The sequence below is a fragment of the Gobio gobio genome (assembly GCF_949357685.1).
Source record: "Gobio gobio genome assembly, chromosome: 5".
NCBI lineage: Eukaryota > Metazoa > Chordata > Actinopteri > Cypriniformes > Gobionidae > Gobio > Gobio gobio.
In genome coordinates, this window is record NC_137101.1 from 18,508,681 (window position 1) to 18,580,769 (window position 72,089).

General features: G+C 39.7%; 5 protein-coding genes across 7 annotated transcripts in view; 3 read left to right on the forward strand and 2 right to left on the reverse strand.

The window, feature by feature from the left end:
- igf1 (insulin-like growth factor 1) overlaps nt 1-17,375 on the forward strand; it is a 17,691-nt gene extending 316 nt beyond the window's left edge. Inside the window, exons 2-5 of the mRNA XM_079817635.1 lie at nt 1,292-1,451; nt 12,370-12,551; nt 12,829-12,864; nt 14,862-17,375. Coding sequence (XP_079673761.1) covers nt 1,292-1,451; nt 12,370-12,551; nt 12,829-12,864; nt 14,862-14,921 — 438 coding nt within the window. The 3' untranslated portion in view covers nt 14,922-17,375. The remainder of the gene's footprint in view (nt 1-1,291; nt 1,452-12,369; nt 12,552-12,828; nt 12,865-14,861) is intronic.
- Nucleotides 17,376-27,272: 9,897 nt separating this feature from the next.
- pmch (pro-melanin-concentrating hormone) lies at nt 27,273-30,816 on the forward strand (the record flags this gene model as incomplete). Its single annotated transcript, XM_079816880.1, has 3 exons — nt 27,273-27,515; nt 29,112-29,280; nt 30,767-30,816. 3 exons carry the CDS (start codon nt 27,273-27,275, stop codon nt 30,814-30,816), a joined length of 462 nt encoding a protein of 153 aa, XP_079673006.1.
- A 90-nt stretch (nt 30,817-30,906) lies between these two features.
- parpbp (PARP1 binding protein) lies at nt 30,907-43,454 on the reverse strand. The gene is made up of 11 exons (XM_079816653.1): nt 43,336-43,454; nt 42,935-43,107; nt 41,594-41,827; nt 41,375-41,485; nt 40,011-40,181; nt 39,752-39,906; nt 36,421-36,598; nt 36,156-36,337; nt 35,406-35,487; nt 32,373-32,568; nt 30,907-31,623 (listed from the first exon to the last, which is right to left on the reverse strand). Exons 2-11 carry the CDS (start codon nt 43,082-43,084, stop codon nt 31,319-31,321), a joined length of 1,764 nt encoding a protein of 587 aa, XP_079672779.1. The 5' UTR covers nt 43,085-43,107; nt 43,336-43,454; the 3' UTR covers nt 30,907-31,318.
- An 84-nt stretch (nt 43,455-43,538) lies between these two features.
- nup37 (nucleoporin 37) lies at nt 43,539-58,764 on the forward strand. Of its 3 annotated transcripts, XM_079817840.1 has the most exons (12): nt 43,541-43,752; nt 43,956-44,101; nt 44,461-44,668; nt 47,567-47,691; nt 48,967-49,039; nt 49,438-49,532; nt 55,173-55,263; nt 55,414-55,595; nt 55,992-56,042; nt 56,125-56,218; nt 56,297-56,433; nt 56,521-57,317. In XM_079817840.1, the coding sequence occupies exons 3-11, from the start codon at nt 44,513-44,515 to the stop codon at nt 56,408-56,410; spliced, it is 981 nt and encodes a 326-aa protein (XP_079673966.1). In that variant the 5' UTR covers nt 43,541-43,752; nt 43,956-44,101; nt 44,461-44,512; the 3' UTR covers nt 56,411-56,433; nt 56,521-57,317. The 3 variants fall into 3 exon arrangements, with proteins under 3 accessions (XP_079673964.1, XP_079673965.1, XP_079673966.1); XM_079817838.1 differs by having other exon boundaries at nt 43,539-43,752; nt 43,935-44,101; nt 56,297-58,764; XM_079817839.1 differs by having other exon boundaries at nt 43,540-43,752; nt 56,297-58,764.
- Nucleotides 58,765-65,942: 7,178 nt separating this feature from the next.
- Nucleotides 65,943-72,089, reverse strand: part of th2 (tyrosine hydroxylase 2) — a gene marked incomplete at both ends in the record, with an annotated part of 6,466 nt that continues 319 nt past the window's right edge. Inside the window, 11 exons of the mRNA XM_079817946.1 lie at nt 65,943-66,108; nt 66,189-66,322; nt 66,647-66,742; nt 67,841-67,897; nt 68,022-68,091; nt 68,686-68,821; nt 68,913-69,058; nt 69,151-69,201; nt 69,515-69,582; nt 69,703-69,791; nt 69,882-70,059. Of these exons, the coding sequence (XP_079674072.1) occupies nt 65,943-66,108; nt 66,189-66,322; nt 66,647-66,742; nt 67,841-67,897; nt 68,022-68,091; nt 68,686-68,821; nt 68,913-69,058; nt 69,151-69,201; nt 69,515-69,582; nt 69,703-69,791; nt 69,882-70,059 (1,191 nt within the window). The remainder of the gene's footprint in view (nt 66,109-66,188; nt 66,323-66,646; nt 66,743-67,840; nt 67,898-68,021; nt 68,092-68,685; nt 68,822-68,912; nt 69,059-69,150; nt 69,202-69,514; nt 69,583-69,702; nt 69,792-69,881; nt 70,060-72,089) is intronic.

Genomic DNA, 72,089 nt, shown 5'->3' on the forward strand with positions numbered 1-72,089 from the left:
TAACTTAACCTATTTCCTTTGAAAGCAAATAGGCAGCTTAGACTAAGCATTATTGATTTCTCAGTGAAGCAATAGCCTATAATATAGATCATTTAGATAGACTGGATGACAATTTGCACTCATGATAAATGACCAATCTGCATCTTTACGCAATTTGCATGACATTAGACTGCGCATGCAAAAAAGTATTTCACATTAAAGATCTGACAGCTGTATTATGGCAAACTTTTGAGACTTACGACAGATTGCATGATGTGTATGCGTCATATCATGATGCACCAGGGAGTTCATTTGCGCAGTGCACAAGTCACCAACTTGTATATCACGACCCTTAAAAGTAAATATTGCTGAGTCGACACGAATAAGGGCTTGGGCAGAAGGTTTTGCAGCATATACTTGTGCGTTGTGTGGTTGCGCGTTATATTCTCTTTATTATGTAAAGTGCTTCCTCTTTGGGTTTGGCGGCTTTGCAGCTTTCCAGTTCCACCTATGCATGTTCCAAATGCATGATTTACAAAAGCGCTCTTCTTTTAGCGGACACTGAGTCAAGTAGCAGTATCCTATTGGCACGGGCGAAAACTATGCGCTTCAAAGCGCGCGCTGGAGACATTTCCGCGCGCATTTGTGGAGAAGTGCCTCGAAATAACGCGCTCTGTTTTTAGCAAAGATTGTGCGCGGATAGAGGTAGGACATTGACTTGTAAAGCCACTACAGAAACTGAGTTGTGTATCTGATTGGGAGACATTAGTCAGTTAAAAGCAAGCGCGCAAAAGTACCCTAGGCTATAGACAGGTGCATTGATCAGTTCAACTTTTGTTTGCATTTAATCTTTTTTTGGGGGGTCATTCTTATGTGCAGTGAGTAGAAGATGCTTTTAGTATCTTCAATATCCAGGCACCTGTCTAAGCAGGATATTTGATATGCAACAGCAGATTTTAGAAACATTAATGATAGTAACATCTGTGCAAATGGATTGGATGGATGGATCGATGGATGGATGGATGGATGGATGGATGGATGGATAGATAGATAGATAGATAGATAGATAGATAGATAGATAGATAGATAGATAGATAGATAGATAGATAGATAGATAGATAGATAGATAGATAGATAGATAGATAGATAGATAGATAGGCGAAAATAAGTAATACGAGGAATGAAGAAATCAATTAAAACAATAAAGAAAAACTATAAATACGTAAAAGGCTAATCAAATGCACAATAACCTCAATTATGTTTCAGTGCATAGATCTAATGTATTTCTGGTTCCCCTCTCTCTGGGATGCAGTGTACCATGCGCTGTCTCTCGTGCACCCACACCCTCTCACTGGTGCTGTGCGTCCTCGCGTTGACTCCCGCGACACTGGAGGCGGGTCCGGAGACGCTGTGCGGGGCGGAGCTTGTAGACACGCTGCAGTTTGTGTGTGGAGACCGGGGCTTTTATTTCAGTAAGTGCACATTTTATTTATTCATCAACTGCTGCTCTTTCACTTCCTCTCTCTCTCTCTCTCTCTCTCTCTCTTCCTCTCTTCCTCTTTCTCCATGCACTAATGCGCCACTCATAAATAAGAAAAGCATCAGTTTTCATGTCTTGCTGTCCAATTTTCCAAAAATTTTCCTCCTTTCTGCTTGGATAGGAAGTTTACAATACCCTAAATGTACACTACATGTCAATGTATGTTTACATAGCCTAATTAATCAGTGCATGTCATTCTAAATATAAACGTTTATAAGCGTTTGTTAAAATATATTAACTGTAAATATTGCTCCACCTCTAAAAGACTTTCCTAATCATATGACATCATAAATCCCTCACGTTTCAAACATTCCCATAATCCGCATAGGTGCATTCTGGTATGTAACATCCACTTTTCACGATCCAATCATTTCTCAAAAAATATATGATTAAATATCCTTGTTCACTCTGAATTATGCATGTAATGTGAATGCCGCTTCACTTTAGATTGTTGTAAGGTGAGCAGTTGCAATAGCAAAAGAGGCAACTGAAAAAAACTCTCTGACTGATGCTCGTGTATTACATTTAAAGAAGATCAGCCAGATGCTTTCCCCCCAAAATGAGGTTGCTGGAATTTGGCGGACACGAGTAGGCAGGGCAAATAAATGTAGTGCACATCTTATTTCCAACTAAGTATGGTGGACTACCCAAAGAAAACAATTTTGAATCCTAGACTTAAATCTCTTTTTTTTCCACAACCCATGAGAGTTGCTGAGTCTTGAGTTGTCCCATTCAGCAGTAGGCAGACAGAGTTCTTGATGGGTCTTGCGTTTACACTTTGTTCATATGGATTGTCCTATCTTGATCATGCAATTCATTTAAATAAAATTTTTATTATTTATTAGTCAATGTGTTTGACAGGGTGATTTATTCAGATTACTATAAGTTTGTTTAGTGCTATAGCACTAAAGGTATTTTCCCCCCTTTTAAAGGTGCACTGTGTAAATTTTAGCAGCATCTAGCGATGAGGTTGCGAATTGTAACCGCCCACCATTCACCCCTCCATTTTGAAGCACATAGAGAAGCTACGGTGGACAACACAGGACAAAAATGTCGTCTGAGACAGCAGAGAGTAGCAAGCGCTCTGTAGAGCAGTTTGTCCTTTTAGGGCTACTGTAAAACATGGCGGCGCAAAAAATGGCGACTTCACTGTAAGGGGACCCGCGGTGTATGCAGATAGAAATGGCTCATTCTAAGGTAATAAAAGCATAACGGTTCATTATGTAAGGTCTTTATAAACCACTGAAAACATAGTTATGTATATTTTATTGCATTTCTGTCAATAGCTACTCTCTAAATATACTCTAAATATAAATATTACACACTGCATCTTCAAATTCATTCAAAACCCATTTCTAATTTTTGGTTTTAGATTACGGTTCAATTCTCACAATTGACTAACTGTTAACTACAACTTTTGCCTCAATAAACTCCTAATTACTGCGTATTAATAGTAAGGTAGTTGTTATATAATAGGTATTGGGTAGGATTAGGGATGGAGAATAAGGTCATGCAATATAAGCACTAATGAATAGCCAATATCATTGTAATATGCATGCAAGCAACTAGCTAATAGTGAGAATTGAACCCTAAACTAAAGTGTTACATAATTTTTAAAAAAGCGTTTGAGCTTGATTTGTATGTCAAGCTCAAAAAAAAAAGTTATTAACAGGAAATCTCATCTTCAGCCTAATCAAGATATGATACACAGGAGAACTTTCCCAGCCATCATTCCAATGTTTATTCAAGGGTGAATCAACATCATGAATCAATGTTGAATTACTGTGAATTTTGTTTCGATTTTTCAAATCAACTGAACATTGATATCGCAACATTGTTACAGTGTTGATTCATATGTATTTTGTAAACCTTTTTGCAACATTTATCATTAAACATCATTTCAATATTGAAAAAATGTTATAATAACGTTACATGCTAAATAGTTGTCCACATAACTGACATTACTTCAACCACATTTCAGTACTGAAGGTCAGTCAAGTGCCAGCTGGGGTTTTTTGCATACCATTAAACAACATGACGCAAGAACTTTCATTTTTGAGTGTACTATCTTAAGGCCAGTTAGTGTGAAAGCTCAAAATGGACAAGTATTTTGCATTGTCCACTCACAGTAACTGGATCAGAAAATGTTTCTTATTTTAGACTATTCCTGTTTTCCTGAAAAATCAATTGCCCTGTCTATGATTTCAGCTGACTAAAGGAGAGCAGTTACATCACAATGTGCAGCTATGCTGTTTCCACATATATCGCTATCTGTTTGAATTACCCGATGAGATATTTACGATGTGCAAATGGCTCGAGGAAGTATGAGAGTCTCAGGCCACCGATGATGACGTATGAAGTGATTATTTTGACAAGTGGACAGAACCCACTGATTCTAAGGAGACACATTTTATTCACTTAAAGCAAAGCGAGATTGAACTTCAAGTTAGAGTTGACATTTTAAGTTTCCAGTCAACAACATTTGAGCTTTTAGTGGTCACAAAGGAGCTGGCTGGATCGCTCATGGCTGTCAATGGCCATGTGTTTGTTTTGTCAGTACAGAGCCCAAAATAAATACGCTTATGCTAATCTGAACTTTCCGTGAATTTATTGCATCAGCGTGACAGATTCGATGAAGAGCAAATTGATGATTTTATACAGATCATTTGACTTTGACCTAGTAGTATAAAACTTAATGGAATTTCTTGTGGACTCCAACTTTTTAACTCTTGTTGTACTGGATATCATTATTAATATTATTAACGTTACTTTTAATGGACTGGCTTCAAACACATGGACCCATAAACAAACTGGATTCAGTGAAATAATACTCGGTGGAATTTTGTTTTATTGAAACAAAATGTGGTCTTTTGAAGACACAGAAAAGAGGAAGACGCAAGAAGAAGAAACTGACAGTGTAGTCAGTTTTTCCAACTGTTAGCCTGACCTAGAAATGTCTTTGAAATGCCTCAGCAGCGGTCTCATCCCAGATTGTCTTCGGTTCTAAGGGGTTATTGGAGAGGAGCGGGACTCCGGAACGAGTGAGGCAGAGCTGGAGCACATCATCCTGCTTATTACAAAGGGCACTTCGTGGCCAGGAGTGTTTGTGCTGACATAAAGCTGCCCTTTCCCTCCATGGTCATTCAACTGTGTAGTCTGTTGGCGTCTGCCAACAACCTGAGCGTGTACCTCATGATGCATTCCCTAGACACAAACACACCGGGAACGTGGAAAGTTTTGGCTCAGTATGTGCTGTAAAATCACAATTTGTCCAGAAGTGGGTGCAAGTCTCCTCTCACACATTTGCAAGAATCTCTCCAATGATTTGTCACCTTAGAATGACAGGTGAATGGCTGCTGAAGATTCCCTTATTCAAAGTTATGTGAATATTCGAAATTATGCAGCATTCAAGTCATTTTGGGAGGTTCATACTAACACATTGTGAAATTTTGATTGGAGTAAAATACACAGTAGGGCTTTTCACACTGCGCTTAACGTAAAGGAACGTCTTTTGGAGCTGGGTTAGCACAGCTTTTGCAGTTTTAACCCCGCATTTCAGTGCCAGACTTGTACAGTGTGAAACAGTGCAGTGTTGTTAGAGAATGTTACACATCTAGATGCTTAGCAACCAACAACCAATCACGTGCCTTATATTCACGTGCTTTGGGCAGTCACGGAAACACTGCACGATTTATATAAACAGGTGTTTCTGCGTATGTCAAACGGCGATGGAAAACGCGACAATTGGAGTAAAGTAAAGACCGTTTCATGATTACCTTTATGGTTCGAAAAGTTCACTCAGAAAAAAACTTGATATTACAGTCAGCAATGTGTTATATGAGGATGCGGAATGCTAGAGACTTTATGTAAACAGGTCACGTGCTGCGTTTGTCCAGTTGGTGATACTGGCACCGCAAATATGCTAATAAGGACATTAATCTAGCATTTAGGAATGTACAGTGTGAAACATACGAATATGAACTAATACCCTTATGAATACCCAGGATTCATTGTTAACTCCGGGTAAACTATGAGCAGTGTAAAATATAAAGCAAGATAACCAAGGACTCTGTCCAGGGTTTAGAATGGCCCAGGATTACCTATTTCAAGTGTGAAAAGCCCTTTTTTGAGCAAATGGAAGAAAATAATTAATAAACCCGCTAAATGAGTGGCGTTTCTGGCCAGCTTTATTGTTATTTTTCATAAACAGAACACAAAATGCCTATGAAGTAAATTGTACCACCAATATTCACAATTACAACATATTGTGATCAACACCAACTTAGCTTAGAAAGTCTGGTCAATAACAACTGATGGTGTTCTTGAGCCCTCAATGCAAAAATGATCATTCCAACCCAGCGAACAATTTTGCGTTCAAAAGATGTCTAAAAGCAGTACAAACACAGCCCTGACGTCTAGACTAGGCAAATTGTGGGTTTTAATAGACATCTAATCATAGCCCAAAAATAAACTAGTCATCTAGAACATGTCAAAGAAATGAAACCAAACACCTTGTAATCACTGTTGACTTTGCTTACATGATGGAATATCATGCATCTCGCAAGTTATTTTGGCAAAAATAATAATAATTTGTTACATTTATATAGCGCTTTTCTAGCACTCAAAGCGCTTTACATATATAAAAGGGGGGGATCTCCTCAACCACCACCAATGTGCAGCATCCACCTGGATGATGCGCCGGCAGCCATATTGTGCCAGAACGCCCACCACACACCAGCTGATTGGTGGAGAGGAGACAGATTGATGAAGCCAATCGTATATATATATATGGGGATGAATAGGAGGCCATGATGGACAGGGGCCAATGGGCAAAAATGACATGTAACCAAATTCAAGGTTATTTTAGCTAGAAGTGGGTTTCTCATAGCTGGACTAAATTGGGTCTATAGTTAACTGAGATGGTGAAATGATGGCTATTACTTTCTGGGAACACTATTAAGCGTTGCAAATAAATCAGTGATGAAAGATTGCAGGTGACCTCCATTCACTAACAAAGTTTGCAAAACAGAATGGACGTTCTGCAAGAACATCACTGATAGGACTACTTTTCAGTTTTGTTGGTTTCATTATATTTGAAGCAGCTGGAGAGAAGAACACATCAACAGCACACAGTCAGGCTTGGCTCTTGTCCTAGAGCAGCACCGGATTATAAGGGATTACAGGATGATCAAGATGCCCCCTGCCCCCTCCTGTCCCGTTGTTCTACTGGACATGAACACGTTGCAGAGGGCACTGGCTATTCTAGGTCCAGCCCTTTTTCGGATGAGAAGAAGGTGGCTTTTTTTTTACCTCAAGGTACAATATTCAAGCTTTGGCTGTGTCTGATTGACAAGACACACAAACAAATGACTTCTCACCAAAGCTTAGCATCCTACATATACATGTGGAGACACATGGACAAGTTACGAAACGTAACCCTTGTTTTGTTCGGGTCATTTATACCCGGAGAGGATTTTCTTTTTCCCGAAAATGTTAATGTTATCGCATTGGAATAAAACCTGCTGACTTTGCTCACACAGGGTATAACTACTTCCCAAATAAATTTTTGTACTTTTTGTACCCCCCAAATGACAAAAAATAGCTTATAAATATTTTGTTATGCTATATTATCACCAAATATTGGATTCAATCTTTTTGTCAACTTGTTTTCTTTCAATTAGGACGGGTTTTGTATTTATTTTTGAAATCGACTAATAGGCCTCATTGATCTGAGCTTATATTGGTCAAAAATTAATGGGGGAGATCGAAAATAAGAGTAACATTTAGTGTTCATGAGCATGTTCGTCATGTTCATGTTCACATATTTACAATGTTTACTTGCAAAGATAAAGGCCTTGGACCCATGCATGCGTGGATACATGCACCCTCACGCTACAGTGCCCACACACACATACACACGTTCATATACACACAATTTCACATAATATCAAACAAACTATTTTGAGGATTACAGGCTTTCTTTCTCATAGGGACTTTATCCTCAGATCAATGAGGCCTATGATCAATCAGTTTCAAAAATAAATACAAAACCTGTCCTTATTGAAAGAAAACAAGTTGACCAAAATATTGGTGGTAATATAGCATAATGAGAGATTTATTAGCAATTTTATCCCTTTCCATTCACAAATTTGGTCAGTCCAACACGCTTTTAAAGAGGGGGTCTAATGCTATTTCATGCATTCTGACTTATTTACGCTGTTAAAGAGTTGGATTCTCATGTTAAACATGGCCAAAATTTAAAAAAACGCGAAGGACGTATGATGGAGTATATCTGTTACAAATACACTCCTTCAGGATTCGAACAAGATTCAGAAAGTTTTTTTTCTGAGTATGGCCCTGTATGACATCATAAAGGGTGCAATTCCTTGTATGGGCACTTCTTCCGTTCTTCAACCAGAGCGTGAGCAAGAAGGTGCCCATCAACGAGATTCGGGTTACAGAAGCCGCCGGCAGCGCTGTCATTTTATTTTTAGACCACGAAAACCAACAATGTCACCAAAGAAGTGTGTTTTTGGTTGTGAGGGAAAGAAAACCTTGTTCAGCTTCCCAAATAACCCAGCGTTAAGGAAACAGTGGATGCAGTTTGTTTTTCCAGAGCAGCAATGGACTTCTGCAAGTGTGTTTGTTTGTTCCCGGTCACGAGTCGAAACAGCTGGCAGTGAGTGAAACTGCATCAAATGTCTGTTTTGTTGGCATCGGAACGTGCATATAATGTAAACAACACGAACATATAGCAAATCGAGTTATCCAGGGATAATGCCATGCTGTATTATGTGTGTGTGTGCTTGTAACTCTTTAGCTCCGCCTGCTGCACGTCTCCACAAGCTCGACTGTTTTCGGAAAGAATCGGTACAGCATATATAAATATGATAAAACTAAGGACTCCTCTGAGATATGAAGGATGCAATACTACTCTATCAAGATTAACATGAGATTGGCAGAAACTGTGTGTCATGTACCCTTTAAAGGATCATATTTCCACCTTCATGTTGCTTAAATCTTGCATTACCTTTGGAAAAGTCAAAATTGCTATTTTTCATTCAACAGTCAAGTTATGAAAGGGAAACTTTTAAATATATACAATAAATATATTGGCACCACAATTATTGGCACCCCTAGACATTCTTATGAGTATGATATCTCTGAAGTATTTACATTTTGAAGTATATTCCCATTAATATTCCCACTTTATTTACACCAGGGTGACTAGGAACATGAAAATTGTCCTTCTTGCTTCACAGGAGTATAAATATGAGGAAACACAAAGGCCAAATTCCCTTAATCATTCATCACAATGATTCAAACCAAAGAATATAGTTCAAAAGATTGTTGAGAAAATCACCATTTCCACCATCAGGGCAATAATTAAGAATTCCCAATCAACTGGAAGAGGATGTGTGTATATGTGTGTCCTAATGCACAGTGGGGAGGAGAGTTTGAGTGGCCAAAGACTCTCCAAGGATCACAGATGGAGAATTGCAGAAATTAGTTGAGTCTTTAGGTCAGAAAGAAAAAAATCAAACAACCCCTACATCACCACATGTTGTTTGGGAGGGTTTCAAGAAAAATCCTCCTCGCTCATCCAAAAAATAAAAAACTCCACGACTGGAACTTGAAATGGGACCTGGTTCTGTGGTCAGATGAAACTAAAAAGAGCTTTTTGGCAGCAATTCCATGCAGCAGATGGGTTAAAAAGTACCCCATGTCCACTGTTAAATATACTGCTGGATCTTTAATGTTGTGGGCCGATTTTTGCTGGAGGTCCTGGACATCTTGTTCAGATACGTGGCTAGAAATCTTATAATGGGCCGTGGTTGGATCTTCTATCAGGACAGTGATCCAAAACAAACATCAAAATCAACACAAAAATTAGTCACTGGGCACAAAATGAAGCTTCTGACAAGGCCGTCCCAGGCCTGAACCCGATAGAAAATTAGTGGGGGTGAACTGAAGAGAAGAAGCACCAACATGGATCTGGGAATCTGAAGGATCTGGAGAGATTCTGTATGGAGGAATGGTCTCTGATTTCTTGTCAGGTGTACTCCAAACTCATCAGGCTTTATAGAAAAAGACTCAGAGCTGTTATCTTAGCAAAAGGAGGTTGCAAAAAGTATTGAATAAAAGGCTACAGGCTTCTTTGTTCATATTTATCAAGGGTGCCAATAATTTTGACCATGAAAAACATTTTGACATAAACAGCAAAAAAAGTATTGGCTGTTGAAAACCTTTAAACATATTCAATCCTTAATACCTGCAAGAGCTAACATCTCTTTGTATAGTAAACAGTGGCAAAAAGAGCCAGGAGAAAAAAAAATTGGAAGGAAACTACATCTTGCTATAAACTCTTTGTGGTACCATTGATAAAGAGGTAGTTTCCAGGACTATAGCAGCTTTCATAGTCTCCAGTGAACAGTAAACTTCCTGACACTATGGAGGCAGCATATGGGGCAGCTCCAAGAACTCCCTGTTCTTCAATAACCATAGCATGGCCATAAAAGTTTCTTTCCAGCGGTGTTCCTCATTGGAATGTACACGTCCTGATGCGCCTGTTTAGTTGGAAGCAAAGGTGTCTACCCAAAAGTGTGGGAACACAAACGTTTGTGCTTTTACACCGAAACAGACAGCACATTGATCTTAATCACCGTAACAGAGATGTGCTTTCCACAGGTCTCACAGCTCTCTCACGATGTTGTGAATGGGTTGATAGTTTTACTGGGGGAGGGGATAGAAGACTGTCAGCTGAGCCGATAGATAATCTATCCAACAATGCAACAATCTTCAATAAATGCATGACCTAATCTGTGGACAATTTATGTGGAAAATGAAAAACACAAAAGACCCTTACTAATCTGCCCGTCATACAGATAAAAAGAACAGAACATGAAAACAAGCTTGCAGACCAGCGCTGGATCATGGCTGATCTAACAATAATACCTTATTTTAGGATTACAACTTTGACCTCTTAAAATCCAGCATTTCAAATCTCTGAAAACCGATTACACTGCATTATAAGAGCTGCTTTTGTTGTTTATTGCACCTGTTAGACCGCCACTCAATGGATTTCATTAAGGGTCATATAAGCTATTGTGAGGAAAACAGCAGATGTTAATTTTATGAGGTTTTTCTTTAGAAAGGGACTAGAGAAATCATCTAGAAAACAATTTTACTAGTTTGTGACAACCTGACGGATTGGTTTACAGAAAGATAATTCATTTTGTGTGTGTGTGTGTGTGTGTGTGTGTTTGTCTCTTTGACTGTGTTGTATATGGCACATACAAATAGAAATGTGGAAAATGTAGACCTAATATTTAGTTCAAGATGTCAATGATAAACAATAGGAGACTCTTACGTGTGGCTTACAAGTCAAAAGCCTGGGTGTTCAAAAATAATCTGGACACTATACAGGCACAAAACTAATAATGATATTTTTCGATTTGACTCAATCTAATTAGGCTCAAATCAGTGAACATATTGTTTTCAATGCGGAAACATGAAGGCCATCAAGTGCCCAATTGAGTGTGCAAACAATTCTAACACTAACAGTGTCCTACATAAAACTTAATCGTATTTAAATATACTGTAACAGCGCCCCCTAATCTCCCCAAAGTGTTCGGCACCCAAGAGTCATGCAGTCTGCAGGGATGCATGTTTGTCAGAATTAGAGCACCTCTCTTTCCAAAACAACACTGTCAGAGTGCAGCAAGTGCAAAGCAGAAGTTAATGCATTTTGTCAGCACTGGCAGCCCTGCAAGCCAAGAGCTATTAACTCTGAAAGGGAAAGGCATTTCCTTCTTGTAAATGCCATATTAAATTATTATTATTATTTCATTTGGTAGCAGGGAAAAGCCTATCAGAGCTATATTGCCCTATGTAAGTGGTGACTTGTAAATGGAGAGTGGGATATTGTTTTAAAGCCACCGTGATTTGGCGACATAGTGAAAGTCAGGTGTCTGAGTGCTACCTTTAACATTAATCCGTTGATTGGGATCGGACAACCCACATCCTGAATTCTACACATGCAAGTAGCCCAACCTCAATGTCTAGGACGTTTTATAATAGTGCATTGACCTCATTTGCAGCACACAAAATGTATACCCATGAGGCAGTTTCATTTTCATGTTATTTCACATGGGTAATTATCACCTAGTTCAGCAGCGACATTAACAAGCACACCGGGGAAAGTTCATGGTTCATCCTGGTCTTCTAGGAACATTGTTATTCTCAAAAGTGGTGCTGAGCAGGGAATTTTTCTCCTTAGGTTGATTTGACCCCAACAAGGGCCGAACTTGGCCTCCCAAACCAGTGGGCTTGTTTAAAGATATCAGGTTTGAAACTGCAAAACGTGATGTTCTAAACATTTGGGTCAGTGTGACCTCCATTTAACTAGGCTTGCCAAGAAGGGTCCGCTCTGTGCAAAGCGATACCCTGTAAATTTCACGCTGAAGAAATTCATGTCATTAACACGTCCATATATCTGAAGAGTCACAGCTACGGTCTGGCTGCTACACTGAGCTATTATAGCACTCGTGACCGGGCTCTTAACCACAGGTTACTACCAAAAGTTTTAGAGATTTAGCATTTCGGAGCATGACCTTGCGGGCCGTAGTTGTTCCTCATGAGCTGGTTCCATGCCAAGAATAAAATGGATAAAGGGCTTGAACTCAATGTTGACAGGGTTTATTTAGCATACCTTAGATAGGACAGACTTTGAGCTCGCCATTAAGCGCACAGGAAAGATTTACAGGAGTGCTTTCGGTTTCCGTATGTGTATCAGATGTTGTCGCCATACAGAAGGCTATTTATTAATGTTATTCCTATGCATCCAACAGGCAAACCAACAGGATATGGGCCTAGTTCGAGACGGTCGCACAACCGCGGCATTGTGGACGAATGCTGCTTTCAGAGCTGCGAACTGCGGCGCCTCGAGATGTACTGTGCACCCGTGAAAACTGGCAAAACTCCACGATCCCTACGAGCGCAACGGCACACAGACATCACCAGGACAGCAAAGGTGTGCAGCCACGCTGATGATGTCACAAGGGACCCTTTTCTAAGCTCCGCCCACTTGGTTATTGTCATTTGAATCATTATTGTACCATTGTTTTTAAGGTGGGGCTTAGCAAAGGGGTCAAAAGAGTGTTTGATACAAGCGTATATTTCTGTAAAACCTTGGGACAGATAGGAACCATTTATGAATATACTGTGTATATATATAATGCTGATGCTACATTAGCTGACTAATTTGGTTGATATTAGTTAATAACTGTACTGATTATGTTCCCCTGCAGAAACCTATATCTGGACATAGCCACTCTTCCTGTAAGGTAAGTCTTCCCTCAGTCTGAGAGAGAGACATTATTAACAGTGCTGCGTATGTGCATGATAGTGCTTGAATTATAACAGCATTCATATTTTATGAAATTGAACCTGTAAAATTCTGTCATAGACTCGCCCCAATGTTGTCCTAAACCTGTAAGATTTTCTTATTTTGTACAAAAGATGATTTTGTTACTCATTTGTACTGGAAAGCAAGACACATACTATCTAAACATTCTTAAAATCAAGATATATTTACTTGAAAAGCAAAACAACATAAGATATCATTTTATGTCCACTTAATTTTGAAATATTTTCCAACACAAGAAAATCCCCATTGGGATAGAGGGATAGTTCACCCCCTCCCTTATGTCGAAAGTCTATTCGTAAGACTTTCATTCATCTTCGGAACAACAAATTAAGATCTTTTTGATAAAAATCTGAGACCTTTCTGTCCGTCCACTGACAGCTACGCAACTAACACTTTGATGCTTTAAAAAGTAAAGTAAAATGAATCCATATGAATTGAGTGATTTAGTGCAACTTTTCTGAAGAGACATGAGCGCTGCATATGATGAACAGATTGAATTTTGGCTTTTATTCAGATATAAACATTCATCAGCACACATATCAGATATGGTGAACGGAAGCTCAAGCATGTTCGCTTGACATGCGAGAAGCCTGAAATTAAATCACAAAAAGATCTTCATTTGTGTTCCGAAGATGAACAAAAGTCTTACGGGTTTGGAACGACATGAGGATGAGTAAATTATGACAAAATTTTCCTTTTTGGGTGAACTAACCCTTTAAGCATAAACTCACTTAAATGTATATTGATTTAAGAATGTGTAGATGTTTGTACTGGAAAAAAAGACAAGTGCAAAAGATGAATTTATGAGCTCTAAAGCAAACAAACAAACAAACACACACCACACGCACACACGTTTATGTTTTTCTAAAGCCATTACAATAGCATTGAGTGAAAAACAGACCAAAATTGAAGCTATTCTTTGCTGAAAATCTTGACATTCACTCTAAATATCATGCAGAGTTGATTCAGATTTTAATCAAATTCAGTCTTTCTGCAAGACTGGTCCAGTTCTCAAGTTCAACTCATTGACTCAATGATCCAGTTGTAGCTATCCAGCTGTTACTAGCTCACTGGCAGGAAAGATCCGTGACTAATGACTTAAACTTTGCTATTATAGTGGCTTCAGAAGACTTGTAATATATAGCACACAAGTTATATGGACCACTTTTATGATACTTTTTCATTCTTTTTGAAGCTTGAGAGCTTCAGTCCCCATTTATTGCAATTTCATGGAAAAGAGCAACATTTTTAAAATGTTCTCTTTTTGTGGTCCGCTCAAGAAAGAAAGTCAGAGTCTTGAAACGGGTGTGTAAATGATGACAGAATTTGTATTTTTTGGTGCGCCATCCCTTTACGTCATCTCAGAACAGAGCGAATAATGCCGGTACATTGTGCTGCGATACATACTAAGGAAAACGCAGCTCTTCCCTCACCCCCGCTGCCCAAATGTGGGCCATCCTTTTAAGTGCTCTCAGTCGTCCTCTCGAAAAAGAAAACCATTAGCAAGTGAACTGCCTAAGTGGTTTTTGTGGTAGACCTGCATACGCTCTCCGCAGACATATTTCTGCACCCATACGTCATGCGCTGGAAGCCGAGTCTAAGGTCACCTTAGATGTCTGCACGCTGAGTTCAGAGTCTGGCCCCTCACGCTGGCCTTTCTCCTCCCCTCCATGCATGCGGTTTCATTCCCAGCTTAGCTTTCATGAATTACACTTATTAATCTTGCTGCGGTGAAACCTTTGATGTGTTGCTTTGACAGTAGATTTCCTCTGCATTATGAAATAACACTCCGTTCACCAAACAGCTGTGTTGTTATGGGCAGCGACAGCCGTTCTGCTCTCCTTGGTCCGGCTTTCTGCGTTACTTCTCATCATCTGAACCAACATTTACTGCCTTTCTCTTTCTTATTTTCAGGAGGTTCATCAGAAGAACTCAAGCCGAGGAAACACAGGGGGCAGAAACTATCGCATGTAGAGGACAGCGGGGGGAACGGCTGAGAGAGACAAGCGAAACTGTTGGACAGTGGAAAAAAGGGGATGAAAGAAAGACTGGTCTTCCAGAGATGTGCTCCACTGTAAAAGAAAAAGAAAAAAGAAAAAAAAAAGATACCGGGTGTTTAAGCCCCATGTTAAGACAAACAAACTTAGTGAAGAAAATCTGATGATTTCCATGCACTGCACCATTCCATACTGGGGGAAAATACTAAATTAGCTGCTATAAAGAGTCAAATGATAACTGTTTATCCTCCTTGTGTGAATGGTTGCACTTAATGGATGCCGAAAGCTTTTTATAGTGGCTAAAAAATGTCAGAGCCCAAATATTGGCCCTACTCTAGTTCGCAGCACCAATTTATGGTCCATATTCCACTGAATTCTGATGGATGACCACTGGAACAGAGGTAATAGGTGACTATTGGTGCCCCACACACATTGAATTACTTAGAATTCTTATCACAATCTGGATCTAGTGGAAGAAAGTTGCAATATTTTATCTGAAAAAAAGATTTTACGGGCAAACGTGCTGCCTTTATGCACAACGTTACTGCCAAGAGAGGACTTCGCAGTGAGATCACGGACAAGAAGTGTCGACAAGAAAGGCTGTCTAGACAGTTTACACCAGATGGAACCCTTGCAAAACTGAACTACGGCTGCACAGAAAGATGATGTTTAAAATACAAATCAATCTTTTCTTATTCGATTCATTGTGCAAGACCAGATCAAGGGGATTATACAAAAGCCTTATGCAGATGTGCTGAGGTGCTCTAAAGAACACATTTAGGATTGATGGAACATGATCTACATCCTGCAAAACACCTGTTTTTTTTTAAAGTTGTGTGTGAGGGATCTTTGCTTCTTTAAAAAAAAAAATTAACTGCATGGTTTACCTTCTTCAGAAAATGGGAGGTGAAAGCCATTCACTCGAACAGTTATCCGCATGCATTTACACCAGTGTATCAGCACACACAGGAAAGGGAAGACAACAGAAACATACAATTTATTAGCAATTGTAAGGTATAAACATCAATAAGAACATAATCTCGTTCAGCTACTACTTTTTTTTTATCAAACAGGAAGTTGCAGATTTTCATTTTTATAGTATAAGACTGGTGACATGCAACTCACTAGCTGTATTAAAGGGATATTTCACCCCGAAAAATTAAATTATGGCATTCTTTATACTCATTTTACTTTACCCTCTCATGGGTTAACTTCCAATATGACTTTTTTTTACTGCTCGTATAAAATAAAAAGACAATTGCAACTTATTTGCGTAATACGACTTTATGGCCCACAATGTGACCATTTCTCATTTTAAAATTTCTCACAATTCACTTTTTTTTCCTTTGAACCTTTGAATGATTAGTGAATATTGACATGGATTTCTGCATTTTACACTTAAAAATACAGGAATTGTGTTATCACATTTATTTTGTCCTTTTTGGAGCTTTATAGAGTGCAACAGTCGGGTTCCAGAAGTAAAAACTCAATTCATTTTCTCCATAGGAAAATTGATTTTTAACAATAACTTATAAACCTTTAAAGATGGATCTAGATGGAGCTATGAGGCTGTTAATCGATAGCATTTGTTCTGTTGAAGCCGTCTGCATTATTTCAACTTTAAAGCATTATTTTGTTTAACAGCTGAATTCGTGGTGAAAAACTACATTTCCCATGATGCTGTTCAGAAAACTCCACCAATCAGAGAGCCGAAAACAAGTGAAACGCAAAAAGATCTCTTTAGATCTTAATTGAGTCTCCCTACACTATCAAAATATTTAAATATATATATGCATATACATTTTCAAATGCATAGTTTTATATTCCCCCATCATTTTTCACTTGATTATGCTGTTCGCAATGCTGTTCATGGGATTGTAGTTCTTTCCCTCACTACAACTGTTAAGTACACAGTTTTGTACCTTTGTATTTTCGTCCCATCTTCAAATACCTTGTATAGTTATGATTAACCTCGTAGCTGGTTTGCTTGGTTCCAAAGTCTTTTTTGAAATCCCTATGGGAAAAATGAATGGAAAAAATACTTCCGGAACCAACGCCGCTGAAAAAGTGGACGGGTGCTGTTGCACTCTACATGGTCACTAAATCATTATAAAGACAAATCTGTTATTCTGTTTCTGAAAAAAAAAAACAACATACAGGTTGTCACTGACAGTATATAAATGACAGAATTTGTGTTTTTTGGGTGAACTATCCCTCTACACACCACTTTATGTGGCTGTCAGAGGGGTCCTGGGGTGTTTTCACAGTCCCTCTGCATGGTGTTTTCCTCTTTCCTGAACCCATCGGATCATGTCAACCCACACTGTTTACTCTGTATCTATATTCAACCTATATTAACCTTTGCATTCTCTAACCATAATCGTATGTGATGGCATCATATAGCGGAACCATATAAAAGATCAACCCACTGTATAATGGTGCTATTTTGTAGTTTGTTACTTGCAGGGGTTGGCTGAAAACATAGGTGACGGCTTGAGAAGCTCAATGTTGGAAGTCTTCGCTTTTGCACAGCCTTGTGGCCACCATTGTAATAATATTCTTTTATTTTTAAGCTATTTCAATAAGGTAACAGTGTAAGCGAGCGAAAGTATTTTTGTGAGAGCTGTGAATGCATGGAGGAAAAAAAAGAAAAATGTGGCCCGAGATGGTTAATTGCTGTTTTTGTTTTCTCTACGGTTTTTAAATTATTCATATTTTTTGAAACAATAAATGTCCCTATGCCAAATAACTTGACAGAGTACTGTGAACTGCAAATCTCCAACATTACCAAGATTTTGACCATCACAATGTAGCTTTTCATGCGCACGACATTCATTTGGACATCCTGGCACTGATTCTACAACCCAAGTATTTGTAAGGAAATGGGGCGAAACAGTCTTCAGTGTAATACAGAGACGAGAACGACTCTCTCCCCTTGAGTAATAATAGAGTTACAGTGCAGTTCTAGCAACAGTGTAATTTGGCTAACACTGTACAAGCCTATTCAAGACCGTTGGTTTTCTTTTCACCTGCCTGTGTTTTTACTTACTGATATGTCTAGGGAGGTGTAATAGGGAAATTGCACCAAAATTATTTAAATTACACCAGTGCAATGAATGAAAGGTTATTTATGTTTTAAATAACAGCACATTAGCCATCCGAAGATAAATCGTCTAAACAAGATGGATGCCTTTTTCAAAAAGGCAACCATCCTAAATTTGTGTCTTAAAGTATTTGTTTGTAAAAGTGTGCATTTCTTCTCTATCAGCATTGAGAAACAATGTAGAATCATATGCAATAGCCACCAAGACTATCTATGTAATGCGCACAAGTTATCTGATTGTAACAGACCTCCAGCAAAAGGTCCTCACAAAATACCAAAGATTTGGTTTGTTGGTTATAGCTTTGTAGCTAATATCATGGGCAGCACTAAAGAAACTTCTTGAATTTTCAATTAGACACATTAAGGAACATATTGTTACAGAAATATCATGCTTATTTTGAAGTGGTTCTGTTTCCTTTTAAATTGAATGTAGGATTTAAGACTGCTTCGGAGATTTGCGGCACTTTGCTTGTTTTTGATAGTTTTCATCAGAACATGTCTACATAAATCCAGAGACAGAAACGGCATGGAATGACACATACTAGAGGATTCTGGGCATTGATCATTAAAGCATTTTTTTTTTTTTTTTTTTTGGATTGTGAGGCTTTCATTACTGGTGCTCAATTGCTTTCTGTACGAAATATGAAAATACTGACAGATTGTTCACCATTCCTGCTGAATAAACCACTTGTCAATACCTGAAGTCTCAGAGTGATTATAATGACAGGAACTATACATTTGCATTTCCTTTTACATAACATCCACAAATGAAAATTTGCTGCTTGCTGGCCAGTTTCAGGGGGAATGGCCTTTTCTTTCTAGAGAGCATTTGATTGGACAAAAATCTGTAAGTGCAGGATGTCGTCAATTTTTCATTTGTTTTCCCAGCAGAGAAAGACGTTTTTTAACTCGAAGCTAACACAAATCTAAAAGCTCAAAAACTCACATTTTGATTGAGTCTTTCAAGCAGAGAAAGCGATGTTCTTGCCCCTTGCAAAGCACCTTGGATAATTTACTAAAAGGTAATAAAGGTAAAGCATTTGCCAAATCTTACATTAATGCCCTAAAACTGCACATTTGCCGCATGACAAAGCGATACTTCCCAAAATATGACGTTCCGCCAAGACAAACAAATCAGGCAGTGGCTGCACATTCAGCTCTTTCTAGGAGGTACTCAGTGACGGGACAAAGCTTCTTGTATGCTGTCAGCACTTTTTAATGAATATATAGTGGAACAATCAAGCCTTTTAATAGATAAATTGGCCACCTGGCTTATGTTCAGCAGGCATAATTTGAAATGTGGAGCAGGCTGCTGGCAGGCGTTGTCTCAATGTTATTTTGAATCTTTTTTTCATCCATTATTCCTTGTAATACCAAAATCAATTATTATGCCCAATTAGACAAATTACAGTCTGCAAATTATTCTGGATTCTCTGCAAAACCAGAGAAACCATTGAATAACCCTTCTAAGAATTGTAGTAGATTATCCAAACCCGACTTCAAGCTACCTCCAACTTGGTCTGCACAAAATAATACATTAAAAACATCTGCTAATTGCATGTAATTTTACACTTTTGTTAAAGGGAAAGGTCAAACAAAAAGTTATTTACTCAGCCTGATGTTGTTCAAATTTGTTTGCGCTGTTCTTTTCGCTTAAAGGTGGCCAAAGATCCACAATGTCAAAAAAGTGCCATAAAAGTACAATAAAAGTCAATAATATATTTATTTATTTGCTACTACTTCTCTGAGTCAAAGCAGTACTATAGGATTGTGGAAAAAAAGCTAAAATTTAAGTAATTATTCACTGAAAATCTTCCCTATCAAAATAAAGGCTTATTCAAAATTATTAATAAATACTATACTTGCATAATACAATAACATGTGTCTTGCTCAGTGTGTCTTTCCTGGCATCGGAATACTTGAAATACAGTAATTTGGACTACTATTATGATAAAAATCAGCATGAATGTTCTTGTAAACATCACCTTTTGGGTTCCCTGATCATAAAGGTTTGGAACAAAAACGATTACTTTAATAAGGGTTACAATTACAAAATCAACTTTCATAAAAAAAAGTCAGCCAAGAACATAAACAATAAGTACATACTGCACGTCCAAACCACACTCCATGAAAACACTTTTAATCCTATTAAATCTTGCACTGTTCCAATGACATTCTAGTCTATTATGACAACAGCAATTTACACTTCTCAAACGTACAACGTGCCAGTTCCACCATTCATGCCATCCAGCAATGGTAACCAAGGACAGCTGTTTGAAGGCAGCAGCTTCCCATCTGCTGGTCAAGTTCAGAGAGATTCTAGCTAAAAAGCAAGCTTGTGTATTTCCCCCCGACTGGGCCTACTGTAGCTCTCAGAGTGCCGAGTGCATCTAAGGACACGGTTCCTGGACCTAACCCTGAAATTGAAGCTTCGAGCTCATTCAACTTACGTGTGCTATTGTCTTTTCAATGACCTTGTGGTCTAATTCACTTCTCTCTCCCATTTCCCAAACTTCCCCACAGTAGTTTCTGAAGAAATAGAATTAATGTAGGGCTGAAAAGCCTTTTTTTTCTTCTTCGCTGCTAATGAATACAAGGCATCAGTTAGCCTGCTGGAATGGCTGGTGCATGAAGATTTGCAAAAATAAATTATTAATTTAAAGTATTCTTAAGGGAGCAGCAACTATTTAAACAGCCTTGACAGTTTTTTTCTCTCTTTTCTTGGGCAGGTGCACTGCAACATCTGGCAGCTTTACAATACGGGCTTGAACAGCCATTGATGAAACGCATTCATTCCAAACACCATGTGTTCAGAAATCAGATTCAGGTGTGTACTGGAACTTGACTGCTTTGTGTTGTTTTGATTACTAGACAAATAGATAAGTGACAGAATGCCAGTTCCACAATCAAGCACAAGCTGTAACACTTTCTAACAGACGCAGCAGTGCGGACGATGAAAGGAGGATGAATACAAGGTAAACAGACGTTCTGATGTGTTACCGAAAGTCATGCAGCATGACTTGCCCTGGTACAACAGACACTAGTACAATGCATAAATGGCGGTAGTCTATTGAAGTCCTAAATATAACAGCAATTCTCCCATATTCGTCCATAGCGTACAGCTCTTCCTGTATGTTTATATACAGTAAACATATCCTAAAATATGAAAAAAACAATATATTACTATAATAGTACATAAATACTAAAATAACACTGCCTAATACATGTAGTACATACACCAAGTCCCACCCACTAGTTCAAGCTGCATATGCTGCATGGGTTGCATCACTAAATTGAAATGCATTGTGAAGGCTGTTTCATGAGTATTAGCAATTAAGAAACTGTAATGCCAGAGAACAAAGTCCACTGATAATCAAAACCAAACTCTTCATAGATCTCAGCGGTCAACATACAACCTACATGCACACACAAGGTAGCAGGCGACATCCACACCCCTACACGCTCCCTTTCACCCTCTACCTCTAGATCGCTCCCTCCGTCAGCAGTGGAAATTCACTGGGAGCTGATTGTGGCAAGAGAGTGTTGGCTCAGCTGCGAGCTTTAAGAACCCATGATGTCAGACACATATTTTCCTTGGAGAGTTTCTCATCAGCTGCATTGTTCCTGGAAACCATGGTCTGCTCTCTGGGCAACAAAGAAGCCAACCCCATCTCGGTCCACCATGGTCCCGCTTGAGCCCCCATTGGCCCCTTCAGCCCTGAACCCATCATTTACTACACCACCAAACAACAGACGAGTAAAGAAAATAATCTGGTAATACGATCAATGGGGAGAGCATCTTGGAACTGTGACTGTAAATTCTACTGGTTTCACAAAGGATGATCAAAAGCCGCTTTTTAACGTCTTTGGAAAATGGAAATGTATGGCGTGCGAAGACGTGTGTAACAAAATAGGACTGAGTAACATGCCCGGTCTTCCTGGCATCCGTTGGGAAATATGGTGATGATACAGGTGATGTCATCAAGCCAAGCGTCCCTGTTGACCACAAGACGCATTTGACCACATTACAGCAGTGCCCCCTGATATGAGAAGCAAAGAAACTAAATGTTCCCATGAGATACTCCCTGACAAAGTGCTTGGTTCATCGGTCCCACTGCTTAAATCTTTCAGTCCATTTCCGCAGTTCTTTTTTTTGATGCATTATTTAAACTCATCACACAGCTTGCAGTTCTGTTGAAGAATTAATGCTTTTCCTCGAAAGAGAAGCATCCACATGTGATTTTTATTTCAAACCTGCAATGAGTGGAATATCTTTGAGTCAGAGGCCATAATTGTACGTAACTTTATCCCACAAAAAAAAAAAAAAAAAAAAAAACTGTCATTCAGACCACTCTCTTTTTGCCATTACTGGGTATTTCAGCTGCCAATTCTGGAGTGGATACCTGATCCATCAATGGCAAAGACCATGAGGTGAGAGATGGGGCGAGATGGGGCCGTGGCGGAATCCAGGGCCAAAAGCGTCATTCTGTGTAACAGAAGAAAAAGCCAAAATTCTGATGTCATTACATATCTTGTGTCACCTCTGGTAATTCCCATGCAAAATATTCAGAGGACACAAATGGATTTCCAATAGAGTGCAACTCTTAAATTACAGGATGTTCACGTCTCCCGTTTTGCGGGAAAAGGATAGACTTGCAAAGAAGCAAATCAAAAGTCCCAGTCAGTCTGTACTCCCAAAGTACATACTACAAATTGCAGAGAGCTTTTGCAGTAGTACGAAATTGGATAGCGGACATGAAATAGGCCTACCTTTAGAAAGCTGACATGTCCTGCAGTGTGATGTGCTAAATGGCACCTAAAATGAAACTGCAGTGATGGGGGAACCAGTCACAGCACCTAAAATGTACATTTTATATACATTTTATCCTAAAATCTTGATGTTGAAATAAATAAACACACTGCAACTGAAATACATTTAAATACTCATACATTATCACTTTAAATTTCCGTTATTATTCACACAACTTGTGTCCTCATTATTCATGACTGAATTGCTCTACATCATTTAATAGAGATCAGCTCTCAGAACAATCAATACAATTTTAAATGTGACAAATATGGAAAAACTAAGACCAATGTGAAGGATTCATTGCATAGAGGGACTGGAGTGAAGTTAAACATATCACAATCACCAGTCTGAAATTCAATCATGTCTAGCTAACCAGAAAATGTAGCTAGGTCTGGTGTAACCTTTGTAACTTTGTGAAACTGCTTTATTTATGTACCAATAAGCATCTATCTAGTTAGCTGTGACTGTCTAGCTAACATTTCAGCTACGCTGAGGTCGAAGGTTCAAAAACCTGGCAAAAAAAATGAAGCTAGACCACAAATGTACTCCGAGTGTTTCACCGTGGTGGCAATTGAGGCATGAAAGGAGATCTACGAATGTTAGCATGAAATTGTCCATCAGAACATTAGATTATCGTTGTGAGGGCAATCAAAGGTGGGAAGAGGACGCTCTGAAGGGTGAGACACATCAGAAAGTGGAGTGGCAAGAGAGAAAGAGAGGTTAGAATAACAGAGCGTCAAACTCTGAAGTTCAGTTGTACTCTTGCTGGAACTGCCGTGTCTCCATAGACCAGTTGAGTCCTTCAGTAGAGGCTCTCTCACTCCAACACAAATACTCACTAAATAAAGGCTGAGTGTTCCAAGTAAAATCACTTCAGCTGAGTTCAATAACTATTATTCATGTCCCATTTCTTCTTGCCTGTACAACAGCCTCCATGATATTAATAAGGAAAGCCCTTATGTTTTCATAAGAACTGAAGAGGAGCCTTGGAGAGCAATGCAAACACACTTCTGATTTCTTAAGAAGTACCCTATAGGACTCAGGCAGTGACAAAAAAAGATTGTGTGCGTTCAAATGTGGTTTCAACCGATACCATCTTGCGAGGTGCCGATGTCACGGTGTGACTTTTCCTGGGGCGGAACCATAGTGGCAGAGATTTGTTCCGCCCTGATCAAACACCACTACTTCCGGGTTCCCGTCCTCGCAGCTGTTAGTTCCGGGTCGGGCTCAAGCTGAGCGTGGTGGTAGCCGCTTCCAGCCGTTGCGGCGAGAGGATCTGGGCATCTGGGCAAACAAAGGATAACACGAGGTGGATATTGTGGACTGAGCGATCAAAGATCCGGAGAGCTATAAAGAGAAGAAAAGAGACGAGGCTGAGTATAATACAGACCGAGTTTTGCATTGTGATTCAAGTGTCAAGTGTGTGTCCGATTCTGAGAAGTTACATGCAGGACAGTTGCCGGAAGTGCTAATGAGCAAATCCCTTCGGGAGAGAGAGCACAGCGGTCAGGACGCGAGCCAGACACTGGAAGAGAGAACAAGACGAGCACACGGGTTGATCAATGTGTGAGTACCCTGAGAAACGTATGCAGTAACAACTTCATCGGAAGTTTATCATCTATGAGCCTTGTGACGTTGAAACTAGGAAAACGAGTGGCCCCACCGTGGAGAGTGAGCGTGGGAGAGCCAGAGACGGTGGACAGTGAAAGCCGCCAGGGTGGTGTAGCAGCAACGTCCTTTTCGTTGGTTCTGCACTATACCAGCGCTTCAGCGATCTCTCCCCCCCCCCCACCCCCACCCCCGAGATAAACGACGCAGGAAAAGTGGTCTCTAGACCTTAAGTACACCTGGTTAGTGTGTAGAGTGCCGTGGGTGAGTCAGCATCTTGACTTTGAGAGTGTACACTTGGAATCTGCTGTGTGTGTGCGTGTCGTCCCAGAGACCATTATCCAGGCTGACCCACTCTCTGGGGAAGGTACGATCCCGAAGCTGGCGGAGTAACTAGCCCTAACCATTCATGCTGTGAACCTCACCCTACTCTCTGTCTCTACGGGGGTAGCACGACCGGAGCCAAGTAAGCACTCTCTTGAATAGCCATTTATACGTGCTTGTGTCGGAGGAAATTGTGTGCGTGTGCAGGGCCCGAGGAGAGGAGAGGGGAACGCTACATACTCCCGGAGCAAAGTCATACTTACCTGCACTTACCTATGTGAAACCATCTGGAGAAGCGTCCGATCCAGCACCACCGTCGTGGTCAAGCCCCCTTGAGCCACCGCTATCACGGAGCCTGGAGCAAGGAGAGATAAATGGATGAATCGTGTCTACGGAGTCTGTGAGTGATATTCATTGAGCAAAGTCATACTTACCTGTGTGAAGCCATCTAGAGAAGCGCCCGATCCAGCACCACCGCCGTGGTCAAGCCCCCTGAGCCACCGCTATCACAGAGCCTGGAACAAGGAGAGAGAAACTGATGAACCGTGTCTACAGAGTCTGTGAGTGATATCCTTTGAGCGAAGTTATACTTACCTGTATGCCAAACAAAAGTCCCAGTATTGACCCAGATCCAGCGGATGCCCCGGAGGTACCGACTTCTATGACACCGGCCCCTTGATCCATTCTGAAAGGAAGCCATCGGAGCACGCCCGAGAGAGAGAGGTACCCCTGTCGCCCCGTTCCTCTGTACTTACCCATTCTACCCCTGTGTTCAGGAGAAGGAGCAAGCCGTGGCGTAAATCCCCCGAAAGGTCCGCCCTGGGAAAAAGAAAGAAAGAGACAAGTGAGCACATAGCAGGACATGGAAGCCAAACATTGAGAAAAAGGACGAAACGACTTACCTGAGGTTCTCCTGCGGAGAGAGCCGGTGAGCTCTGAGGCGGTGTCCTCACTCTCCAGCCCTCTTGGATTTTAGCCCCCTCACTTCCCCTTCCCCCCAATTTTAAGTAAATTAATAAAGACTTGTAATCACTCTCCAGTCCTCTTGGATTTTAGCCCCCTCACTTCCCCTTCCCCCCAATTTTAAGTAAATTAATAAAGACTTGTAATCACTCTCCAGTCCTCTTGGATTTTAGCCCCCTCACTTCCCCTTCCCCCCAATTTTAAGTAAATTAATAAAGACTTGTCATTTTAAACTCTACTCCAGTGTCCTCGTGTGTCTGGTCGTCTGGGGTATCACTGGGAACCTCCCCGAGGTGAAAAATAAGGGAGGAGCGGGACTCACGTGGTCCGTTCCGACCTGTGACACCATTACAGCTTGAAAGCGGGGTGCCAGTGTTATCTGTGAGCACTAATGAGAAAAAGACTCTTATGAATAGTTTCTTTGAATTAGTCAAACAAAAAGATAGAAGGAGAGGTCTCAAGATGTGTCTGAAATCGCCCTCATAATCTTAAGGTCCGAGATTTTGCAGGCGAAATAATAATTTTCAGTAGAAATCTGGAATTTCTCATGAGGGCGAAACATTTTCCAATGCAGATTTCGCATTTCATGCAAATTTGCCAAATTGACCAACAGAAAGTTGCTTGGTTTGAATGAAAGTGACTACACTCTTGACAGTGGATAATGGACTTTTTTGCTGGCGAAACGTTGCTAATGTTATGCATAGTGCACTTTTCACACTGCGCTTAACCTAGTGTTATTGACGTTATCTACCACTTTTAATCCCGGGTAGAGGAACGTTTCACATTTGTAATTTAAGGGGGATAGCATGTCTCTCAGCATAATGTCTCTCAGCATATTGGTCCGTTGAAGAAGGCCACCAATACAAGTCATCCTTTCTAAGAGAGGTCAGAGTTCTACCTAAAATGAAATTACATATAATACAGCACTGACCTACAAACAAAAAAAGGACAGGAAGATATTAGACGATGCAGCACCAAGGGAATTGGAGTTATCTGATGGATGACGATGTCTCAACAGGCATTCTCCCTTCTTTGAGGATCATTCCTTTCATATTGTAAATGTTAGATTACTACTACTGCTTTTAGATATTATACAAAATGTGACCTCAGTGCACAACCTCTGACCCTCTGCATGAGCTTGTAGAACAAAGTATGGTAGGGGTGCGAGAGTCATAGCGGAAGGGGAGGCCCTTTTCTCCAGATTTACAATGAAATGTTATTTGGACTTTTACAAAGCCACAGTGGGGTCTTTTAGAAAATACAAAAAAAACGTAAATAATCCTTGTAGTTTAAAGGATTTCTCAGTATCTTCCCTGCAGATGGTCATCAACCTCTTTATGTCAAGGTGAACCACTCTTCACCAAATGAGAGCCATGGAAGTCATCAATAACTCAAATAATAGATCAAAACAGCCAACTCATCATCATCAGACCCTATAAAAGCACATATTCGCTTCTTAGCGGACATGCAAGAGCAAAGACAGGTTCCTGCAAGCAAATCAACCATCATCGCCCAAAATCATGGCATCTTCTTACATGCTCTTGTTTGCACTTGCACTTTTAGTTGAGTTGACTACTCACTCAACAATGGCTCTGCCCAAAGTTAAGATGGATGAAGAACCGACAGACCAAGATAGACTGGTGTCGATAGCAGAAGGCGATATAAATGAAATAGGAACTAGGCAGCTCACCTTCAGAAGACACCCAATCATAGAGGGCAGACTGGTGGATGAAGACGGGACAAAACGCATCTTCATACTTGCCGTAAGTGTGTGCATGTCTATTTAATGTTCCACTTGTTTCATGCTTTTTATTGGTGTTACAGAAAAGTATGATATGTTATGTGTACTTTCTAAGCACTTTGGTTAAACTCCTGCTATTTTTAAATGCTATATAAATAACGGTTGAGTTGAGAAACAAATGCCTGGTTTAAGACAGGGCTTTGATTAGGCCTTTGTTCAATTAAGTAGCTTTTATAAACGTGCCTTAAAGGGTTAGTTCACCCAAAAATGAAAATTCTGTCATTAATTACTTACCCTCATGTCGTTTCGAAACCCGTAAGACCTCCGTTCATCTTCGGAACACAAATTAAGATATTTTAGTTGAAATCTGATGGCTCTGAAAGGCCTCCATTGGCACAATGCACGGTACACTCTCAAGACCCTTAAAAGGTACTAAAGACGTCGTTACAAAGTCCATCTCACTACAGTGGTTCTACAATAACTTTATGGAGTGACGAGAATAGTTTTTGTGCGCAAAAAAACCCTAAATAATGACTTATATAGTGATGACGATTTCAAAACACGGAATCATGAAGCTTCGAAGCGTTATGAATCAGTGAGTCGATTCAGCAGTTTGGATCGCCAAATTTCAGCAGTTTGGCGGTTTGACACACGATCCGAATCATGATTCGACTCACTGATTCATAACTTTGTATCAACGTCTTTAGTACCTTTTAAGGGTCTTGAGAGTGTACCGTGCATTGTGCTAATGGAGGCCTTTCAGAGCCATCAGATTTCAACTAAAATATCTTCATTTGTGTTTTGAAGATGAACGGAGGTCTTACGGGTGTCGAACGACATGAGGGTAAGTAATTAATGACAGAATTTTCATTTTTGGGTGAACTAACCCTTTAAAAAAAAAAAAAAAAAACCCCACACACACACACACACACACACACACACACACACACACACACACACACACACACACACACACTACTGGTGTGCCTCCTGAGACAAAACACTGTCAGTGCAAGTTGCTTTCAGTTAAAATGCCAATACATTTACATGCACTTTACAAGTTTGATTTCAGTCAGTTTAAAAGCAATGATTTACCTTCAATAAATCGTACCAGTTCGATTTTGCTGGCATCTTAAGTGTTATGTGGCCTTTCTATGGGTATCTAACAGAGCTTTCACAATTCAAGGTTGAATCGTCCTCACATTGCTACAATTATCAGTGCAGTAATGGAACAGTCAGAGAGGACTATGGGAAGGACACGGTCACAAGAGGGGAAATGGAATCTATGGATAAAAGGGCCCACGGTGATATTGTGAAAATTGGCTAAGCGAGGCATGGGAAACTTTGTCGCAATTTGACATTTCTTCCATGTGGGGCTCCATGCACTGGATTTGCTCCAGTAGTTTGGGAGCAGTTATGGAGAGGGATCTTGAGGCTGCCCTTGGGCGTGTGTTGTTCAAATTAACTTAAACATCTCCATGTGTGGTTTTAGACTTTAATTCTGCAGGCAAAAAAATGCCTGTAGAGGGAGCAGTGTTTTGAGTTAAGCTGCTTCTGTTCAAGTGGTTGTCCTACGTTCTGATGTGTTCATTTAAAATGCATTTCCCTTTTCCACCAGGACACAGGAATAAAAGGGTCTCCTGGGAGGGAAGCACACCGTGCCTTTTCGACAAACTTCCCAGTACTGTCGCCACATGGGACGGATCATGCTCTGGATGGATTCGACATGAGTGAGGAGCGACGTAGCGTGGATGATGTCATTCCTGTGGGCAGGAGGGACATAGACAGTAAGCACTGCCAAGTTTCTTATCTTCTTTCTCTCCACTGGTGAGATATTCTTACCTAGCCATGAAAGTAGTTTGAAATGGAATAGTATGAAAGTGCTTAAGTAATTCTCAAGTTAAACAATTGTACATATATACACATACACATATACATATACATATATAAAAAAGGAAAACGTTTCACCCGGTGATGGACTGGCCATCCATCTAGGGCAGTGGTTCCCAACACTGCATTAAGATCTCTTATCTGACACATAAACCTGAAGTCAGAGTCAAAGCCACTTTAAGGCAAGGATGACCGGCGAGAAGTGTGCATACATACGATGGACATTTTACTATCCCATGAGGCCACAGGAGAGGATTTGTGAATTACAGTGGCATGACACGTGATAAAGGGCAACATGTTGAATGTAGTAGGTCCAGGTTACATTCATACTATAGAACATACTTTTTTTAGCGGTTGTGAAGCAATTACTTCTTCAAAATAAGTGCCTACTCAAGAGATTATGCGATTTCAGATCTCCCATCTCTTTTGGAGTTTCCACTAACAAGCTGGTGAGTTGAATCAGGCGTGTTTGATTATGGAGAAATCTAAAATGGTAAGTATTGGGGGAACACCAGAACCAGGGTTGGGACCACTGATCTCCTCAAATCTGGCCCTGGAGGATCAAAGCCCTGCAGAGTTTAGCTTCAACTCTAAATCAAAGACGCCTGAACAAGCTAATCAAGGCCTTCAGAGTTACAGGTAGGTGGGTCTAATCAGGGTTTGAGCTAAACTCTGCAGGGAAGCAGCCCTCCTGGGCTGGATATTAGGAACCCTGATCTAGGGGTGTTTTCCAAGATGCTGCGATAGGCTCCGGCTTCCATGCCACAAGCATAGGACAGAGGGTGCTTCTCATTTCTTATACGTGCATCCTCGTTTCCTTTCCTTGCATCTTAGCTCCACCTCCTTAGGATGCGAGGGAAGGCTACACCTGTGTATCCTCGCTCATGACTCCTCAGAAAGCTTCCTCACCTTGTAGCGGTGCAATTAGAGAATTGAGATGTCCTTCAAGATGGCTGAGTTCAATCGGTTTCCAGCTCACGGGCTGGAGAACAGGGGCGAGGAAACAAGGAAGCATCAATTTGAGTATTGAGAAGCACCCAAGTAGGTTGGAAAATGGAAAACATTTAATATAAATTTAAAATCATTGTTTTTTTTAAATTACATTACCAAACTGAGCGGAATATTTGCTAGAAACCAGTGGGTAAAATGTAACACCTAAGTAGTAACAAAATAGATTACCAGAAATGGAGCCAGACTAATATGGTTTTCTGGTCTTATCTAGTTTAAGCTGGTCTGAAAAGTGTTCAAAACCCGACAGACCAACAAACAAGCTTAGGTTTTTTTAATCTTTGTTTCATTGGAGAATATACCCATGAGTAAACAAGTTGTCTTCCAGTTACATTTAATACTAAATTTGTTTTGCTCTTTCTGTTCTTTTCACAGTGCTGAGGTGCATGATAGGGAGAGTATACAGGCCCTGCTGGCAAGCTTGAAAACAGAGCAGCTGACAAAGCATCTGCACGATTTTCCCAGCTCTCCCTTGATCCTTCAAGATACTCCAAATATAAAAAGATGACAAATGTACTTGTATGGTTTAAAAAAACTGAAATAAAACTTTATTAAAATCTGCAAATTATGGGTCGTGTTCAAGGAGAGAAGAAAGCATACATTATGAAATGTACTCCAGTCACACAATCATCAACTAAAATGATACAGTTCAATCCCTGCCAACTCAATCTTCACATTTACATCTCAAACATGCACACACAAATATATACACACACCCTGCAAGTAATTATCTGCAGAAGAGTTTCCTCACTAACGCCAATGTGATTGTGAAAGGGATATTTCATACCAAAAATAAAAGGTTTGAAACATTATAAGGGCATGTAAACTACAAGTCTCAGGTGAACTTCAAATGCATTTAGACACCCGTTAAATAAAATTTGCTTGCTGCCAAAACACAGCATCATTATCAATAGGAGATCATGGAAATTACAGTCTGAAAAAGCCAGTCAGTTTGCCCTGACCAGCAATGAGCTTCTTGCTGGCAGCTTTACCGTTCCTTTTCCCCAGGCCTCCAGCGGGAGCCTTGGCAGGGGGTCTTTTCTGAGGGGGCTGGTTCTCTTCTTTTCCCTGCTCAGCGCACTCTCTATTGGCGAGCTTTCTCTTCGAGGTCCCGGTTGCTTTTCGGAGCTGTTCTGGCTGGGTCCCCTTCCCACCTGCTCGGTTCCAGGCATTTCCACTATGTTCCCCCAGAGTGGATTGGCTGGGACCTTTACACCTTAAGTTAGTGGCCTCTGGGTCCACATTCACAGAAAAAACAAGAAAGGGGGGACAAAAGAAAAACATTGGACTTTGAGAATACAGTGAAACAATGAGCAGGAATAAAAAGGAGGGAGGGCTGAGGACGGAAGGGTAGAAAAGGTTATGATGAAATTGCTGACGTTAGTCTGCACTTTAACAGGCGGTGTGTTTATTTTACAGCTCTGAAGCTGAACATTTGTCATGTAACCTGGTGGAGCAAAGCCCGCGTTCTCACAAAAGAGCGAGTGAGGGGGGGGGGGGGGGGGGGGATGGGGTGGAGAACGTGTGCTCTTAGGGTTTTTACAACAGATGTGGGGGCGGCCAGGTTTTATGGGATGGGGAATCGTTTAAAGGTTGATCTTAAGTACCAGTCCCCAAGCAGGGATCGAGGCCTGGGCTGTGGAGGTGGACCTGGGCATCTTTCCGACCGTGTGGCGTCAGAAAAGGGGAGCATTTCTGCGTATGTGCGCGCAGAGAGCAGACCAAGCATGAAGGTTATTCAGTACACTAAGAACTGAGCCCCCTCTTGTTTAAAAATAAAAAATTCCATGAAATGACTTGAACACAAATTTCTTGCCAGTTGGTTACAGGGGGCAGGACTCATTCTAGAGAGCCCTGGATAGGACATGAACCTGTGGCATCAATATTTTCGCTCCGGAATTTTACCATTTAATATTGTCTTGTTTAAGAGCAAAAAAACACTTTGATTGCATGGCGCCTTTAAACTTGGCAGAGACACTACCTTTGAGTCTGTTGTCCATCCCAGTAGAGTCACACTCTTCTTCCACAGATGCATGTAAAGAGATGGTTCGTTTGGGTGCAGGTTGCACACAGGTGGGAATTTGGCTACCACTTGGAAACTCCAACACCCGGTTGAGGGGCAGCTCATCGTCCTTGTATGTACATGCAAACTGAGAGCGGATCGGTGGCCGCACAACCTGAGAAGGTGTTAAGGAGGGGAAAAAAAAAAAAAAATACATATGTAAACCGAAAATATTGGTAACTGATCAGGTTTAAAGAAGTTACAATTAAAAATGGCCAAATGCATTAACGAACATGAGAATAAGCAATTCACTTTTAAACGCAACAATAGCTGAAGATATATATATATATAACATTTTTTAAAGCTACTCTGTGCCAAGAATATATTGCCAAGAAAATTCAAATCATCACAAAAACAAACATTTAAGTTTGCAAGACATGAATATGGTCAATGAATGATGTATGACACAGTGGCACTGCAGCACTGGTCTGATAGGACAAAAGAACAGTCCCATCAACAACCCAGAAAGTCTCTCGCACTGGCATCTTGTCATCTGATTGTCCTTATTGTTCAGCCCTGTTGATACAACATGGGTAGAAATGACCATGTCTAAAATCTTGAGAAAGAATTAAAGAAAAATATTGCGGTCCGGAGGCCGTGAGGAGCATGAAATAAGGAAAGGGTAGCTCGCACAAGCGCAGTGAACCTCTAAGGTCTCATGGGTCTCAGAGAAGCGCTGATCCACCTCTTTCAGGGCCTTTGATCCAGCCCTGCTAAGGATTATCAGGATTCAAGGCTCTCTCGCTTTAGGCTAGCCGGCCGCAGTAGGAGAGTGGAATTCAGAATACTAGTGCAGGCATAGTTGGGTGGGACTGCAAAGCATAGAGAAAAGGGGGCGGTGGTGTATGTGGGGTGGGGGGGTGTGGTAAATCAAAGCTTGAGTGCAGCTTTTCAAAGCACTTTCTCAAAAGAGCACCTAAAACAACCGTATCGCTCAGACCGGGTGCTTTTATTATGGGAGGCTTATTTGGTATGTCGGGCAGCCCTGACTGCACGCCAACAGAGTGCCCAAGAAAAACTTCGGCAGGCTGGGTCCACCAGCTACTTCCTCCGATATGAATGTCATCATTAAGCCTTCAATAAAATGAGGGGTGTGTGAGTGTTTGTGAAGCATACAATGAAAATGACGCATAGTTTGATAACACCTGTCCTGGGAAAAACCCAAGGAGCCAGCTGACACAGCACTAGTAGAAGTGAGATCAAGTCCCCACTTACATATGGTATTAACATCGTAGCAACCTATAAAAGTGTTAGCTGAGACACATTACTGTTCAAACTTGATAGCAATGTGCGTCAAAGGACGGTCATCACCTGTGATCAGTTTGAGGGGAGAGTCTCGGGTTTTAAATTACTCATCGTGTTACTGTATGTTGTAACTGTAACTATTCTATAGTAACTATGCAACTATAACTGCAACTATTATTGTAAAAGAAAGTTTAATGAGTAGAATCAATATACATTCATCTTATTTACACATAATATAATTAATATACATTTTCCTCAGCATCCCTATGACCCTATATAGGATAAGAGTTTGAGAATAGATGGGTTATTACTAATAATAATAAATTAATATTAATTCTACATACACACATACGTGTGTGTGTGTGTGTGTGTATTCTGTTATTTTAGAGGAGTTCTTGTATTAAATGAAAAATGCAGTTTGTCTAATATCAAATACAAGTGATTGTTTTGTGGAAAAGTACCTGCATATAAAACTTGACACCATTTACACCTGTACTTGGACCATCCACTTGAGAATGGGTAACTTGATGCAGATCTTAATACCAGAGGTCTGTTTTGAGCACATTTTTTTAAATGGTGCAGCTGGAGATATGCTAACTTCATGTAAAATTGTACCATCATCTTTTTATTTGTATAAAACTGGCCCTCAGAGTACCGACTCTAGTGTGGGGTTCATTACGTGTCCGTTAAACCTTACTACATAAATGCACTCAGAATAATCTCTCTCTGCAGTCGTACTGCAGGTGGAACCGCTTGATCTCTCCCCCAGTGCCAATCGACGTCAGTTTGTGATGAAACTATTGGAGTACGACTGGATAAAGTCATTCTGCAGACAACAGGAAACAATAACCTTTCAAGTTCCCCTTGCTAGCTGAGTAACGCCACTGATATGGCATGTTCAAAGTGAAATTGATGCAGAAAGCTTCCGCCCGTCCAGTTCAGGAAGCGGTGAGCTGCCCGGGGGCCATTACCGCTCACTAACACAGGAAGGCGGCCAGAAAGTGGAGGTCTAAAGAGACATCTGCTAGTGCAATCAAATAAAGAAGCCTTTTAACAAAATGTGCCTAGCATACATGTTCACAGAGCGCACACCATTTCTTGGTAGGTGAAGATGCCCCTTCCTACAAAAAATTAAAGCGCCATTCATCATCACATTTAAAACGTGTTAGCAATCGAGAGACTAGTAAAAGTTTCAGAAACAAGGCTCTTTGACAGGCATCATTTAGTTCCTATTCAGGCAGTTGTTTCATATTAAGGGATTTATTCCTTTCAAGAATTTTATGACCAAATAGTAAAATAAATCCTTACAAGGCCAGAAGACAATCCTAAATTTTTAGCACATGCAAATATAATCTCTCTTCTCACAGCCCTCCAAGACCAGCGAGGCATTTTAAATGTTTTCTGGATAAAGGATAAAAGTGTGCGTCACTGACAGAGGTTATTGGTTAAAGTTTGGAGTGTACTGTACTACACTAAATTTCACACTCAGTGATAGTTTTTATATAACAGGAAACCTGCTGCACAATCAGCATGCGTAAAAAAAACTGCTGTATAAATTTGCACATTACAAAACAGAGGAAGCAGATGATATAGCTCGTAAACATGCATTACTTGCTGTCTGTTTTAAAAATCAAGTGTCACGTTGAATTTTTGTATGACCGCTATTTGAGACCGGGGTCTCTGCTTACAACCCAGATGATTCTTTACCTTGGACTTGACATGTTCCTGTTGGCTCAAGACGCGGTTCCGTAAAGGCTTTGGAGAAGATCCCGTAGGAGCTTCTGGAGATCTATAGGCACAAAGTAGAGCGAGAACAAGTTGAATAACTGAAGAATAAAATGAGGTGTTGAAATGCAAATGATATGACATACCTGCAACAGACAACAGTTGTAATTAGTCCAATAAACAGAAATTAACTTTTTTTGCCATACCGGTCAAAAGGTGAGTGAAATATCTACTAACTCTACAACAAATTAATTTACTAACTGTATTTTTGCGTCAAAGAAAGTAGCAACACTAAGACTATAAAACTAAATAATGTTTTAGCATCTATTTTTGTCCTATGACAAATGTTTTATCCGTTGTATTCAAGGAGCCATTTACACGACACTGTTTTCACCTAAAAATGGCCGTTCATTTACACAACAACAGCATTTTGGGGGCCTGAAAACAAACTTTAAAAGATTTTAAAGTGCAAGTGTCTCCGTGTAAACTACAAATACGTGAATTTGTAAAAACGGTGACATCATGCACATGCGTATTACATGTTCAGTCGTGTAGTATTTCTTTACAAAGTGACATCGCCAACTACTGGCCTGGCAGCAGAATACATAGTTTATAGTCGCTTTTGCCTGAACGGGAATTGTTTTGATAACGTTGTCGCCTGAACGCAAAAAACCACAAAGGAAGAACTTTTCCATTTCTGGTACATCATTGTCATGTAAATAAGTAACTCACTTGTACAGGGTAAGAAGACAAGCTCCAGTGCTGCCATTAAGAACCGCATGATCTTCAGAAAGCAGTTCCGCCTTGTTCCTGCAGGGCGGGGCTAGTGCCTCTTCATCCAAAATTGCCATCAGAACCTTCACAGTCTCTCGGCCCCCATAGGCAGTAGAGTGGTTAATAGCATACGCTTTCGGCTAAAAAAAGCAAAACAAACCATCTTATGAATACTGCTGGTTTGGAGAGATTCAGAAAATAGAGTACATCAAATGTGTTTTACCCTTGCTGGACTAATTCCTGTGCCAACCGCTGACTGCGTTTGCATGGTGTGTATTTGACTGATTCTTTCCTTGAGATGTTTGGTGGTGTCCTCTGCTGCAAGGTATACTGGGTCTCCACCACTGCGGCCTTTGACCAAAGCAGCTCTAATACTAGACACCAGCTTGGATCCAGCTTCTCTGTTTGGGACAAGACCATAGACTGTAAAAAATATGGACGTAGTATCCGTGACATCACCCATAGGTTTCTGAAGCCTAAAGTGTAAAATCTTGTTACCGCACGTCACTCCCGGATAACTGAAAATGGGCAAAGAGGAGCGAACAGGTGGAGTGAGTGGAGCTAACAGCGCAGCCAAACGGCTAGTAGTGACAGCAGTGGCAATCCACCTGTCACTCAAGTGAAGTGAAGCAAAGTGACGTGAGGCCAAGTATGGTGACCCCCCCCCCCCCCCCCCCAAAAAAAAAATTAGCTGTATAGACCAAAACTACAATTTGTACCAGGCTGTTAACATGTTTTTTTTTCTGCTGTAAAGTTGGCCATTTTAACATTAAGTTAAGACTCAATGAGAATCTGCTCACTTCTGGAGCATGTCCCTAGCGGCCAGTTGATGAATTGCAGTTTAAGTCACTTCTGTATTGGCTTCAAGAGAAACGGAGGGATGCTGCCCCTTGGACAAGACAGACAATTAACAAAAACATACATTTTCAAATATCACTAATCCTAAACGTGCAGTCACAATTAATTTCCATGACTTAATTTTTTGCAATTACTAGATTAAAAAAAAAAAAAAAAGTTCTCAGTCACAAACAACTATGGTTTGATGCTACACTAGACCATAGGGGTATAACAATATATTGTTTCACAACATATTGCAACTATATGCATCGTGGATAGTGACAATATTTATTGTGTATAGTTCGACCAAAAAAAAACCCAACAACCCAAAGCAATACCAAATTTAGCATTTTAAATCAACAGTACAATTTTTGTTAACATTTTATATGTCTTGGAGTGTCGCAATAATATCGTATCGTGAGTTCTGTATCGTGATATGTATAAAATCGTGACATGAGGGTATCGTTACACCCCTTCTAGATCAGCATCTAGAATTGCATAAATAATTCTAATTTTAATTAAGTTGTTATTAGCAAGAGTTAACTACTATTAAAAACTATTCTCTAGGCCTTTAAAAATACAGCGTTTTCACGGTTTCCATGACTGTCAAACTCCTGAAAATGAATTATTTGTTATATAAAGAAGACATTTGTTGCAGAAAAATTATTTTGTATGATTAAAATCTAGTGTGACCACTCTATAACTCATGTAAAAATGTGGTCCAGGAGGGTCCAAGAAGTTTTCGTGCCAGACCAGTGCTATTGCTGTACTCCACCTCAATTTATGTGTGAATATATGAAGAGATTAATAAATGTAAACATTTGGGCTGCAGCGGGAAAGAGGCCGCCCTGAATCCCTGACCTTGCTTTTGTGAAAGGGAATTACAGTAACAGAATCATCTGGGAAAACAGATGTTAGCTGTACGAGAGACCCCGATTCCCCCGTAAGGAGTGTTTGTGTGTGGTAATACAGTACTCCATAAGGTGCTGGGAGGTGGGGAACTGCACAGGCAGGGTAGCAGGCCGATGAAAGACCCCTTTTGGCTCAGCGCTCGCACTCTCTCATCAGAGAAAAGAGACGTGGTGGTGAACAGGACCACATGCGGCAGGTTCAAGGCACTTCCATCAAAAATGAAGTTGATGCACATGATGCAGTGCAGGAAATGATCTCGCGTCCTTTCTGAATAACTCAATCATCTATACAATTCAGCTCCATGTGTTGTCCTGCCAAATGTCTAGTGGAGATTTGCTTGGACGTTTTGAAGTGCAAGTTATCATGGCAGAATCTCAGTGTTATGACGTTTAATCAGAGTAATCAAACTAAGGAGGGACAAGTCGCCATTTGCTGTTCAGTACAACACACTTTGATGTTCCACAGATAAACATGCTTTAACAATTCAGGCGATTTCATTAATACTGGTGCAGATGTCATTAAAGGTTGCGTTTGAGGGAAGGGGAATATGCATCGATAGATGGCAGGTAAAAGACGAGAGGATCTTTTCAAGATAGGAGGAGATCAACAGATCCACAAACACAGATAGCAGGAACATTTTCTTTGGGCCAAGCAAGGTGATACAAAATCTAAATCAAAGGCTTCTATTCTCTCATCTGGGGTCGCGCACTAATGATAGAGAGATGCAAAGGAAGTCAAGGCCAGGTCATGACATTCCTTGCTAGGGATTCAAAGCAATGGTTATTAGAATAGTATATTACTCATACTACTGCTGCAGTTAGTATACAACATGCATGATGTGCAACATACAGGGTGCCAAATTTCTGTATGCATACATGAATGACCAGCAATATCTGCCAAAAAGAGCAATATACAACAGGTACGGTTCATGGCATGGAATAATGTATCCCATAATGCAGTGCACTCAAAGTGACCTACCATTCTAGTGTGATGGATTAAAAGGTAAGGGTAGGCAAGCACTTTTTTGTTAAACTGGATGAAACTCTCTGCACACCCTGACAACAATGAATAATAGAAGTGGTTTAAATATTAAAACATGTACATACATCTTCTGTGAAAGTCTCAGGACCAAAAAAAAAAAAAAAAGAAACAAAAAGTTAGTCATAACTGTAATTAGAAGATGGCAACCTGTGACGTTCTACCCGGAGCCATCAGTGCCGAAATGAATCTGAGGCAGTCAGATAGTACACAACTAGAGCTTTGCAAGTCGTTTACATTCATTATTATTCTAATGTTATGTGCTTTGAGACATGAGGTAATTTAATGCTGTCTCTCGTCTCGTGACGAGAGATCTGCTGTGTGTGTTCATGCGTATTGAAGGAGTGGCTTTGGAGACTCTGCAGGGAGGATGGGATCTTATGCTTTCAACGCTAGCTTGCTATTGCTAGCCTCTCACAAATTGCCTAGCCGAAATTGCCTACCCTACCTTTACTGTCAAGTAATATCAGTCATTATTTTTGGATGACTTGGCTTTACAAAATAAATAAATACTCAAAGACATTTTACACTAAATTGTGGGGTTCTTAATTATGGAAAGGCAACATTAACAAACAGTGTGAAGTCATGTGATCAACTAGAACCTTTTATCATGGAATAATGCCCAATTCTTCACTTAATTTAATTACAATAATAACGTTCAAATAAATATATAAATGTCTTGGGTCTACATTGCAGTTGTAGATATTTGCCATATATACAGTTCCTATAGAGTTCCTATTCAGGCCACATAAGGAATGAAAGTGTACCTTGGATTGGGGGTTTCTCCTAAAACGTCTTGACACTGGTCGACAAAATTGAGAAATTCCGATAAACCCTTTATGTGCTTCCTTAAGGGGTGAGACTCAGGTGGGGCGTATCCCTTTCCTCCCAGCTGTATGGCCCTGACAAACGATGTCACTGTCTGAAAATACAAAAAAGGCAATTCATTAGAATTCACATTAGGCTTGTAAAAGATGTGCAAATTAACTTATCCATTTGAAAAGTACAAGTCATTGCGAAATTCACCAAGAAAAGAGACGAGGCGTTGTCGCATGCATCATGTCTCAGGTCAGTAAAGGCGATGTGGCCCAGAGAGCGATTAGGGTTGTCCAGGGTGTACGCGAGGGCCAGGTCATTCTTGGAGTTCACCAGAAGGCCCAAATAAGAACAGAAAACTCTCCTGACAACTCTCTGTATCTGAAAGAAAAGTTGAGCAACAACTTAGTGGGATAATTGGGATTGTATTAAAACTCATGTTAATTGAAAGAGTAAATGGTTTGTTTTCTAACAGGAACAGTTCATACTCTTCCGTTCTGCAATACTGATGAGTCAGTTAGCTGACTTGGACTTGTGTTGTATAGAGGACGGGCTTTTTCCACAACCCCTTAAGCTTAAACAGGCCAGGCTCATAAACTTCATCATCACCCCCAGTATTACAGTGGCAAAGCCCAGCGTCTACTCGCACATAAATCAGAGCCCAGCAGAGCAACTGTGAACAGAACTGGGCAAGAGTAGCAGGAGTTTCAACACAATATACAAAGTGCTTTTAAAACATCCTGTTCTCATTTCTCGATTCTGAATATGATATGATATTCACATTCTTCTGAATAAGAGGCACATCCCCAGGTGTGAAATTTAGCAGGGAACAAGAGGAAGAATGACAGCCAGGAAAAGAAAACTAGAGATAGATCTCGACATCAATCAGAAGTGCCAGAATCCAAGGGACAGTTCACCCAAAAATGAAAATTCTGTCATCATTTACTCACCCTCAAGTTGTTCCAAACCTGTATACATTTCTTTGTTCTGCTGAACACAAAAGATGATATTTTGAAGAATGTTTGTAACCAAGCAGATAGAGCAACCATTGACTACCATAGAATAATTTCCCCTACTGTGGTAATCAATAGTTCTGCTTGCTTACAAACATTCTTCCAAATATCTTGCTTTGTGTTCAGCAGAACAAAGAAATGTATACAGGTTTGGAACAACTTGAGGGTGAGTAAATGACAGAATTTTCATTTTTGGGTGAACTAACCCTTCAACATTAACCCTTTGTTAAGCTCTGCCCTCAGTTTCGGTTACTAGGTCCAATAAGCATTAAAAATGTTCCATAGGATCCTGATATACGGATTAATTGTGCCAATTATGCCAGTTAATGGTTCATATTTGGTTTTTGAGGTTATTGGACAATAAAATATCCATCCATCTAATGGGAGTCAAGTACGTTTAAGTAGGTCAGCCATTTCAAAATGGCTCTGTAAATAAATGTTTGTTAAATGTACTTAACTATATATGAATATACAGTTTTAAATTGTCAGATCCACACATAAAAATAAATAAAAGACAAGACAATACTTATTCAAGTCTCATGCTAATCCTTCCCCAGTTACCTGTGGACTACAGATTCCAGCCTTGTTAGATGGAGTTGCAGGACACACAGGTAAAGATTCACATTTTTCCAAACTCTCCTTTTCACCAATGAGAAACTGAAACAGTTGCATCTAGATAGAGATAAGATCGCAGATTAAAGAATACACCATGGATTAAAAGATCTTTCAGAAAGACGACTGAAAGAACAACTAAATCTGAGGCCCACTGGCAGCACTCACCGCGGTTAGGGGCTCCTCAGGGTCCTCATTTATCCGAAGCTCCTTGAACATAATGAAGACGTCAATCAAGTCCACAGTATTTGTGCGTTTCAAAAAGCAGTCATAGTCTTTTCTGATGAGGTCATAGTTTTGTGGAAGAGGGATATCGTTGTGGGATAGCTGGAGCTTATCCAGAAGGAAGTATTTCCAGGCAGCCAAGACTTCACTCAAAGCAACACCAAAGTCCCCATATTCCTGTCAGGAGCAGAGCAAACACAGGGACGAGCATATTACGCACAACCAATCCAGAAAATGTACAGATATGGAACAAAATAGATGATTCAAACTTGTGTGACTCATTCTTTTCCATTTTGCTGATGTATAAAGCTGAATTTTCAGCATCATTACTACATTTTACAGTGTCACATGATCCTCATATAATCTAATCTGGTAATTTGCAGCTCAAGAAACATTTCTTATTATTATCAATGCTGCAAACAGTTTAAACTGCTTTATTTTTATGGAAACTCTTTAATCTGTATTATAAATTCAAAAGAACGGTAGGTAACACTTTACAATATGGGTGCACTAATATGCATTAATTCATATTTCAGTAATGCACAGATAATCATGAGTTAATGTATGACTCATGAAGAACTAAACCATTTATTAATGATTACTGCATCAGCAACTAATGAACATATATTATATATATATATATATATATATATATATATATATATATATATATATATATATATATATATATATATATATATATATATATATATATATATATATATATATATATATATATATATATATATAGAATGAATAGATTAAGAAATATATGAATTGATATTAATTAAATATGACATGTATTCATTCCCTAATAACATATTAACTAATAAAGTAAATTAATGCGTTAATTACCACAATGGGTCAAAGCCATGCATTTCAACTTCCAGTTGTCTGCTTTAATTAATCATTAGCTAACAATTTGCAATGGTATCATTATGTTATGACTTTACTTGTTGAGGCCCATGACTATTAACTAATTCAAAATTAATTCAAAAGCCATAACCAAAATGACATTAGTTAATAGTCATGTGCCTCAACAAGTAAAGTCATTGTGGTTATGGCTTTTGAATTAATTTTTAATTAGTTAATAGTCATGGGCCTCAACAAGTGAAGTCATAGCATAATGATACCTTTGCAAATCGTTAGCTAATGATTAAAGCAGACAACTGGAAGTTGAAATTAATTTATTAACATATGAATGTACAATATTAGTTAATATAATATGTTATTAGGGAATTAATACAATATGACACATTAAACTTCCTAACAATGCAACATTACCTGTTTGTTGACCCCAGCCATAGCAAGTTGTAGGACCATCAGCATCCCATCAGCCCCTTGGATGGTGGTCCTCTCAGAGTCCAACACCCTGTGACATTCTCTCCTGAAGACCCTGGTCATTGTCCTCAAGCTTTCCTCCATAACCACCATTATTCAACCTTTACAAAAATGTACTACGGTGCCAGAAAATTGAGCATGTCAGCAATGAAATGATTAAGAGCAGACACCATACATGAACATACATGCAACCCAGCCAGCATCACATATAGCTTTCCAACTCTACCACTGAGCTAGAACAGAAAGTCCAAAGACATCAAGCAAATCACAATAAGTCAGGAACAAGAGGAGCCCCTTTGCACTTTATTAGGAACAGAACCTTCAAACCTCTTATGTCAACTTACCAACACTGATATTTAGACGCGTCCTAGGTCTCTAATGTGAAACATATGAGAAAACAGACGCCAGTAAACGCAAGTTATTATTAACTGGTGCGCTGCCTGTAAGTTTAAATCCACAAGCCAGGACGCCTGGGCCAATCACAGAGCGCGATATGTTGGCCACGCCCCAAACAGGAAGTCAAAAGCGCAACGGAACAGCCCCGCTTCCTTTCAGACCAAATCGACATGTGTATATTCAGTGTAGATTTTTGAGGAAAAAAATACAAGAAACAAAACTCATATGGTAATGTGGAAGAATATGAGCGCTATATCCTCCATTTCTTTTAAAACACAGTTTATATGAGTGCAGGGACAGGACATTTCCTCTATTTTCTCTTCGTTTATAGAAACAAACACATATACTACCTACTGGCAATAAACGTAAGCATTAATCAATGCGTTTTGCGTTTGTTTATATCGTTTGTGCATTTTATTAAGCATATCCATAATAACAACAACATAAATGTATGATTATTTATAAGTTAACAAAAAAGTTGTGCAGGGGTAAACATGCAATTTACAGTAAATTAAATAATATTTGCTTCCCCTAATGCCATTAAAAGCAGGTCCAAAATCATTTCCAGATATTTCTATGGGCTTGCGTCACGATTACGTCACTAACCTGGAAGAAAACAAACGCGGTCACGTGACCAGAAAGCGCGCTGAGAACAAGCGCCGCATGAGCTCTGCTCACTCATTCGAACAGACGATCTTCATAAAGTTATCCCAGGTTTGTTGTATAAAGCTTTAAATATTTATTTCCATGCGCATGAATCGGCTAGACTCGTTGCACATGACTGTGCTGTAAGTGTAGCTCACTTTCAACTTCGACAGAGACATAAATGTGTGGAGAGTGTAAAGAAATACATAAAAAGTAGAGTAATGCATTCATTATTACATAACGTATATGAGGTACAGTAAAGATTAAGTTCTAGAGTTTATTATACAATTTCGAAGATTTTTGTCTGCACAGTAGCTTAAACATTTCATCTTATTACAGCACTTCAGATATACTGTACTTTTGCAGACCATTGTGGCATTTTCCTCCAAATAAAATGCATTTTCTTTTCTCCCCTGTTACTTATTTAGAAGGGAAAGTAACTCCTTTTCATCTAAATATTAAAGAATCATTTGATGGAAGATGCCGGATGAAACAGTTCGCTCTGCAACCTACACAGTGCCCTGCGAGGACTATGTTCATGTAGTGGAGTTCAGTCCATATGACTGTGGCTCACCTGCTTCACTCCTGGCCTATGGAGGAAACCAGTATGTGGTCGTGGGCACTTGTCGTTTTAAGGTAAGAACAGTAGTCCACCAGATTGATCAGTCTGTGGCAAGGGTTCTCTATAATCTATAACCTTCTCCAGTGGAGATCTACATCACTACAATCCATCTCCAGCACACCTGTCTATGATTTGAACATTGATGGACTGGTTCAGGTGTATTTGATCACAGGTGGAACTAAATAGTATTCAAGATAACCAATCTCGAATACTATCTAGGGTGGATAGATACCCTCATGTCACGATTCAATACATATCATGATGCGATATTATTGCGATACTCCAAGACATGGTAAAAGGTTATGGTAAAAATGTATAGTTGATTAAAATGCAAAATTTGGCATTATATTGGGGATGAATAGGCTTGGTGGTAACCCAATGCACAGGACAATGGTGACACCAGAATACAAATATTCATGATTCTGAAGCTGAAAATACAGAATTATTTTAGACAAATATGCTTGCACTGACTAGATGTCACTGATTAGATATATTAAAATATTTATATATTTAAATAATTCAATAAGATATATTTAAAATATTGTATGCCACTTTTTACTGGTAACAACATTTGGCATTATCAATCACAAATATTCAGCCATTGCATTATTATACATTATATTCAACATTATAGTAGTTTAATGTAGTACTGACACTAAAACTCTGTAAAATTGATTTTTTTTTCTCACACAGTGTTTTCATTTTAGGTGAACTATACACAATAAAGATTGTCACTATCCACGATACATATGCCGCGTTCCAGGCAACCAGTAACCTGTGTTTTTCCAGTAACTTCCCACACGTGAACTCGTACTAGATCGATGTACTCCCAGTTACGAGCTCTGACGTTACATAGCCCGCGAAACGACAATGGCAGCCCCTATGGATGCAGTGTTTATGAAACAAATATACAAATAACGTAAAATAAAAGGTATAACAGCTTCTCTTGCCGTATGCGCTGTTTTTTCTCCTCCGTTTCCCTCAAATAAGCCAGGAGTAAACACCTTTGGCAAAATAAATGATTGTAAATGAGCATAAGCCCCGTACGGTCCGCCATGCTTTGTTTACATCTAGCTACCACTATTCCTCGTGCTCAGGCAGTTTGGCGTGACTTTGCCTGGAACGCTACAAAGTCGTGAGTCGTGGTTTAAAGTTGTAACTTACGGGCTCAAAAACCTGCCTGGGACGCAGCAATATTGTTGCATTTTTGTACTGCGATATATTGTTACACCCCTAGTGGATAGTATGCGGATGTAAAGTGGACAAAAGCACAAGCAGTTTTACTGACAAAACATCCATGCTTACATGAAATTCATAGGATGTTTAGAACAGTTTACTAGCATACGTACTGTGCAGTATACTCTTGCTGAATCCGAAATCGCCACCTAAACCCTAAATCACTATTCCCTATGTTAGTCCACTAAATACAGTTCTCTTGAAGGAGTGTATGAAAACGAGTGAGATAATTCAGACAGCCGTTACTCGTACATCAGTTGTACACTCATTATTGCAGTGAAATGTGGGAATGAATGAGTGCACTCAATAACATCCACTATTGTGTCGGACACCACTACAAATGTCTGTCCCTTCAAATTATGCCCAAATAATAATAGGGGGTGATTTCGGATTCAGCCTTTAATTTTTTTTAATAGTTTGTACAAAAATTTCAAGACTCCTTACCATGGTCCTGTTAATCAGAAAACTTGCTATTGAGTGCCATTCAGAATTAGTTGTGTATATTGACAAAATATTTTGCAACCAACTGTAAGTTGCATATCGAATGTAAATGTCATTATTTATATTAGACATATGATATAAACTCTTAAAGCAGCTCTTAAAAGCAGTATATTGCTTAAAGGATTAGTTCACTTTAAAATGAAAATTACTCCATGATTTACTCACCCTCAAGACATCCTAGGTGTATATGACTGAATTCTTTCTGATGAACACAGTTGGAGTTATATTAATAAATATCTTGACGCTTCCAAGCTTAATAATAGCAGTGAACGAGGCTCATGAGATTGAAGCACATCCATGATGCATACTATGTTTATGATGGATGGATGGATGGATGGATGATCTCCACATGGCTCCGGGGGGTTAATAAAGGCCTTCTGAAGCTAAGCAATGCATTTGTGTAAGAAAAATATCCATATTTAACACATTATAAAGTTAAATATCTAGCTCCCGCCAGACGCCTTCTGTATTCATCTTGCGGAAAAAGCGTAACTGACACGATGTAGGATGTAGCGTAAGCATTTTGAACTGTGAGAGGAGATACACTTTCTTCGTAAGTTAAATATAGGCGGTCTGGTGGAAGCTAGATATTTAAATTAAATTAAATTAAGTTAAATATGGATATTTTTCTTTAAAAAACCGAGCAATTTGCTTCAGAAGGCCTTTTATAACCCCTTGAAGCCCTGGCGTTTACTTTTATAACGGATGGATGCACTTTTTTTCACTTCCAATTTTGGCAAAAGTAGCTGGTTGTCAAGGAAATTTAGATGTTCATAAATGTGCATAAGCGCTGCATCCGAAGATGCATACTTCCCTTCTATATAGTAATAAACAATGACAATATGTCCGAATTTACAGTATTCATAAAACTCATATGAGGCCACATGATAGGATTTAGCGAAGTCATGCTGTTGGTCATGTGACGTCTTTGTAGTACATCTGGATTGCATTACAGACATTCATACTACATAAAATATACCTTTTAACTGTGGCAAAGCAAAAGAAGTACCTACTCAGAGAGTTTGCAATCTCTCATGCAGCCAAAGTACATAGTATGCATCCTATATAACCATCCATATCTATCTATATAAGAAAACACAGTTTTTACCAGTCATGTCTGTATGTCAGCATTTGAGTGATGGTGCCCACAGCCCTAGTGATTTGTATTTGTGCAGGAGGAAGACACAGAGGTCGACGGTGTAGAGTTCACCTCTCTGCAAGTGCTCGTGCATGGGGTGCGTGTGGACGCCATCGCATGGAGCCCTGAAACCCGTCTGGACAAGCTCCCTCCGGTCATCAGGTATGGCTTTGAACATGTATTGCTTTTTTTATGCCGGGGTAAAACCGAATGAGACTGATGGATTATAATGTAACTTTGTTTTTGTAATAGAAGATGTGGAATTATGATGGTGTATGGAGGGAGCACAGGTCTTGATGCCAGACACCATATAGTTATTCATCTACAGCCGAGTTCATTCTCTTCATTAGAGGCTCAGACACAGCATATGATAATTGATTTATTTTACCGCACAAATCCTGATATTCTTTTAAATGTTAGATAAATATGCTTTCTCTGTATTGCACTATTGAATTTCCCTTCCTAATTGATGTCTGAGTCAATTGCGATATTTGAGAGTTGAGATATTTTACCACACATGCACAAACATACTCATTTTTGTTCAAATAAATGTGCTTTCTCAGAACATGTTTTTATCACTGAGAGACCCATTTTCCAGGGATCGATTCATTACCAAGATTTGTATGTTCATGTCAAGCAGTGGAAAGTGTCTGTCACAGCCGTAGTTTGATCTGGTTTGTATCAAGAGGTCTAATAAGATGTTGTCAGTCTGACATGTCCTTCCTTAAGCTGTGAACTTGGGAGGGTTCTGCTCCCGGTGGGGAAGTTTCCTGTTGCTTTAGCAGCATGGGAAGGGCAGAGTTATTTCCTGGCCATGCTGTGGTCAGGGCGGAAGGTGTAGCGTGCTTAACTGTGTGCACTGCCCCTTATTTGGGTTTATTTTCTTCTTCACTGTAGGTGTACCTCTTGGGAACGGAGTACTAGAGATCTTAAGGTTTCCTGGGCGTGTCGGTTGACACAGAGTCAGAGGTTATTGAAAGGTTGACTGGTTTTCAGCTGGTACTGCGCAATAATCTAGCCAAAGACAGACATGTTCTATCATAGAACTTTGTGATTGTAATTGGACCTTTCGTGACAAGAACTCATGTGATTCTTATTTGATAGAGGATGTAAGAAGATTTTGTCTCTGTGTGTGGTATAGTAACATTAAAATGTGCGTGCGATTCTCTAACTGAAAGTGTTTTTCTTGTCAGAGGTGAGTTAGTGTAATTGTGTGAATAATTGCTGCTCCTGATTAGTGGCAGAGCTGTTTTATTAGGTTTGGTTGGTTTTGAACAGACAAATGTGAAAATGGCGTGATGAAATTCTGACTTTAGTTGTTTGTCTTTAAGATTTTTAATCTCTCCACTGTCTGACTGTGGTTTATTACACACCCACATACATGATGGTGACTAAATGCAGTGTTTTATTTTATCCCTTTTTTTGCTCCCGTTTCAGATTTTGCACCACAGCTGCAGACAAAAAAATCAGGCTGTGGACATCCGATCTCCAAAACAACTGTGACGTAAAGGTAGGTCTTTCTGGTTGAAAATGCATTATATATTCGCACTGATTTTGCTGGTGATATAAAATTACACAATGTGTCAATATCGAAATGATTTTAATGTGCTTTTAATTGGCTGTTAAACTTCAGTTCCAAAAAAGGCAATCCAATTGGAAAATTTGATTCATTTCCGTGAATCAGTTCAAAAAGTGTAAATCGATTCCAATGAAAGATCGATTGAACTATCCATCAGCATCACTTAAAGAGGTTCACGAATATTGTCAAGAGGCTGAAAAATATCAATATATAATGTCAAGGTGTTGACTGTACACCCATCTATCTGTACGGAAAAGTCTTTGTCCTTGGCTGACTTGTTCACTGTATGAATGTTGTATTCCAATTTTTGGATTTCTTGTGTTTCCTAGGTGATGGAAGGCCACACCAGCTACATCAATCATCTAGTGTTTGAGCCTGCAGAAGGAAAGCAAATAGCCTCTGTCAGCGATGACCACACTTGCAGGTTAGTTGCACTCTAGTCCGTGTGTATGAGTGTGAGAAAGCGAAAATATATGTGTGTGTGTGCGTGTGTGAGTGTGTTCTGTTCTCTGTTAATGATGCAGAAAGTCTTGACCAAATTTCCACACTGAAACCCAACACTAAACACAACACTGCTCGCCGTTGCTCTGCGTAAGCGTCAACCGCCACTTGCTCGCACAGTTTTTCTAAGTAATTGGTTAAACGTGGAAATCCAATCAGTAGCCATGGCTTTTCCTCTCCACGGCCACAGTTAACGAGCTCCTTGAATGTGGCCCCACCAATCAGCCACTGAGGTAAGTGCGGTTTCCTGGCAGTCAGAGGTAATGTAAGAGAGCACTCCTGGAGTCTCGGGTCTTCCCTTTTGCGTCAGAGCTATGTAACTGACACACCTGGATGTTGTAGTGCTGTGGCCTGCCACAACTCAATGGCCCGGCTTTAGTCTTCCCAGCTTGCAAACCTTAATGACTTCAAGGTGGATGAGGACCAAGACGGTAGTTTTCCTTATAGACATCCAAATTTCAGCAACTGGATCCTTTATGCAGACCTTGCCCTGACAGTTTTATGGTATACGTCTTAAAGTTTGGATGGTGTAACCATACTTTCTCAACATGATCAGGTGATTTTGCCATTTCTGTGCCATTTGCCTAGTAGATATTACATCCTTTGTTTGATATTAAGCATCATCTTCCCCATCAAGTCTGTTCTGGGATCAGCATGCTTGAGGCTCTGCTCCGAATCCAGTGCATTTCTTGGTGCACGCAGCGCCTGTGTCAGCATGTGACCCCATGTTAGCACTGACCCATTGCGCTGGGATAATGTTTTCATACACTCATCATAGGGGTGGTGCGTCATTGAGAATAAGTGCTCTGGGTCCATCGCTCCTCTGACAGCTGTTTTATTGATATTGGTGGAGCTTCAGGCTGTGATGAAAGGAGGAATCGCTGATCTTTATCAGTTGGGGGTGAAAGCGTTTCAGTTTGCAGCTTCGGCAATAATGGGCTTCTTCTCTGCTGGATCCTGGATGTGCTGAAACCCCTTTTGTAATGATTAACACCCCTAAGACTGGCCCAGTTAGAAGCAGCTTACTATTTTGATTAAATAATAACCATTTCTTATGAATAAATCATGGCCCACCCAACAGCACAGTAAGGTGCAAACCACTGCAGTTACCATATATCACTAATCCTGAACTGCCAGCTCAAATGAGAGATTTGATATTATGATTTGAGATTTGGTGTCTCGTTGTGGTCATGCTCATAAGGAAAACAGCCAAATGTTAACCATTGTGCCCTCCAAAACCATACTTAACACATGCCCATTAGAATTTAGTTGCAGATAGTTGATATATGTTGCTCTGGTCAGTAGATTTTGTGTCAGAGATAGTGTGTTTGGTTGGAGAGGAGAGGGGCTACTGAAGGGATCGAAGCAGGAAACATCCGCCATAAGCCTCAGTCTCCCTCTCCTGTGGAGCCAGAGAAAACAGTAGAGCGCTCCATCTGCAGAAAGATTTAAATTCTGTCACGTTGAGAAAATATGGGACGCAGGAGGAACAGCGAGGTGGAACAAGAGAAAGATCAGGTTAATGTTAGAGAAAGAGTGAACCTTTTCCAGTCAGGCCACACAAACTGCTTTTGATACAAATGTGGCTTTCATCTGGAATGCTTTTGTATGTGTGACACCTTCCCTGCTGAAAAGACCTACTTTTGTATTAAGCAGCATAGGGGGCAGCAGCATACCTGCAGTTCTAGAGAATAACATGTAATGCAAGGAGAAAAGTGGTTTGATCCAAAATAGAACATCATAATTAACTTATTTAAAACATAGCAACTCCACTTGACATACAAATAGCACTCACATAATGGGCACATTTTACTACAAATTGAGTCTAATAGTACAGGGGGTTTCAGTCCTGCTCCTAGAGGGCCATCCTAAACACAGGTGTGTTGGAGCAGGCTGGAGTTAAACTCTGCCGGATTGTGGTCCTTCAGGAGCAAGTCTGGACAAACCCGCCACAATAGACTTTGGCTTTACTATGCAGCTAAACTGACACAAGGTACCTTGGAAGGCAGCAAAATGTTGCTGCTTACTAGCCTGACAAGTCAGACCCACATCAAGCTGTTGGGTCTGGGAACACACCATTGGCAGGGCTCAATCCGAGGGGCGGGATAAACGATTGTCTTTCAAATTCCCTCTGCACGCAATAGGATAGCGCTACAACCAACCAGAGCAACAAAGAAGGTGAAGCGGAGCTAACTTAGTTGATAGATTAAACTTTCGCCATATCCGGTCGGCAAAACTCTGAACACATCGTCCTGTCTTAAAGGATTAGTTCACATTAGTTCAGTATTTTGAAGAAAATGTTTCAGGGTTTTTCATCATATAATACTTTTCAGTTGCAACCAAAATGCTGAAGGTCCAAATCAATGCAGTTTCAAAGTGCTTTGATGGGCTCCAGAGGCTCTGCACGATCCCAGATGAGGAATAGGGTCTTATCTAGCGAAACGATCAGTCATTTTAAAAGGTAAATTAAAATGAATATACTTTTTAACCTAAATTGTTCATCTTGTGCAGCTCTGCGAAGACGTATGGCGTAATCACGTCGGAACGGTCACGCTAGACGTAGGCAGAAGTACCGCCCCCATGTTTACAAAGCGCTCGTGTGAAGACTAATACAAACGCCCTTAAGCAAAAAAAAGGTAAAACAACGATATATCCCTAATTTTGAAGTTGAAAATGTAGTGTTTTTGGTAAAGGGCGCTTGTATTAGTCTTCACACGAGCGCTTTGTAAACACGGGGGTGGTACTTCTGCCTATGTCTAGTGTGACTGTTCCGACGTGATTACGTCATCCTTAGCACCTCGCAGAGCTGCACAAGATGAACAATTAAGGTTAAAAAGTATATTCATTTTCATATATATATATATATTTTGGTTGCAACTGAAAACTATTATATAATGGAAAAACCCTGGAACATTTTCTTCAAAATACTTAATTTCTTTTCGACTGAAGAAAGAAAGACATGAACATCTTGGATGGCATTGGGGGTGAGTAAATTATCAGGAAATCTTCAGTTTGGGGTTAACTAATCCTTTAAGAATGACTTCAGTTCCATTCTTTGTTCTTTTCTCAAAGAAAAGCTTAACTCCAAGTCTTCCAGAGTTACGGCCAAAGCCGATTCGAAAGGCCGCTGTTCGCCAGCTTCTTTGTTTACGAGTAGCACGCGGAAGCGGTGGAACCGCCGCAACTCTGCCGTCATTATATTAAGCACGCCCACCGACTCTATACACAATGTGATTGGCCTGACCAGGGTTTGGTTTTTCCAGCTCGTAAGCCAACAGAGAGTTGCTAGACGACCCTGGCTGCAAATTAGATTTGCTGTTGCTAGGGTACGTCTAGATTTCTAGGCTAGCTTCTTACGGTTTGGAACCACCTTCCAAAGGTGCATGTGATGCCTTAAAAGACTGTCTATACTGTCACAATGAATGTGCAAAAATACTTTTAGAGGTTACTGGGGCAGTACCTTCAAAGAGACACATTTGTACCTTCTATACCCCAAAAGGGGGCACATTAGTATCTTAGAATATGTACCCTAAAGGTAGTAATATACACTCTTATGGTACTACTATGAACCAGCTCATTAGGTTTTGAAACCAAGCCATTATGTTCTATAAAGTCTGGTGATGATGGCTGTTTTCGGGTTAGTTTTGCACGCCAGTTTCTGTGCAAGATATTAAACTTTTCATTCCCTTCATGATTGATAAATTATACTAGACCACAAAAAAAAGTCTCATTTTGGCTGCTGAGAGCACCTGAATATAAACAAAACTAACACTGTTGTTTTAAACAGGTCAGGTCTAAACTGTTATTCACATCATATTTGACAAAGAATTAGGCCCTGACCTGGTCACCACCATAAATGTTTGTTTCAACAGTTCTTAACTCAATTTCAGCATTTCTCACCCCTGCCCCATCCTAAAAATCACATTGCACGCTCAGCTCAGCTTCCCGGTTGTGCTGTGTGGGAAAACACAGACAAGCCAGACAGACCCTCCCCTTGTTTTCCCTCTTAGATCTTCCATGACTTCAAACACTTCCATCTCTTTCAACTCGTATTGTACACAATGCTGCGTCAGTCATTGAAGAGCCTTACGCAATAGCAGTAGCACATTGTCTGTGATGTTTCCCACTTTTTTGTGTGTGCTTAGTGTCTTAATCCTCATTTGGCTTTGTCAGGGTTGTAGAGAGCTGACTTTTCGCCTTCTTGAATACCCTGGTAGTTGTCAGGGCTGGCGGTTTTGGTTTTGCGTGCAATTGAACTCTTGCTTGGCGAGGGGTTCTGAGTAAAGGGGTTTTAACCATGTTTGTATGGTGTGGTCTGAAACCTCACTCAAAGGAGCATGATCAGAGCAGAGATGCCCCAGACGAGGGGGGACAGTTCAGGAGTTCCTGGCAAATGTGTTGGACAGAGCTTAGGTGCTTACAAAGACCCCTGTCTGGGAGCTGTTGAGCATGAGGCATGTCCTCCAAGTACCGCCCCGCTGAAGATATTAATCTACCCAACTGCACGGTTGACATTCAGACAGGCTTTGGAGTGCTTTTGGCCTTCTTTTGATGAAGACTTCTCAATGACCTCATCAACCAAGCGGTTGTGCGTCTTTCCTATTAATGGAGGGCTTCTTTTTTTCCCCTCTCTTTCTCCTACCCCACGCTTTCCCAGAAAACCTCCATAGTTTCAACTCATGTGAGGGAACTTGTGGTTCTCTTCACTCGGGCCTCTGTGATGTGGTAAACCCAAGATCTGATCTCCAGTGAAACCATCCAGAATCTGATCTCCAGTCTTCTCCGTCCAAATGATTTATTGCGTCTGCTTGCAGGCCTCTTGCTGTATCTGTACTTGCCCTAGCGTGCCTTCACAAACTTCAAGAAGCATATTTGGAGTGAAAGGCTTCTGTGCCTGGGAAGAAAAGACTCAGAGGTATTGGCAGTCCTGCTTCTTCAGGTCAGCTGCAGGCAGCAACTCCTGTAGTTCAACTGGTCAAGCATGGCGCTAGCAACTCCAAGGTCATAGGTTTGATTCCCAAGGAACACACGTGTCCTAAATGATAGTGTATCTACTGTCTACTCCTCTATAGATCAAAATCCACATCTATTGAAGGAAGTTATTTTCTGTGTGCTTATTTGGATTATGCTGCTTTTGATTAGTGTCCTGTTTCTGATCGTTCTTTTTTTAGTTTGTGTGCGTCTTTAAAAGGGTAAGAACGCACAGGAGTGATGTAATAACCCATTCATGACCTCAGTCTTTTTCACTTTATTTCCCCACTTATAATTTTGATTCAATTGTGTATTTCTAAAGACTGGAAACTAAAATAGGGGAAAACAAAAAAGAATGTCCACATAGTTAAAAGTGCGCATGGCTTGTTTTACTCCCTGGTAATTTTTCCCTGTAAACTTTATCCCTGTTTATCATGTAAAATTTAACCTACACAATGTTTTGATCAAAGTACTATCTTTTGGCTATCATTCAGCATTAATTGTGTGTAACATAATTTACCACAAAGTCCATCTCTGCATTTTTTTTTATTGTATTTACCTGAAGATTATATTGTTGCTTTCCTTCCTGAAGACTGTGGGACCTTGATGGTAATGAAACCGCTTCATTCAGACTGCGTTCCCCTGGTGTAAGCGTCTGCTGGCACCCAGAGGACATCTGTAAGGTCAGAAACAAAAGTCTGACAAAGAACTAATTTGTCATTTTATTTCATAACATTGATTCTGTCAATTCTGTTTTGATTGAGTGTGTTTTCAGACTTAAGGATCCCACTGTATACCCAAAATAAATCAATACATATCTTTGTTTGAGACAGTTGATGGTGGCGGAGAAGAAAGGCACTATACGTTTCTATGACCTTGTTACACAACATGCCATTCTGTCTCTGGACAGTGGGCAGATGCCACTCATGTCAGCTGATTGGTGTCTCACAAACACTATTAAGGTTGGAGCTGTGGTGGCCAATGATTGGGTGATCTGGGACATTACCCGCTCCAGGTAAACACAACTTAATCTCTGTGGTCAACGTCATTGTTCTTGGTGTGTTCTGTTGGTGCAGGGAGTTGCTTTTAAAGCAGAAATGTTTTGTGTGGTCAGCATGACCCAGGCACATTGTCTACTATCTCCCCTGTTCTACTTAATTTAGTTTATCTATCTGAGAATCAGGATTTTGTCCATAATTTGCAAAACACATCAACTTAGCTAGAGAAAGACACCTGTGTCAAATAAAAAGGCAAAAAGAGAATCAAGGCTTAAAACCTTTTTAGGTCTTACATGAACTCCTACACACTAAATCACCATAACGACATTCAAATGAGCAGTTATGCTGACCATGATGTAATGTGGGAGTCAGTTAAACTGTCTGTAAATGATACTGATGTGTTTTGCCTGTAGTTATCCACTTGAAAAGAGGCCAGCTCATGTTGGCAAGGCAAGACATTTCAGGTAAATTTTTTACTACAGATCAGATTATTCATTATTTGTTGGACTGTTCATGATTATAATGCTGGTGGCCTTTCTTCTGCAGATGGTCAAGGGCAAATGAGAATCTTTTCGCTACCACAGGCTATCCAGGAAAAATAAACAGTCAGTTATTGGTGCATCATCTGGGCCACCCACAGGTTTGTAAAATGACGTACTTGTCTGTTTATGTGTTACCCAACTACCTCAAGCCTCATAGTACACAATTGTCATTGCAGCCTGTGATGATTGGTTCAGCGTCTGTGGGGGCTGGTCTAAGCTGGCACAGGACCCTACCTCTTTGTGTTGTCGGTGGGGACCGAAAGCTGTTCTTCTGGATGACGGAGATGTAACCTGGATAGAATTCAACTGGAGAGTGTTTCTGTTTTCCTTTTTCAAAAAATAAAGTCATATTTTTCATGCGCTGTCACTGTACTTACTCCACTGTGTCTTTATTTTATAGGTCACTTGGGTTAGAACTCAGACTAACAATTGTGGGAAACGAGACACTTTTCTCTCTCCCCATTTTTTTTCCCCTTTTTCTACGAAGCATTGTATCAGTGTTTTTGGTGTGGTGTTCAGCCAAGCTGGCTTAAAGTTGAGCCAAAGGTCGCCAAACGGCAGGAGCTGGCAGTTTTCATTGCAGAACGATTGAGTGTGAGGAAAAAAACTCTGTACAGGTGCTCTGTACATAGACTGTCTCATTGACTCCACCAGGATAATAATCTGCAATCCCGTTCCTAACACTACAGGGGAACTTCCTCCACTCAATTGTGACGCATGTGTGGTGGGGGAGACAGACGCAATGCTATTTGTGCTTCAACAGTTGAACCCTGAAGATGAAGACAAGCATGGGAAACTAAAGCGCAAGTGGGAACACAAGACGACGTGAGCCGTGTTTTTCCAAGAAAAGCACAGGAGACTCTCAGATGGGGGAACATGGGTTCTCTCAGGTCAATTGTGCTATGTGTGTGTGGGCAGGAAGGTGTGAGGCCAAAAGGTAGAAAAGTTGGGCCAATGACAAATAAGAACAACAACAAAAAAATCGCTTCAAAAATTTGCTTCAAAATTGTTTTGTTTTTTTGCAAATATGCTTTCTGTATTTATGTTGGTTTTGTCCTTACAGCTCGAAATATATGAGCGTACAAATCCTATATATTCAAACGTAAAATGTGTTTACAAATATCATTACTTATCAATTCGTAAATCATTGCATTTTTGGAGAATCGCACCTCATGAATAAATGCAAAGTTGCTGGCTGACGGACTGAAAGGTCCTTAACACCATCTGCTTGCAATCATAATCTCCATCTGGCACAGCTGATTGGTTCCTGCTGTATCAGCAGCCAATGAGCTCGCTGCTCAACTTTCAAATACTTGGGGTGTCTCAATCAGCTCCCTAGTTCAGTAGTCAGGGCACTGATCATGGATTCGACCATTTTAAGGGCTGTCTCAATCGCAGAATCCTTCCAGGGCACTAAAAACGTTCGCTCCCTAAAACGTCCCATAATGCACCGTGAAAACCAGGGTGAATCGATGCTCACTATGTTCCCTTAATGAAAGTTCTGAAGCACGAAACTTGAATCACGTGAGCCAACTCACTACACACAATGACGCGATAGATTTAAAAAAAAAAAATGCCATTATCATATTTCAGCATAAAAATACATCGCCAGACTTTTTTTTTTTTTTTTTACGGCTAAAATGTTGCTCGTATATGTAACAAGCAAAGTATTTATCATAACGTTAGCCTCATAGCATAATTAAAGCCTACGTAATTTTTTTGGCCAAATATGATCTGGGCAATTATGCTATGAGGCTAACGATAATGTACTTTAAAGCTACACTGTGTCATTTTCTTTGTTTAATCTTAGCTAAAAACACTTAGTTCTTTCAAAAATATATGTGCTCATTAATGTATATTTACTTCTTTCAAGTAATAAAGTATTCTCGTAAGTTTATAATATGCCATTGAAAATACATGCGGGTGAGGGGTTTGAATGCGGGTCGCCATGTTGCCCCTCCATCTTGAAAGTACATTAGCCAAAGAGGGACATACCCGTAAATTCAAGCTTCGCCTTTCGCGTTTTATCACTCGATGGCACTGTGTCAAATGTGGACGAGGTCGAACTGGAAGCCATATTAATCTTGGACTAAATTGGCCACCGTAGGAGTTAAAACGAAATCGGAATTGAGAGGAACAGAAACTAATATTCACTGGAGGGTCATATACCTTTTCACCGAGTGAAAATATCACACAGTGTAGCTTTTAATAACATTACAAGTAATGTCAGCAGAAAGATATCAGCTCTGCTGTTGTTCATAAATACCAGTAATGATGTTGTATAATGAGGAAGTTGTTATGTAAGTGTCCCAATATGTAGTGAGCCAGCGTCCTTGAATTTGTGAACACAATATACCGATTCACGAGCTAGGGAGCGGATTGAGATGCATCCTTGGTCAGCATTTGCTGTAGCAGTGCATCACACTTTCAGAAACCCTCCACCTTCCCCAGCTCCACCTGTATAGATTTTGCTATGGCTAAATCATGTATTCTATATTGTGTGTATTCTATATTTGCTAACAGCAGCGTGTCATGTATGTATTGGCAGTAGCAAGTCCTACTTGATCTGCAACAGCAGCGTAGCAGATCTATTCCAACAAGAACATATCAACACTGTCATATACATTACCAAGCCAAACACTCTGAGAGTTGTCATGACATAACTTATTTTAAGAGACTTGTTGACAATCACAAGGGGCTGCAGGGGTCCTATGATATATAATACATTATATATATATATATATATATATATATATATATATATATATATATATATATATATATATATATTTTTTTTTTTTCTGCATGCACCTAATGACTGACAAATTGGAGCACTTATGTTAAAGAAATGATAAAATATGCCAACGTTGAAATTCTTTTTAAGAATTTCATTCTTTTAATGAGACTATTTTTACGGAAATTAACAAGAAGTGTAGCAACCCTGGAAAAGTTTTCATGCAATTCCTGGGACTTTTGCATATGCTCCATTTGTAACAGTAGGGCATATTGTGCCTAGGTGTTAAGGTGTGATTGAAACGGGTGCATAAAGAAGGGGGGAGACATGAACCTATACTCTTTCAAGCCCCAAAGACAAGCCTGTATGATTCTTGGAGCCCAGACGCACACCACCATCCGCAATCATAACATGCTACTGCTCTCCTGGTCTACTGGCTTTGTTTGAATAAGTTCAATGTGGTCTGAAACGAGGCTTTGGTAGCGCTGAACGTGGCTGGTCCTGGACCATCTGCATAGAGCTTGGAGAAATCAATGTCAGCCTCTTCCACATACTCTCACACAAGGGACACTATTCCAAAGGATACAATAACTTTCTGACAGAGAACTGAGAATTCCAAAAAAAAAAAAAAAAAAAACGTAAAGGCTTTTTAGGGAATATAAGAAAGTAAAGTAAAGATCACCTTCCCAAAATCTACTTTCAATTATCAATATTTCATAAGATCACCTTCCCAAAATCTACTTTCAATTATCAATATTTCATTGGCCACTATTTTAACCCAAGACTGCCATCTGGTGGCTGAACTTGCATTAAGTGGTGAGGGCTGTGCCAGAGTTCTGTGAATATCCTTTTTATTCAAAATCATGCATGATTAGAGTATGCATCATATAGGAAAGGATCTGTTTTTTGTGTGTGTGTGTGTGTGTGTGTGTGTGTGTAATATCATCCAGTGTCGGCCTGCTAGGAAAGATGGCTCAACAGAGGCACTGTTGTGATAGCGTACGCTAAGGCATTTCTTTCAGCAGATGCTCTCTGTCATTAAGAATAAAGCCTACGCAAGCCCTCCTTCAAAGGCTTAATGCCTTAAGCCTTCAAAGTTGGCGAGTAGTTTTAATGACTAAAAAAAATCACCATGATCAAAGCAGCTCCAACCAGGTTGAGAGCTTCCGCATGGCTCAGAGGCATAATCCTATTCACTACTTAAGACAAAGCAAAAGAACAAAAGGAAGGAGTGCTCTTTTTGATTCCAGGAGATAATGTATTTTCATGAGGGCTCTCCTGGATAAATTCTTTTGAAGACCAAGACTTGTGGTTTCACTCTTTTTTTATAATATTACCAATGGCTGAAAAGTAGTTGAACAGTGATAGCAAAGAATTTAACAATTGTGGTTTCAGTTCCTCTTAACAATTTCAGTTCTGTAGCCGTTACTAAACCAAAGATTACATAATTAACAGTGCTTCAATGGATAGTTCACCCGAAAATTAAAATGCTGTCATCATTTACTCACCCTCAAGTTGTTCCGGATCTTTATGAGTTTCCTTCTTCTGTTGAACACGAAAGAAGATATTTTGAAGAATGTTGACAGTAGCCATTTACTTCCATAGCGGGGAAAATACTATGGACATCAATGGCTACCGTCAACTGTTTGGTTACCCACATTCTCCGAAATATCTTCTTTTGTGTTCAATAGAAGAAAGAAACTCGGAACAACTCGAGGGCGAATTTTCATTTTTGGGTGAACTATCCCTTTCATGGGAGTGGATGGGTACTAAATAGTTATTTTTGTATGATGCGTTTGTCACAATTGGTGCCACATGATTGGCAATGTATACCAAAAACACATTGGTAATGTATTAAAAAAAAAAAATAGGTGGGCATGTGCTAGTCCAAATCCCAGAATTTCTGACCGTGAGGTCTCCATCATGCACTGATTTTTTTTTTCCAGCAGGAACTCTGCTGTTGAACATGATTATTTAATAAAAAACAATTTTTTAAAAGTTGAAGTAATGTGGGCTGATGGCTTCAGCTAAAGCATATACCAATGATTAACAACCTTGGAGCTCACAGTAGGCCCGTCTTTAAAGATTTATAAGTTAGCATTCAAATTCAATTCCCCTATGGAGAAAATGAATGGAATTGTTACGTTCGAAACCCGTTTGTTGCATTCTACAATGCTCACAATATTACTAGAAATGTCTGTTCTGATGTGACGTGATAAGCATTTGGGATTTGTGGGTAGAATTTCACTGGAAGCATCAGTGGTTATCGTATTGCTATGGCAATGCACATTTGTTTGGTGTGTAATGGATTCGGATCCAAGCTACGGTTTTCAGAGGGATTTGTGGATTGGGTTGAGCGGCGTGTAAAATGAGATACGATAGACGATTAAGTGTTTGAATTTGGTTTGTGAAAGCAGATGTCTGCTCCTCTCCTCTCTCCCACATTTATTACATTAATTGCCTGACAAACTCTCTCTCTCTCTCTCTCTCTCTCTCTCTCTCTCTCTCTCTCTCTCTCTCTCTCTCTCTCTCTCTCTCTCTCTCTCTCTCTATCTCTCTCTCTCTCTCTCTCTCTCTCTCTCTCTCTCTCTCTCTCTCTCTCTCTCTCTCTCTGTCTGATTCGTTTTATTCAGCATGTTCAAGGCAAACAAAGGCCAGCCAGCTGATAGAACCTCATTTTACCCCTAACTCAATGAATTCCAGGACAGAGTGACCTCGTTGCTCACTTTGTGGTTTATCCTAGAAGATGATTTGGCCTGTGCTTGGGCCAAGGGGGAGGAATATGCTGTGACCTGGTAGCCTAATCTTTTAGTATGAATGGAACAGTTGCGTAGTTGTTCCGACCTACACCATCTGTAGTGCAACCACAAGCTGTCAATCTGTTAAAAGTGGGGCTAATCCACAGTTTCTTTTCCTGCTGGAGCCAAAGCAGGAAAGATGATTCATGTATGATGCATTAACCAATATCATAGCAAGGCAGTTATATATATATATATTATATATAAGACATATGTGATCCTGGACCACAAAACCAGTCATACTTATATGGCACGGTTATATTTGTAGCAATAGCCAACAATACATTGTATGGGTCAAAATTATTATTCTTTCTTTTATGCCAAAAATCATTAGGATATTAAGTAAAGATCATGTTCCATGAAGATATTTTGTAAATTTCCTACCGTAAATATGTCAAAAATGTGTTATAAGTAGTAATATGCATCAGTAAGGACTTCATTTGGACAACTTTAGAGACGATTTTCTCAATATTTAGATTTTTTTTGCACCCTCAGATTCCAGATTCTCAAATAGTTGTATAGCTATCAGCCAAATATTGTCCTATCCTTACAAACCATACATCAATGGAAAGTGTATTTATTCAGCTTTCAGGTGATAAATCTCAATTTCAAAAAATTGATTCTTATGACTGGTTTTGGGGTCCAGGGTCACACATGTGTGTGTGTGTGTGTGTGTGTGTGTGTGTGTGTGTGTGTGTGTGTGTGTGTGTGTGTGTGTGTGTGTGTGTGTGTGTGTGTGTGTGTGTGTGTGTGTGTGTGTGTGTGTGTGTGTGTGTGTGTGGACTGGTAATCATCACGTTATGGGGACAAAATGTCCCCACAAAGATAGCAATATCCGAAATCCTCATCCTTGTGGGGACATTTTTAGGTCCCCATGAGGAAAACATCTTATAAATCAGACTAAGTGATGTTTTTTGAAAATGTAAAATTGCAGAATGTCTCCTGTGAGGGTTAGGTTTAGGGGCAGGGGCAGTGTAGGGGGATAGAATATATGGTATGTACGGTATAAAAACCATTACGCCTATGGAAAGTCCCCATAAAAGATGAAAACCAAACATGTGTGTGTGTGTGTGTGTGTGTGTGTGTGTGTGTGTGTGTGTGTGTGTGTGTGTGTGTGTGTGTGTGTGTGTGTGTGTGTGTGTGTGTGTGTGTGTGTGTGTGTGTGTGTGTGTGTGTGTGTGTGTGTGTGTGTGTGTGTGTGTGTGTGTGTGTGTGTGTAATTCTGTGGAAATTGATGAGTAGCCTAACTGTCTTTCCCCCAGCAACATCTGCATTTGATCTGTTTTTACTGAACTGGAAAACTGTGGCATGAGGTTTGACAGTTTGTCAGAGCATTTCTCTCTCACCTCTTTATATTTACCACAGTGAAGGAGAAAGCGTGTCTCTGTCTCAACCTCACCAGTGTCACAGTGAGCACAGACTCGTACTTCCTTTGGCAGCCATGCCTTTTTCTAAATGCCAGACTCGATCGGTGATGTATTTTGGAGATTGTACTTTCTGTTTAGGGTCTGATAACGTTCCAGTTCATTTTGGTTTTTACTTTCATTTTCCTAATGGTCCAAAATATGAATCTTTGCTTTCTTGGCTTTTAAGGGCTTCATGTTGTAGGGAAGGGGAAACTTATCGTGTGTCTATAATTTGAGGGATGATTTTTGAATATGCATAAAAGCGTGCCTAGTTTGGCTTGGCGTGAAACTTTCAGTATGCAGGGACTCTGTGAGGTCTCTCTTTCGTGTACACTGTGGCTGCGTCCCAATTCGCATACTATCCGTACTAAATAGTATTCGAAAAAAGAATTAGTATGTCCCAAATCTTAGTATGTTGAAAAAAGTATTCCAAAGATTCCCGGATGGTTTACTATTTCCGGTCAGAATCCGAAGTGCAGATCTATGCGCACTCTAACGGCTGATATTGCCCACAACCCATTGCGAGATGGACGAGGATTCGATTAGAACTACAAACGCGGATAAAAAGTGTTAAAAAACTACAAACATGACGGTTACGCGAGTCTGACGGTTAAGTGGAGAGGATTAGATAAAGTGGTTTGAGTGAGCAATTATCAGTATTTAACCTGACGAAAAGATATTTATTCAATATTATCCACATTATATTTCTCCTTCAGCAGCATTGAGAACTTTTGTAATGATACGTTTGGCCATTAACTTTGCAAACACATGAGAGGAGTCTCTGCATTAAAGACCCACGAAAGGCAGATCAACGAGCGACTACATTTCTCTCCGATACGGTAGGAAATTAAATTGAAAGTGGGGGATTTGAACTGTGACGATGATTGACAGGGCAGTTTAAACGGTGACGGGACGCACGTAACAGAGTCCGTTAAAGATGACGAAGTAGTATGTCCCAAAGCTTACATACTCTTCTGCTACACACTCAAAAGTATGTACTTTTTCTTCACAAAAAGAGTACATACTTTTAGGACGTATAAGTAGGCGAATTGGGATGCAGCCTGTGTACATTTTAGCGGCATCTAGTGGTGAAATAGAGAAGCTACGGTGGTCGACACAGGACAAAGATGTCGTCAAGGCCGGTCGAGACAGCAGAGAGTAGCAAGCGCTCTGCAGAGCATTTTGTCCGTTTAGGCCGGGCTACTGTAGAAACATGACGGCGCAAAATGGCGACTTCACTGCAAGGGGACCTCGCAGTGTATGTAGATAGAAATGGCTCATTCTAAGGTAATAAAAACTTAACGGTTCATTATGTAAGGCTTTATACACCACTGGAAACATAGTTATGTATATTATATTGCATTTCTGTCAATAGATCCTCATAAATAGGGCTCGGGCGTATGACGTCATTACTTTGCGTGGCGGCCATGTTGATGGCCTCATTTGCTGCTACTCGGACTACTGCGCACTGTTTATAGACGTGCTCCCTCTCAGTCGTGTGTCTTAATTTGGCGTTATTATTGGAAACCATGGTAAACCGTTGCTGCATTGTGGGGTGTAACACTAGATCACATAATCGCCATGGGAAAAAGTTCGAAAATGGATTAACTGAGTCGTCGGCTCGCTTGGATCGCGCTTGTAAGACAAACTGTTACCTGGGGATATGGTGTTGGCTGATCGCGGCTTTGACATAAAGGACAGTGTGGGACTTATGTGTGCCGAGGTAAAGATCCCTGCTTTCACAAAAGAACGCTGTCAGCTGATGCAAGAGATGTGGGGAGCACAAGAAAAAATGCCCACCTCCGAATTCACGTGGAAAGGGTGATTGTAACCGTCCGCAACAAGTACACTATTTTGTCAGATAAAGTACCGATTCACATGGTGTTGCCAAGCAAGGACGAAGACATGACATTCTTCTATAAGATTGTGTATGTATGTTGTGCTCTGACAAACATGAGCCCTAGCGTTGAAATAAAATAAATGTGCATTAAATACAGCCATAAGTGTCTGTTGCATCCATACCCACAATCTTCAAAATAAATATACTTAAATCAATATAATGTGCAAAAGCAAGAAGTGTCACACAATCGCAATAACCGTATAATGTGCAAAAGCAAGAAGTGTCACACAATCCGATATTTTTCAGTGTTTATTTGCAAGTAGTGCAACCCGAGAACACAGAACGGTGCAGAATGCTTCAAGGTAAAAGGTTAACGTTACATAGGCTTCATGGTCTGCAGCTCCTGAACCCATCCATTTGTGAACTGCAAATTTCATATGAATCCAAACCGTTAATAGTTCCAATTTTGTCCATATACCGGTCCCTGGCTTCCCTATTTAACGTATCCCGGTAAATTCCACATCCTTTTCGGGATTTTAACATAGTTTTTCTTTCTCCCAACTCTGCTTCTCCTCGTTCGATTTGCTGTATGTTTACATTCGCGAGGCCATCAACATGGCCGCCACGTCCCAGAATGCAACGCAGCGCCCGAGCCCTATACTACACACTACACCTTTAATGTAGCAAGACTTTCGCTTTATACACCACTGAAAACATAGTTATGTATATTATATTGCATTTCTGTCAATAGATCCTCATAAATACTACACACTACACCTTTAATGTAGCAAGACTTTCAGTCTTGTCAAAACATTGCATATACACATTACACTACTGCAAAAGAAGTTAAAATAAAGATATTTATTATTTTTGTAAACCGAACTGTCCATCACATTCATAACAAGATTATACTCACACACATACACACATATGCACATTTCAACTCTGGGCCTCATGTACTCACATGCAATAAAATCTGCAGTATTCATATTCATAAAGAAAGGGTTTCCTAGTTGTTGTTGATGATAGATCGCCCACTCTGGTTTATTTCTGTCCCAGCCTCTCCAGGGCTTTATGTAAGATCTTCAGGTCATCCCTCATCTGCCCTAAAACATGTTGGATCTTAGAAGGCTCATCCAGGACCTCCATGCTGCAAGTGTAGGGATCATATCTAATGGAAAAGGGCTTTTGTATCGTAGATGAATATTGCCTGTGGAACAACAGCAATAGCAGTCAGTAATGATAACCCTCGGTGAAGAGATCTGCAGATCATCTGAAAAAAACACCCACCTCAGCTTGTGTTTGGCGTCCTCAAAGCTCTCGGACACAAAGTAAACAGGCTGATATGACTGGTCTTGGTATGGTTGGACTGCAGTCTCAGCTGGGTTGAATGACTTGTATTGGGGCTCATTTGAAAGGGCGTACTGGAAAAAGGCACAATTATCAGTTTAAATTTTCAAATAACTGCTGTTCTTTTAAACTTTCTATTCATTAAAGAATCCTGAAAATGTATCATGGTTTTCCACAAAAGCAACACGACTGTTTGCAACATTGATAATTATAAGAAATGTTTCTTGAGCACCAAATCATTACATGTGACACTGAAGACTGGAGTAATGATGCTTTGCTATACTTTAATAATTGCAATAATGTTTAACAGTATAATAATATTTGTACTGTATTTTTGTGAGCAAAAGACTATATATAGTGGCTTTGCAAACGAGTAAGCAAACAAAACTTTTTTTTACCAAAAGTTCTCCATAGGAGGACAGAAGTCCAGCCCCATAGGCCTTCACTGCTCCATTTTGCTTGCAGAGGCCAAACTCCACTGTAAACCAGTACAGCTGTGTGTCAAATATAGAGAAATTTACTTTTTTTTAGGCTACACATACAAACATGTGTACATACATACTGTATACTAAATATAGCTTAAAATGGTTAATATAAATGAGATTTCATTCAAGGACAGAATATTATAGATGATGGCCTTTTAACCAGTTCTCAAATTTGTCATTTGAATGAAGCAACACAAGGGGGCACTAAAGCCTTGCTTTACAGTTTTTCTCAGTCGCTTTGGTACATTTCTCAGATCAGAATTGAAATTCTCAAAACTACCTGTTCAATCTTCACATCATTGTGTCACTTGTGCACATCAAAAAAGCAGTTTCTCATTTCTTTGAACAAGTTGCAAATGCTTTTGTACATCCATGCAAATGATTATGTACAATTCTCTGCTGATTCCTACATTATCAGTTGTTTATGTCATGTTGATCAAAATGTGTCATAATGGGTCTCTGTTGAATAGTCTTGAAGTCTTTACATGCAAAATGAAAGTTGTCATAATATGTCAAGCATATTTCTATACATTTCCATTAGACGTTCACATTTCTACTTTAGTTTTTTTTTGTCCCTTTGTGCTATGCAGTGCTGTCTTTTCCTTTCTGTTTCGCAATGACATGGTCTGTCAACAAATTATAGTACAAACAGTAAAAGAGTAAATGTGAATCTTCTCCAGTCTCTTGCAACACTAAGGTGTTACCTACAATTTACAATAATTGTCATCAAACCTTTAGCCATAGTTTACATCAGAACATCCCTCCAGAGTAGCTACACTATTATATTGACAAAATGACTAAGCAATTTGACTTGGTTGGACTGTCTTATCCATACACAATGACACAAGGACTTGTCATTCTGATGCCACTGACATGTTCATTGGCACAGATATTTACTTTTGAGAGATGAACTAAGGATTTTGAGCAAGAGACTGGCTTTTGCATGTAATCCATGGTGTTTTGCTGTACAAATTGTTTTGAGAAATGCACTTACTGTTTTGCAAATGTCGAGAATGATTCGAAAAATGTACCAAAGCGACTGAGGAAAACTGTAATACACTATTCTACAATTAAGTATTCTCCCACTAAATATGTCCATGTACTCACTGTGGACAGTTTCTCAATATCCTCATCTGATGCTCCAAGTGAGGCAAGGCCAATCGCCTGCAGGGTAAAAGATGCTGTGTCAAATTCAAATTGTTATTAAATTAACATTGAATTAATATCCAGGTTCATACATTTCCTTTTTTGACTAAATAATGTGTTATGGACATTTTCATTGTAGTACCTGTGAAAATTGAGCAAATTCTTTGTCTGCAAGCATAGGGATATGTCCAAGTAGCTCATGGCAGCAGTCACTGTTGAAATTAAAGTTGAGTTAGTTGAAATGTCAATAGTGTGCACTAAAGAGGACCTATTATGCAATTTTTCAAAGTCTTGATTTTGTTTTTGGGGTCTACTAGACATTTTTTCATGCTTGAATGTTTACAAAACATCATTTTTCTCTTATTTTACGTTGTCGCAGCACCTCGCTTCTCAGTCTGTCAGTAACACTCTGTTTAGTTCCTGTCTCTATAACGCCCATCCTTCCAAAAATCACAATGTGCTCTGATTGATCGTGTTGTGATTGGTGTTGTGAAATGTCACACCCCTTACAATAAACACAAAGTTTCAACACACTACTAACAAAAGTCATCCAGGCCTCTGAACAACCGCTGAAGAACCACTGAAGCACCAAAATTGGTGCTATATAGCACTAAAAAGGGTTCCCCTATGATTACGAGCCAAGAACCATTTTTGGTGCCATATTGAACCTTTTTTTTTAGAGTGTAATGCTTTGTAACTTTGCTCAGACAGCAACATTACACAGTAAAGAAAGTTGCAAATGCAAAAAAAAAAAAGCATAATAGGACCCCTTTAAAAAGGTTTGCTAAATGTGTGATTGTACTTACGGTTCAGGGGAATGCATGGGAGCTGAAGGGTGACGGATGTACTGGGTACACTGGAACACCCGGAATGCTAGGCTGGCTAGGAAGTCCCGAGCAGAGAGCAGCCCTGCCACTGGCCGCACCTGAAACCCTGTCCTCTCTAGACACAAGCACACACAGACGCAGGACATGGTTAAAATTAATGTTTTGAACTTTTTGCGCACAGAAATGAAACAAGCAGGCCTGTTTACCTTTAAGAAAAGCAGACACCTCTCCGAGCTGAGGGATCTTGTCTTCCCCATACAAACATTCGCTCTCCAGTTGACCCAGGGCTTCTAGAAACTGTCTGCAGGCATGACTGGGGTAAAGACTACTCAGAGTCCTATAGACCTCCCTCCTGCCTCATCACAAACAATGATCTTAGAATCATGAGGTTGTTTCATTGAAGAAGTAATAACTGCAATCAAACTCATCATTGGGAAAACCTACCAAGTTGCAATCTCTTCTGGAGTGTAAACCACTACAGGCAAAGGGTCACCACTACAATGACAAAAGAAAGATGTTTTTTAGAATATAAAATAAAATATATTTACATAGTTGACGATTGAAGTTCATGCAGTAATTACATTTAGATTTATTTTATTTCATTTTTAATTATTAGTTAGCACAATGCACATTTTATAGTAATATTATTATAATTGTATTGTTATTATTAATTTACAGTCATTTATATATTATATAAATGATACATTGAAAATTGAAATAAAAAGAATCTGATTAATTAGCACAGTGCACATTTGACAACAACAACAGATTATTTTTTCAGATTTAAACAAAAATCATATTTTCTTACTGCTTATAGTTGAAAGCCAGTGCAGAAATGATTTCTCTCCGTTTTCTGTATTCTGGATCGCTGAATCCCTAAATAATACAATTTGATATATCACTGGTATTACAGTCTGAATAACGCACAAGGGTGATGAAATCCAGATCATAAATAATGTCCTGCTTTAAAAAAAAGCATCACTGTTGCTCACTTACAGGATGGTCCTGATCCAGATCAGGGTCATATTTTGTAATCAGATGATTGCATTTGTCTAGGTCAGAAATCTTCTTTGGAAACCAGGGAACTATATGATCAAAATAAAATAAAGCAGACATTATAAAATAATGAAAAACAAATGGTGTCACATGCAATATGGAATAGATAAATCACCTACTCTTTTCCTCTTGCACTATTCGCACTTCATCAGCAACTCTTTTTAAGGAGTTGATGAAAACGTCAGTGTCGGAGCAGTGCACTTCACATCTCATGAAGAACTCCAGATCCTCGCCAGTGGTCTTCTTCGTCTTCCTGCTCGGCCGACTCTCCAGATGAAGGAGCTTGGCTTCGAAAGTCTGAGTTGTACAAAAAAAAAGACACAACAAAGGACTCACCAAGTTGAACAAAATGTGAACTGTGAGAGAGTACACCGTCTGCTATGATTTTAGAGTTGTTAACCTGTTTATGTGTTTGTTACACATATATTTTTTTGAATTAAAATGAGGGTGGGGTGGTACTGGCGGATGGTACAGTTATGGAGTATAGAACCAATGTTTGATTACCACAATACATGCATGCACTTAAAATACTTATGTTTTCTATTGGAGTTAGGTAACATTTTATGGTTACATTTGGTAACACTTTATGTTACACTCTAAAAAAAAGGTTCTAAATGGCACTAAAATTGGTATTGCTATATAGCACCGCTACCATATACAGAACATGTTAAGATATGGTGCTATAGCACCAAAAGTGGTTCCTCTATGGTTACGACAAAGAACCACTTTTAGTACCATATAGAACCTTTTTTTATAGAGTGATGTGTAATAAGGACACTGTACACTCTAAAAAAAAAAAGGTTCTATATTGCACCAAAAATGGTTCTTGGCTCGTAATCATAGGGGAACCTTTTTTAGTGCTATATAGCACCAATTTTGGTGCTTCAGTGGTTCTTCAGCGGTTCTTCAGAGGTTCTTCAGCGGTTCTTCAGAGGTTCTTCACCGGTTCTTTGACTAAGGTGCTATATAGCACCTCTGAAGAACCGCTGAAGAACCACTGAAGCACCAAAATTGGTGCTATATAGCACTAAAAAGGTTCCCCTATGATTACGAGCCTTTTTTTTAGAGTGTACATATACTCTAAAAAAAAAGGTTCTATATGGCACTAAAAGTGGTTCTTCGTCATAATCATAGGGGAACCTTTTTAAGTGCTGTATAGCACCAATTTTGGTGCTTCAGTGGTTCTTCAGTGGTTCTTTTACTAAGGTGCTATAGCACCGCTACCATATACAGAACATGTTAAGATTTGGTGCTATGTAGCACCATATCTGCTGTGGTTCCTCAATGATTGAGTGGTTCCTCAATGATCCTCAATGATTATGACGAAGAACCACTTTTAGTGCCATATAGAACCATTTTTTATAGAGTGATGTGTAATAAGGACACTGTACATACACTAAATAAAAGGTTCTGTATGGCACTAAAAGTGGTTCTTCATCGTAATCATAGAGGAACCACTTTTGGTGCACCATATCTTAACATGTTCTGTATATGGTAGCGGTGCTATATAGCACCTTAGCAAAATAACCGCTGAAGAACCACTGAAGCACCAAAATTAAAAAGGTTCCCCTATTACAAGCCAAGAACCACTTTTAGTGCCATATAGAACCTTTTTTTTGAGTAGTAATAACCCTATAAGTACATGTAGTTTATTACTATTACTCAGTACTTAAATGTATAACTACACTGTAACAGACAGAAAGTGTAACCCTTTATTTTAATGTGTCATTGTTACAGCACTCTAAAAAAATGCTGGGTTAAAAACAACCCAAGTTGGGTTGAAAATGGACTAACCCAGCAATTAGGTTGTTTTAACCCAGTGAATTGGTCGTTTTAACCAAGCAGTTAGGTTAAATATTTGCTTAAAACAACCCAATCGCAAAATATGCATAATTAACTACCTAAACCAAATCTGGTTACACTTAATTTTAAGGTGTCATTGTTACAGTGTAATTATATATTTAAGTACTGTGTAATATTTATTAACTACATGTATTTACTATAGGGTTAGGGTAGGATTCGGGTTTGGTTGAGGGTTAGTTGTGTGTAATTATGCATAATTTACTGTTATTATTACTAAGTAGCCTATCATGTAACAAGGACACTGTAAATAAAGTGTTACCCCAAACCCTAAACGTAACACTAGCCTAGTATTACTCGGTAGCCTACTTATTTGTGTAATTATACGGTAACAACGTAAAAAAAAAAGCGTTTTTGTCATTGAAATTAATTTACACCGTTTTGAAATAATTAAGGCCTAGAGATTATTAAACTTCCGTTTTTGCAAGAAAATAACACAAATGTGAATATAGTATGGAATATTAAAA

Coding starts and splice junctions, on each gene's coding strand:
- parpbp (XM_079816653.1), bottom strand. CDS start 43,084: ATGGTGGTTATGGAGGAAAGCTTGAGGACAATGACCAGGGTCTTCAGG. Junction 39,907..40,010: donor ACGCCTCGTCTCTTTTCTTG/GTGAATTTCGCA, acceptor TTGTATTTTCAG/ACAGTGACATCGTTTGTCAG. Junction 35,488..36,155: donor TGTCTTCTTACCCTGTACAA/GTGAGTTACTTA, acceptor TTGTGCCTATAG/ATCTCCAGAAGCTCCTACGG.
- nup37 (XM_079817838.1), top strand. CDS start 44,513: ATGCCGGATGAAACAGTTCGCTCTGCAACCTACACAGTGCCCTGCGAG. Junction 49,533..55,172: donor AGCGATGACCACACTTGCAG/GTTAGTTGCACT, acceptor TCCTTCCTGAAG/ACTGTGGGACCTTGATGGTA. Junction 56,043..56,124: donor GGCAAGGCAAGACATTTCAG/GTAAATTTTTTA, acceptor TTTCTTCTGCAG/ATGGTCAAGGGCAAATGAGA.